This window comes from Diadema antillarum, unplaced genomic scaffold, assembly GCF_040938485.1.
Source record: "Diadema antillarum isolate AM-2024a unplaced genomic scaffold, OU_Dant_1.0 seq00001402_RagTag, whole genome shotgun sequence".
Classification (NCBI taxonomy): Eukaryota; Metazoa; Echinodermata; class Echinoidea; order Diadematoida; family Diadematidae; genus Diadema; species Diadema antillarum.
The window spans coordinates 288,691-350,000 of record NW_027272157.1 but is presented as its reverse complement, the minus strand read 5'-3'; the positions used below and the strand labels follow the sequence as shown (position 1 = coordinate 350,000).

General features: G+C 38.7%; 3 protein-coding genes across 3 annotated transcripts in view; 2 read left to right on the top strand and 1 right to left on the bottom strand.

The window, feature by feature from the left end:
- The first annotated feature begins 879 nt into the window (after positions 1-879).
- LOC139709072 (uncharacterized) lies at positions 880-12,006 on the top strand. Its single transcript, XM_071621037.1, has 2 exons — positions 880-1,147; positions 10,058-12,006. Exon 2 carries the CDS (start codon positions 10,180-10,182, stop codon positions 11,119-11,121), a length of 942 nt encoding a protein of 313 aa, XP_071477138.1. The 5' UTR covers positions 880-1,147; positions 10,058-10,179; the 3' UTR covers positions 11,122-12,006.
- Positions 12,007-19,585: 7,579 nt separating this feature from the next.
- On the top strand, positions 19,586-28,307 carry LOC139709071 (uncharacterized). Its single transcript, XM_071621036.1, has 2 exons — positions 19,586-20,040; positions 24,777-28,307. The coding sequence occupies exon 2, from the start codon at positions 25,586-25,588 to the stop codon at positions 27,056-27,058; it is 1,473 nt and encodes a 490-aa protein (XP_071477137.1). The 5' UTR covers positions 19,586-20,040; positions 24,777-25,585; the 3' UTR covers positions 27,059-28,307.
- A 24,769-nt stretch (positions 28,308-53,076) lies between these two features.
- The window catches only part of LOC139709070 (large ribosomal subunit protein uL3-like), a 12,083-nt gene continuing 3,849 nt past the window's right edge, over positions 53,077-61,310 (bottom strand). The window contains exons 2-9 of the mRNA XM_071621035.1: positions 60,503-60,695; positions 59,672-59,840; positions 58,739-58,874; positions 57,477-57,663; positions 56,230-56,492; positions 55,076-55,171; positions 54,142-54,261; positions 53,077-53,338 (exon numbers count right to left, since the gene is read on the bottom strand). Of these exons, the coding sequence (XP_071477136.1) occupies positions 53,291-53,338; positions 54,142-54,261; positions 55,076-55,171; positions 56,230-56,492; positions 57,477-57,663; positions 58,739-58,874; positions 59,672-59,840; positions 60,503-60,695 (1,212 nt within the window). The 3' untranslated portion in view covers positions 53,077-53,290. The remainder of the gene's footprint in view (positions 53,339-54,141; positions 54,262-55,075; positions 55,172-56,229; positions 56,493-57,476; positions 57,664-58,738; positions 58,875-59,671; positions 59,841-60,502; positions 60,696-61,310) is intronic.

Below are 61,310 nucleotides of genomic sequence, written 5' to 3'. Positions count from 1 at the left end.
TTTTTTTCTTGTTTTAGCAAAGGTTAATCCTTGTCTTGTGTTTTATCGTTGGCAACCTATTTTTCTGTTTAGTCATATTTCAACTTTAAATCTAATCCTGTATCATTCTGCTTTGCTTTAATTTCATACATTTTTTCTTCTTCTTCTTTGTTATCATTTCTTAATTTACTTATTCACTCATTCATCCATTCATCCATCCATCCATTCATTAACTCTGTTAAGATTACAGTGTATATATCCTGCCCACAGTCTTAATGGTTTCTTCCAATATTGCCCGAATGTGACTGTAGATTTTCAATATTTTACGTTTATAGTTACTAAAGAATTTACCAAAGACCATCCACATATACATACACACATATGCTCACATGAGACCTACTGCCGGTATTTAGTATTTCATTTCTCATTCCCCCACCCCCTCTCCCTCTCTCCCTCTCTCTCCCTCTCTCTCCCTCTCTTCCTCTGACCTATTCCCCTTTCAACCCAACCTCAACATAAAGTTATACTCACCAAACGAGAACACTGTCGTAACCTAGCAACGAGCGATCCAAATAAAGAGGAGCGGGGTGCGAGCCCTCTCTCGCGCGGAGTTCTCTGCGGGACGATGCGCGCGGACAATAGTCCTTTAACCTCAGGCGACTCTAACTCTTTTCAGTCGCCTCTTTTCTCCCTTTATGTGGTCTCGGAAGAGTTCCGATAAAATCGATACATACGGCAAGTGCGAATTTGCGATCGGGGCATGTACTGTAAGCACACTTTGTTATTAGGAGGAGGAAGAAAAAAACTTAGGTGTGTACACAACTGGACGATCGAGCAAGTGAAGAGATTCGAACGATCCCCAAAAGCCGGTACTTAGCGCACCGAATCCGTCAGTTACCTCTTTGGCGACAATATTTGCCTAGACCACTGGACAGAGCAAGCCAAACACTCGAAGATCTATGAGTGAATCTTCTCGAATTCAACAAACTGCTCTTGAGTTTGTTTTTTAATGTTTTGTCCGGGCAGCATGTTTGACTGAAATCGTTCGGGAGCTCGCCGCAGAACACGATCGAGACCGCATGTGTCAGTTCTAGATTATTTTATGCGCAATTACGTGTACTTGACAACGGTGTGATGACGTCTGCTTGGGAGAAGTGTTCATCTACAGGTAAGAGCAGATAAGTTTCTAATCGTGATACATCCACTTTGAATTATCCTTGCTGTGATATATCTACACAGAACAGGAGGAGGAGTGTTATCTTACTGTTATCTGTACATACATTGTACTATCAAATTATGGCTATCAATGAAAAGTAATACTTTTCTATGAAACTAAACATTGAAATAATGATAGTCGTGTGGCAACGAAGATATTGAAACAATATTGTAATGTCCAAATAAACGAACTCTTGCGTTGTGTTGTTATTATTGCAAAGGATTGACAAATTGCTCTTAATTCATTGAATTAGATAACCACCGATTACTAGTATTCAGTGTTTTAGTAGTAGCCATGATTTAAAAAAAAAATCGAAAATCATGATTACACATCATCGGGTTGGACAGGGAGGTGCCCCTCCCTGGGTTGGACTATCAATAAGGAGATTGTTGGTTCGTGTCCAACCCGAGTATGTATGCCAATGATTTTTATAATGGCTACTACTAAAACACTGAATAATCAGTGCTTGTTTACGTCGATGAAGAGCAATAATTGTCAGTCAGTTGCAATTGCAGTCTTTCTGTGTATTCAAATTAGTTATTAAAAAGATCCCCTTTAATGTAGTGATATTCCATTTTTTTTTTTTTGGGGGGGGGCAGGCACTGTTTAATTTCCGCATTTGCTCTACAAAATTCGGTATACATCATCCTGTATATACATCATCTGCAAAGGTCAAGAATTAGTTATTTATCCGGTCTACAACGATTATAAGCCATAAGGGAATGTTTAGATTTGGAGGAACAATTATTGTATCAACTATCACAAAATGAGCGTGACTACTAACTTTAAAGGAACTCATATTACCTCTCAATCAACCATTATTATTGAAATTGAAAAGGAGAATATTCCGTTGATAGCAGCACAATTTTCATGTGAATGACTACAATTTCATCGCGCCCCTTTGAATATTCTCTACATTGCTGATGAGAATGTATTGAGAAATAGAACTTTTATTGCGTAGCCTCTCCAATAATATCATATACAGAAAGATATACCAGGAATTTATGAGGTCAATTTGATAAGAAATCGCACTCAATAACGGCCCCATAAAAGAATTTGTTATACAAAACCAAGAAAACAGCGGATTATCTAGGTTTATATTTACGAAGATAAACATCACTGTAAAGGTGTGATAAGTCGGACCCTGTATATTACTCCTGTATTGTTAACTACAGGAGTATAATGCAAAGGGTAAGACCTGATGTCACAAGACTTTTAGATTTGCGCTGTGCTATCAATTCCACCGACACCACATTTTACATTTCCACCAAAACGAATGCGAGTCGCCACACGTTCTTTGCCATTCCTCTGCACTTTAATATAAATTCAGCATCGTGCGACATACTTTTGCCTTACATGAGTTCGAGTTTTGTCGACTGATATAAAGTAACTAATAGTAAATTTTTCAAGTGTGATATAGCTGTAAAAAGGGCTGCATATCTTGTCTCATTCCTTCCCAAATTGGTGGGATTCCAATCAGGCCTACCTCTAATCAACAAAATATAAATGTTCGACAGGAGAGCAGTTCGTTTTGTAAAGAATGACTATATACGCATCTATATATCAAGCGTGACCATGATGTTGAATAGTCTTCAATGGACATCTTTGTGTCAAAGAAGACAAGGCAGTCGACTCATCCACTTCTATGAAACGTCCCCCGCACATAGTACAACATTGTATACCCATCTTTATGTCAAAGAGTCAATCGTGCAAGAGGAGATATTGATGACAACAGATTCATCCCACTACAATTAATGCATCACTCTTAAAAGCATACCTGTGTAGCTATCTGTCCCAAGCCATAGTCAATTGACACGATCTATATCCACATAATAATGTAAATATCACGCATCTGCTCTAAGTACTAAAAAAACAGCACTGAATAAATTGGCATTGCTACGCCGTACAGTATAGCAGCACCATCTCCGGACAACGATGCTGTGCAGCGATGACCAGATGAGATCCTGAGTAAAACCTGAGCAAATCCTGATTATCTTGATACAATTTGGATCACTTATATCTGATGCGATATCTACATTATGTCTTTTGCATGTTGTATCATTTTGAGAGTTGTTGACCTCAGCTCAAACTCTTTAGAGCAAAGTAAAATCCTTTTGGCTCCGCAGTGATATGTCTTATCGGGATCGAATGCCAGAATTCACCAGACGACCTCCCTATTTGCAATTGGTAGGCCTACCAACAGGTTTTAAAAAAAAATTTATAAGAGATCCTAAGATGACCATTTTACTCCACGAAAGACCACCGCCCGCTTAAATAAAGTTAGGACAACAAATGACTGTATAACCACCACTGGGAGGGGCTGGTTGAAGCCATTTATCCGCAAAGTTGAAAGATTTTTTACCCATCTCCCGCATTGATTTCCTAGCTACTGGGAAGAATGAGGTGTGAGACTGAAAGAGGCTTACGTATCTCGAATAATAAGGTTAACAACAAGCGGCGAAATGTGGTATTCTGTTCCTAAGAGCATAGTTAAAAGAGTGAGTTTGAAAAGAGTGCAGGCCCAAACGCAGGCAATATTCCATTGACGCGTGAAATTGCACTTTTAGTGCCATGGTTGGGGAGGTCCAAAAGGTCTAAAAAATCGCCTCTGTTTGGTTACACATCATGCAGAGTAAATAACTATCATACGTTTTCTTTCCGCAAGAAACATTCAAACTAAAACTCCGTTCCCCGTACATTAGTCGTGGGTGAAGGACAAAGTAAAGCCGTACACAATAAAGGCTGGACGTATACAACAGTTGAGGAAGGGACTTGCTCGTATTCGTAAGATTGGTATTGTCTTTCTGAAATCCGAGATTAACATGAATAGACCAAGCTCTCGTAAGGCATCGCTTATAGAACTGTAAAGTACCTTTGAAGCTCAACAGCAATTCTCCTGGAGCTTCAAACGTGAAATTGGGGTGGTCAGCTCCGGCTTGTGTAGACTTACCGTTGGGCTGAGTTTTCAATAGCATTACCAACTCGTTTGTACTTGAGGTTAACATTGTGCAATACGTCCACATTTGGAAAATTTTGCCAAAGGATGTCGAAGTTGTTTATACCCACGCATCTTCAATATCAACCCAGGTGAACCAGACACTGTGCTGGGACAAAACATTCAAATCATCGTCCCACTGTTTTTACGTTCGTGAGAAAAGGATGGCGATCAATGCAGATGTATTTCTGCAATTTTCGTTTCAAATTTAGCACTGGCATTAATATCTTATCTTCACAACAATCTTGGCCAAAGCCAGAATGAACAGTGAGCTCAGAGAACGGGCAGTTTTACAGATCCCATGATAAGCAGGGTTATTGGCGCAGTGTTATTTAATGCCTAATATGTGCCGTGTTTGTACTCTCTGACAAAAAACCCACATCCAGCTTCTCTTCACGTCTTCATGAAATTTGGTTTTTGCCTGAGTGATCGTCGATCGTTCGATACCTATTGTCTGTTAAGTAGCGGATATCTTGGTGATCCAATATCCACCTCATAACTTCTGATCCTTTACGGTTGCACGGTTATACTTCTCCCTTTCCCTTCCCTTTCCTTCATTTCCATATACCAAGGAGCCTATCGCTAATAGCTTCTTTTCACGCTTTTTCTGGATGGCCTGCTTCCGGAGCCGAGTACTAGAATCCGACAGGCAGTCGATTAGATAATCGATAGCTCTTTTACCGGTGTTGTTACAACGGAATAATGAACGTCGTTTGCTCGGAATTTGTCAGAGCTCAAGCTCGTTGTCTGCGGAGAAAGGGAGGACGCCCCTATTAAGAAGAGTTCGGCCAATGCGACGTTTAATTACTTTCTAAGGAATTCGTTTATAGATTCAACGTCTTTGTTAATAACTATGGGCGAATTTCATTCTCTCCACTCCCTTTAACAGCGGATGCACCTTGTCTTGTTATTAAAGTGAGGCTGTTTACCATACAAGTATGTCTAACCTGACAGTGATGAAGGCCCGTATACGTATATAAACATGACGTATATATTTTAAACAAAGTCAAACAAACAGGAGATTAATCAAAAGGCAAAACGTGTCACTATCCAATTGAGCTCTGTTGCACACACACACACACAGAGACACACACACACAAATACACACACACACAAATTTACATGAAGAGGTCTTATCTGAATATAATTTAAATCAATGATTTTATCTTACAATCTCCATTGTTTTCTTTTACACATTAACACGAGCAAACTCACTTTAAACTGCAATTATTCATGCTACATCTACATTTCTGTGAAATATGCAGCACATCGAAAACGGTAATAACAACAATTTTTGTTCAAGTTCAGAATGCAAGCGACGATTAGACGAAATGTTCGCACGTTCCAAGCCTGAGGCACCCTAAGACATCTAAACCACATCATCCGCTTATGGGGTTATGAAGTTGAATCAAGTGAAAAATATATCGAGGTGTTTGATCTTGTGTAGTTTGCCAATCTTGTTTCTAATCTCTCAGCCAAAGATCACGACGACTGCATGCATATGTTAGATATAACTCATGCAGATAAAAAACATGTTGAGATTGGTCTGAGACAGTGACGCATTTATACTTTTTAAAATTAACATTTCTGTTGATTAAATAATAGCTGTTTGTGTGATAGTGTATGAAAATGTTATCACATCCTGCTGAAGATTTAAGTTCGATCAACATTGGCATATATACCATCGTCAAGACACGATGGAGACATCGTTGACTTGTCGCATCATTTGTCCCTTGCCTATAGCTCGACAGATGTTTTTTTTTTTTCCAAAGATCGAATTATAGTCAAGATAATTATGCTATCCACAGTCGCGAATAAGCGCCTATTGGTATACGGATGCTTGTGAGTCTCGCCAAGAGGAAGAGTGTTATTTGTAGCTACTCGACTTCTCGACCTGGGTCCGAGAACAACTTTATGAAACAGGGCCCAGGTCCGAGAAGACGAGATTTCACAACTCGCCTTCTTGGACCCAAGAAGGTCGAGAAGGGGAGGAAAATATCTCGTCTTTTCGATGACACTTGTACATCTTCAGTTACACATTAGATCCCCTGCCTGCCATGTTTTCAACCCACTGGATGAAGTTTGACAAAAAACAGAAGCCCCTAAAGTGGAGGGATGTAAACCCAAGAAATCATGAGGGGGACACACATTAAGTCTTGATAACTATTGATACTTACTCAAGGCACAGCATATCGGATTAAAGCCCGCTTTATAGGTCTCGAGAAATGGTAGGATTATGTCCGAAATAATTCGGGGAGGAATATCCTATTTACTGGGATCAAACGCGCTCGAAGGTAAACGCTGTTCTTTGTGTCAAGAAGACAGGCGAGTGCAGGAAACCTTCCAATTCAAACACCTTTCTTCTATGTATGTATACAGGAGTCACTGTCCTGTTATCGCGCTGTAGTTTATATCTGACTTTTTTTTTCATTTCCAGCAAGCTTGAGTTCTTCGCAACATTTTCCCAAATGAGAATTGCAAATTGTCCACTTACGCAAGTTCTATCATAGTAGAAGAAACAGACAAGATGGGGTAAAGACTACCAAAACTTTCTGACAAGGAGCGCATCTCCACTAGTCATCTTGAATAGTTTGGGTAAACAAAAGTAAGAATTAACGTCTTTTCTGTGAATTTACATTCGTTTTTAAAGGGAGCGAATGATATTTCGCGGGAAATGTACAATGAACACGTTGCAGGTGTTCGACTTTTTAAATACCAAAAGACTGGTAACCGTCAGTTGGTATCGACATTATTTAGGGAGTCTGTTATACGGCTTCTATATAGCTCCATGTTGCTACAGGATCTACAATCCCATGAGAGCGCAGGACGTAGGGGGAAAATGACCTTTTAATCCTGTGTGAAAGGGGGGATTTGGTTATTTCATTTTATATTTTGCAGGAAGGACCTTGTCCCCCGGATGGAATGTAATTGTTAGTAAGCATCAAACTTCAGACATCCCGAGGAAAAGATTACACATTGCGTGTTTACAATATTATACGTCCATTGAAGGCATTGAAGGAAGGGGAAAATGACAACGGTTTTAAAATCAGCTCATTTTGTAACCCGGTGTTAAAAAGCGCGCCTTGATGAAACTCTCATTTTGTGGCCAAAGGGAATAATTTATTACTAGGGGCTTTTTTGTTTATGTTTCGTTTTGGTTTGATCTGTAAAAGCTTACAGGACAACCGTAAATGTTCGTTTTGATTACGTAAAATACTAAGTCATATTCTTTCTTGCTGTTTCGAGTCCTTTCTGTTCTTTTAATGTTCTACATTTTGCCCGTTTTTCTTAGGGTTAATTTGCTTGTTTTTATCTGTCAAGGAAAAAAATAGTTCACCCTCTGAGCAAACTCTGTTCGCCGGTTTCGACACCAACATTTATTTTCCATTGTCAACGTCATTCTTCGACATGGTATAGGTAATGACATACATTTCTACTGATCGAACCTTCCAATGATTATCTAATTGTCTCACAGATCTAAATGTCTTATGCATGTTGAATTCTCTGATATATGTTAAAATGATTTAACATAAAAACACATCACATTTAGAATCAGACATTTTTGGCAGCCAGACAAAAAAAAAAGGATACAAGAGCTATTTGTGGTATCAGACATCAAGAAAGATAAGTCATCTTGTATGAGGCAAGAGAATGGGTAGATTTAGTGGTGAATAATTATGTCATTAACTTGAAATAAGTAAATTTTTGTTCTGAAGAAATTCGGTTTCATCCATAAGAATGAGATATAAATGACATGTTAATGCAATCCATGACATGAACTTTAGAATATCAAGTTGCTATACATAAGCTGTCTTTCTTCTAAACACACGTAATATTGTACAATGCTTTCGTGCAGCTACGTGATAAACCGCTCATACCGAGCTCCTCACGCACAAGTCATGTCCCACATGACAACACCCGATGACTGCAAGGGTTTCACTCTGCATGCGTTACCTTGACAACGCCAAACCAACCCAAACGAAGATTTTCGTGACCCAGGCGACCCAAGGCCTGCGGGGCTTAGGTCAAAGTTCACTGTTTTTCTCACTCTTCATTCAGTTGTCAAAAAATACGTTCAAAGTTGTTTTAGCTTTTAGCCGTCAACAACCAGCCCGTCAACTTATGGAATCTGCCATGAAATTGCTATTGTATAATGCTAAAGGGAACGACAAAGTCAGACTTTTGATATCACTAATTTTGAGGGTGTAGTTCCAAAACCTGCCAGGATCTTGTTGAAAAAAAAAAAGAAAGGAGAAGAAGATCATCGACAGTAAAGAAATATTTTAAATACATGTATACCTATACAGGACAGTCTGTGTGTTGCAGAATGTGCACAAAGCACAACGTTTATTATGCTCCATATACGCTGTAGGATCTTGCCAACGACGTTCGGCATAAATCTTATTCAAACTGGTTACCTCGACAGTAAGAATACACAGCAGACATAAAAACTGGTGGTGCATTTATTGCTACCTCAGCAGGAGGTTAAGTATCGTAGTTCAGCATAATGGCGAAATCTTCCATCCATTGTGCGAGGTCTTCAGAGCTCGATGGGGGTAAGAATGACACCAAAGAATTCTATTCCGACTGTGACCTTGAACAAACAGACTGTCACAAAGAAAGAGATGCAGGAAGAAAAAAAAGAGAGGAATGAAATGTAAGTTAGGAGGGAGGATAAGAACAAGCAAACATTCTTGTATCTCTATGAATTTAATAATTTCGTAAATGCCTTTGTACGTAATGACATTTTTTGGGTGCTGTATGGAGCTCGCGCCCAGAACGCATCAACATGACAACCCAACCAAAGGACAACAGGCGCCTGTTCTAGAAACAGCGCCCTCTCGTGATACCTGTCGCACATTGCAGCTGTGAAGCGTCAGGGTAAATACTAGTACATGTAGCTTGTTTTGTTGCCACACGTAACCGACATTTCACTTCTTTTAGAAAATACAGCAACAACAAAAATATAACATAGATCAATATTTAAATGTAAGAGGGACGCGAAATATCTTATTACACATATTTCACTGTAGAATCATAACTAAAATACAATTCGAAATATCATTACATAATAACAGATGCAAACAAGATCAGGTGACATTAATATTACTGTTGTTTATTGTCCATTGAAATATTTCAGTAACAATCCTTTTATCTTCCTGCATGTTTTCTTTATTTCTGCAACATTTTCTTTGAAGATGGCAGTATATATCATGTGCGCTTGGTCATTTTTTTTTTTATAGTTATTTAATTTTTGGGAGTATAGGTTTCCCTCACATTTTCATTCTTATAGCATAATATGTAGAATAATAGCCATTTTGGTATGTTACTTAGTTTTTGTTGTTGATTGTGATTATTACAATCATTCTTCGAAAGCTCCTAACGTTTTGCTTTGTTTGTAGACTTCTGGTTGTTTTTGTTTTGTTTTGTTTGTTTTTGCTTGTCTGCTTCTTGTTGTGTTGGAAATGATAGCAAATTTCAATGCTGGCGATACCAAAATATCGGGGCACTGGAAAGTTATACCGATAGTACGAGTCATCGTTAACAGGACGCAATGATGAACGGAACTGTTTCGTATGATAGAGTGATATCTTGTAGATGAGTATCATACCCTCCTTGTCCCTTTTAAACATATTCCAATGAACAGTTTTTGAGGAGTTTTATCATTATGATTGTTGTCTAGTGATTATAATGTGGGAAAGCAAAGGAACATCACTACAATCATCAGACACGTTGAGCCCAAGCATCTTATAGATCATAATTATCCAAAGGTATAACATACCCATATGGACAGGCGTTTGTAAACATTTTGATGAAATTAATTGTTTTCTTTTTCTCTCTTTCTGTCCATCTTTCTGTCTTTTCAGATCCCTAATCATAAGTGCAAGCCTTTGTCCGAAGAGGAATGGATTAAGATTGAACTGACCATGATAAACTCGTGTCACGTGATCTCATTGAGCAAACTCTGATCCCAAATTTTGAACGAGTGATGAACGAAGCAGCCATCATGGCTAAACCGGTCAGTGCGCCTGCGCGAATGTCATCGCGCGACGACATCTGGAAGGATATACGCGATTGGGCGAAACCCAGTGGGCGTAGCGAAGGCGAGGAGACGGAGGACGGCGACCAGAGCCGAGTGATTGGCTCACAGATCAAGGACAACATCACAGAGCAGAGACTCCTCGAGAGCAGGCTTCTCGATCTCTCGAAGGAGCGCTACAAATTCATCGTCCACGTTGCCTGGCAACGCAAGGCATTCATAGACAAGCAAAAGAGCAAGACAGGTGTGATGAAAGACCTCCTGAGGAATGTTGATACCTCTCTGGACACGTGCCCGGCAAAACAGGACAGCAAGAATCAGAGCACCCGTCTGGCGGAGAAGCTGACCTCTTACCGCGACCTGGTCAAGAAGACCTACAGCGAGCAGCGCCGAATGGAGATGCTCAAGAAAGTAGAGGACCCCGATGAGATGCGTCCCATCATTCCCGGCACTTATGAGTCCATTTACAAGACCGAGCCCACGTTCAGCGCACGAAATCGTAGTCGACAACAGCACAGCGAATTCGGCTTGGACAGGAGGAAACCGCACAACCTGCGCATGTTTCCCGCCATTACGCCCTCTTCACCCAAGCCTCGACAGCAAAGCGTGTCGCCCAGTCTGACGAGGCGGCCGACCACGAGATTGAGCAGCACGTCGAACCGCCTACCCGAGCCGAATCTGCGGCCGAGCGCCGCGGCGATAAAACCGTCGACAACCATACCCGGCTCGCGGTACAATGTCCCGCGCTATCTGAAATATCGATCGGTGTACGATGGTCGATTCAAGGGGCTCGAACGATCGCTGTCTGCCACTTACGATGGGTCGTCTGGGCCTAGCATTGAAAGCATATTGGATGGCTTACCGACACGAAGCATGTCTGTAGCTCTCTAACTTTGTGTAACAATGTCTGCGCAGCTGACGTCGAAATAAATATAACAAAAACAATGATGTAAACAATGACAGCTTCATCACCGTCATCAACAACAGCATTAATCTTAAACAATAACCAGACGAGATTCAATACATGCTGAAGTTGTTTTGTAGTAGGCAACCCTGATCAATATAACGCGAACCTCAATTGCAACAATGTTTCCATCAAGTATTACCTCGACGCTCATTTTCTTGCACATCCATCTCATAATAAGAACTTTTTTTTTACATAGTCATTTGGAAATGCATTACAGAGCATCCTCATTTGTGTTACACTATACGACATTTACTTAACCTCAGATATCACTTCAGTAGGATAATATGCCCATTATTTTGTATATTATAATGTGACAGTAAATGAGACAACATGAATTAGGCATTCTCCTGTTTACATGCAAACAAAATAATGGCTGCATTCACTAGCTCAGAAAGATCTTGTGCTTGTTTTGGCAGTTTGCCTTGTAATGCATGTTTGAATTTGTTATCCTTCTACCACTGTGTATTATTTGTAGTGAAGTGTATATCATTTAGCTGCACATATTATTAAGACTTATTCACACTAAATTTCGCATTGACTCACCTTCTAACAATCCAGTTTTGATTTTAATTTGATAAATATTGTATTACACCACGTGTAGAAGAACAGTGTATGTAAGGAGTAGAAGAATATGTGAGATACTTATAGCGTACAGAAGCTGTTTTTGCTCTAATCTTTCTGTTACAACAGTTGAATTTCACGTCTTAGAATAACACGCCAATCTTGCCGGAATAACGAATTCTACCTGAAGTTCGCCAGTGTATTCCGATAGCCTTTTCTCGTCGATGAGTATTACTGCCATCATTATGGAAACCTGCTGATTTTATAATTGTCTTTTTTTTTTTTGTTCTGTTGGCATTTGGGTGATGTTTTGTTTCCATACATATCATTTTGTTTATCATGTTTGATGATGATGAAATATATTTCGCCTTCAAATCTGATTGACGTGTAATAATTTACCTGTTGATTTTTGTTTGTGTGTGAATGGGTGATCCATTTTTCCTGTACATTATCATATATATATATATATATATATATATATATATATAGAGAGAGAGAGAGAGAGAGAGAGAGAGAGAGACAGACAGACAGACAGACAGAGGGAGAGAATGGAACTAAAAAGTGCGTGTGATACAAACAAATATTTACGTAACTGACGATCAATGACGAGAAATGGACAAGAAAGTCATCTGCGATGTCTTTGAAAGAGAAGTACTATTCAGGGTGTATCAAAAAAAAGTTACACTTTTAAAAAAATTGTCTAAATTCCATTTCAAAATATTTGGAAGATTTTTTCGTATTAGTGGATGCCCAATAGTCTAATCTGTCAAGTGCAATCAACAAAACAAATTTTTGTTCACGCTTGGCTGAACACTGACGCTCTTTGTCCAGAGTGTGAAAAAATGACTTGCACCAAATTGAAAGAAGATGGGAAATTCAGCCAGAAGCCCAAATAGGTGTTCTCATTCAAACAAATTGCTCTTTTGCTCACAGTTTTGATTATGTTATGACAGTTTAGGAATTTTCTGGCAATTTTCTGTCACGTTTTAAATGATTCCATTGTGTTACGGAAGGTTGATTAACAACATCAAGATCTTTTAAGCACGGTTATCACAAATCATGCACAGACATATCGAACCCACATGCCAGTCACTCAGTCAAGAAGAAAAGTACAAAATTAATGCATCCTCAGATCATTCAATCAATGCAATCAATGCAATCAATCCAATCAATCCAATCAATCAAGCATTCAATCAATCAATCAATTAATTAATTAATTAATCAATCAATCAATCAATCAATCAATCAATCATTCATTCATTTAATCAATCAAACAATCAGTCAGTCACAATTGTATGTAGGCCTATGGTTTATAAAAAGTAGCAGATCGACATAGGGAATATCACCTTCCCCCCCCCCCCCCATCCCCCGTGGCTTAAAGGCTAATCAATGTTTGAAAAACTGATTTATTTGTTGATTTATTCATTCAATCAGCCGATCAATTATTTCAATGATTGAAAAGTGATTAATTCATTATTGAGTTGATTCACTAATTGAACGACTCAATGACTAACTAACTGTTATATCGGTTGGTGTATTGATGGGTTGATTGATTGATTGATAGAGTGATTGATTGATTGATTTATTGATCGATTGGTTGACTGATTGGTCAATCAATTGATTGATTAATAGGATGAATGATTTGAATGTTGATGAATTTGGTTCCATTACCACATTAATGAATAACTGGCATATGGTATTGATGTGTCCGTGTATTGTGAAAACTGTGCTTTAAAGATCTTGAAGTAATTACACACTCTAATTCTCATCAAATAATTTAGAAATGAAATCATCAAAATTACGATAAAACTGACAAAAAATCTCAGACTATCATAACATAATCAAGCTTTAAGCAAAAAAGCAATTTGTTTGAATAGGAGCACTTATTTGGACCGCCGACTGAATTTTCCATCTTCTTTCAATTTGGCACAAGTCATTTTTCACACTCTGGACAAAGACCGTCAGTGTTCAGCCAAGCGTGAATAAAAGTTTTTGTTAATTGCACTTGATAAATGAGACTATTGGGTATCCATAAATGTGAAAAAATCTTCAAAATATTTTGAAATGTAATTTAGACAATTTTTTTCAAAAGTGTAATGTGTTTTTTTATACACCCTGTATGGTAATACATTGTATATCAAATAAACAGGACAGTAATAGTTTCATGAAAATTGGGCTCAAAAAGAACTAACGAGATAAGGAAATTCCAAAGTTACAGAAATTTTCCCGAAACAGGGATACTCGGTGTCAAATCTCCCCCAAATTGCATACTTTGTGGTGAACTTAACAAGATAAAAATCATACAGTTCATATCAAAATATTCCAGAGAGAAAGAGAGAGAGAGAGAGAGGCAACATAAGATCATAAAACATTTGTATATCAAACACCGATTGTCCAGTGTTGAAATAAGATCACTACCTCATACAATTTAAATGTGTGATGGTGACCCATGTCACTTTTTTAATGAAAAATTGGTAACTAAAATATTTTAGATCTATCTTAAATTTTGTACGATATTGATTTAACATTTATCACTGTGTTTTAATGACTTCACCCAATTTTCAAAGTCATTAAAAAAGAAGAAACATGAACTAGGGTTTCAGTCACATCAACAAAGAGTGCATACAATGCCATGAGTGCATTTAAATTCACGTTCCAGTGCGTTCGGTGCAATTCTATTTTAATATAACAATAATAATAATAATAATAATAATAATAATAATAATAATAATAATAATAATAGTAATAATAATAATGATGATGATATTGATAATCATCATCATCATCATCATCATAACAATACATTTTACTTGTATAGTGCATGTTTCAAAATAGTCTTCGTGGGCTTTACAATATTATATGCATCTTTGATTATAATGACTGATTAACTAAGAGTGTACATCGCATAATCTATAGTGAATGAATTATTATTATCGTTATTGTGCATGCTCAGGCATGATAACAGAAACAAGAAATGTCATGCTGTGCTATTTCAGTCATTGACAAATCATATATTCGATAAAAGATCTGAATCCTTAGATTAACAACATAAATTCGCCATAGCCGAATCCTGTACAACACAACTTCTATAACAGCAACACCAATACAAGGAGCAACACAATGAAGCTTTCAGATGAAGAAACAGCGCCCTCCACTGGCGATAGGTGTTCCCGCATTTTGTCATCCTAAAATTTGTTCTATGGAGTATAATCCGGTGCTTTTTAATGGTATCTTCATGCATTACTCAAAATTCCCAAATACGCAGTTGTGATGACATAATACCTATACTAGGAATTGGTCTTGTGTTTTTATTCATTTAAGCACGGCTGACTTCTTTACAATGTACTCAGTTGACATGCGAAGTTTGACTTTTTAAAAGTAAATGCAACACGTTATGCTGTCGTGTCTGAATATGATATAACTTTCGCTAATTTTTCAGTTTTCAAGATGTATTTGTATACAAAAGACGCCGAATGAAGATTAAATACGGTTTTTGTTCTTTATATTTGCCCACTTTTATCTAACAATTTAACCGACTGATCGTGTAAATTCGCCAAGCCGTAGTTCAGTCATCTGCTATAATTATTCACGTAATCTCGGCATTTTTGTTTTGTTTTAATGCTATTCCGTCTTGATATGCTCCGTCATGACTAATCGAACTTTGAAGCAATAACAAACCAATAAAAACGTATATGGCACCCATCGCGGTTTAGCCATGGTCACAGCTCTTAAATGCAGGTCATGACAGATAAAGTAAGCATAACAGGGGGTGCCGACATCGAGGGGGTAGATGGGTAGTTTCTTAAAGGCCCTCATGCTGCTGTTAGCAGTGGCAGTGGGTGAGCGACGAGCAAGAATACCGATTGTCGAAACCGAGCTCGGTCTTGGGTCTCACTGGTGGCTTGACTGGTCCTGTGGCATCCTGTGCACTTACCCTCTGTTTACTCCTATTGCAATCAGAGCGGGAGTGCATTTGACATAGGTCAGGTAGATTGCTATGGGCGAGGGTATTATAGGGTATAAAAATCATCGATGATAATGATGCTTCCCGACCCCTCTCATCTTTTCTCGAATATAATTATAATGTTCCCAAAATGCTAAACATGTGTCCCTTTAGCAGGAACACGTCTTTTCTATCGCAACAGTGAGTCATTTATCAGGATACCGCTTGTAGATTCTCAGCGATACGATTCATTTCATTGAGGGCGCACATCAGTGGTAATGTTTCCAAATGAAGTGTGTACTCACATTCAACGATTTCAGAGAAATATTTTGCAAAAGATATGAGAGCTATAACCGTATTAAATGGTTGGTACCGTGATACACCACCTTGATAAACCTGAATCCTTCAATCTGTCAGGTTGTTGGACTGACGCCGGAGTTCCACTCCAAATAATGTTGCTCAATTAAGGACATTATTGCTGTTGTTTCATTTAAAAATGTATCGCCTTTATAAATCTGCATCAAAACGCAATTGCCATTAAGACGACTAGTAGTACGTCCAGTCTCCAGGCGGAATGGGCTTTAAGGAGGAACTTGCCCTTGTAAAAAGGCAACTAGAGAACGGCTGCCAAATGCTATTTGCCCTTTCCTTTGTGACTCTTTATCAATTCAAGTATACATTAAAGTTGTGCAGATGATAATCCCAAATGAGGTAAGATAGTTTACCCATGTAATCAAGATGATAATGATTATCTATTTATATATAGCACTGAATTCTGTATAAGGGACAAGAGGCAGTTTATGTAACACACACACACATTATACATACATATATATATATATATATATATATATATATATATATATATATATATATATATCATATACATACATACATACATATACATACAGGGTTCTGCCTGAACCGCTATGACGTCTCCGTGCCCGAGCGGTTTAAGGCCTTGGCGTTCCATGCCAAAGACCCGGGTTCGATTCCCGGCGAAGACCAACTTTTCAACTCTTGCACTTTTCCGAAAAAGGAGGGACAGTGAGAGGAATAATGCCTGTCCCGTCCCTACTTTCGTTCTTGTCCTTGTCATAGTCCTAATTTCTGTTTGTTTCGGCTGACGCCATGATACTAAAAAAAACTCCTACATGGAGTCCTTGACGGACCTTGAGATGCCCTCATCTCCTATAGAGTAATTCACAAATTTTACAAGCTATGCTTTTCTTGTGAACTCCTCTTTTCCATATAGAGTTACAAAATCTGATTGTATTGCTTACTTGTTTATTTAACAAAAAACCAATGTTGATATCATTGTAATATTGTATCCATGTTTTGTTGAAACTTATGTGATTCAAAGTTCCTTAAAATAGTATGTACTCATGTAAGCTTTATGTATATTGCTTTGTATTACTTTATCATAGAATAAAATCAGTTGAATTGAATTGAATTAAAATGACTAATGATGTCAAAGCTATACGCACCGCTTTCTCCTTCCTTTCTCATATCTCATATACATACAATATATATATACTTGAGAGACAGAGACAGACAGAGAGACAGAGAGTGAGGGAGGGAGGAAGGAGGGAGATGGGGTAGAGAGCAGAGAAGAGGAAGCCTAAGAGAATTATTGTGAGGCGCCCTATATAGGCAACACATTGACAGAGTAAAATGACGCCACACATAAACTGTGTTTGTTAAGGTGTGCTGCATTAGATTCGCTAAGACTTTAAATCTCTATCAGCTGATAGAGTAAAGTATGTGTTGAATAAAAAAAATAAAAAAGTGTGTTAAACAATAACATTACTTTATTACCCGGTGATTGTCAACAAATAGGCAGACAAGACATCATTCAGCGAGACAATATTTTCTTTTGAGGGGATGTAAATTATTGATCTCTAATGTTCAAAACAAATTGTGAATAAGACTAAATGACGTCACATACAATCACGTGACCAAACCTGGTAACTATGTAATGTCATCGAGGAGTTGAATTTGACTGGCTACTCGTGCGTCTGGGCAGCGAGTTACCATTGGTATCAAACTTACCAATTTTGAATCTGTTGCGGCTCTAGCTCACGTCTGATTTGACGGTGTTCTGTGAACCAACCCCCAGTCTTTACGAATCTTCAACGCATTGATCCATTCCTTCGCCATGTGCGTATCATTATCGATTTCGTTCTCAACAATATCTTATTGTGATACGGAATCTCTATGCACGTTGAAACAAAGAGGGACGCGGCCTCTGCCGTCTGGTAGGAGATGGTTATCAATACTAGACGATGGAGCGCCCTCAAATTTTGTTCATCTTTTGTTGCTGTTTGACATTCGGTATTTGTGTTCCCGTTTACATTTGTTGCAATCAATCACTTAATTTTCTTATTTGAGCTGAAAACTGTTGATACAGAAATGATAAAGTGTTTCTTCACTGATGTTTCTTGGAGGTATCAGCAGCTCATTTGCATAATTAAAAACGTGATGAGACTGGTATTCAGGTTTTGTGTCAAAATTTAATGTGAAAATTGAAAATTCCATTACTTTTTCAATTTTTTTTCCACTTCTGAAATACTTTCACCGTTTTGTTTGTTGGCATCTATATGATCTCTCAATGCCAACCTGAACACGCAGCTTCGTTTTCTTTTATAACCAGTCAAATCAATTCTGGCAGTGTCTCCACACTCTTTTGAATTTTTAAAGCATTCTTTACCATCTACAGATGAAACAAAAACCCAGCTTTCATGCTTCAAATAGTTATGAAATATGAGTTAGAGATGAAACGAAATGAAATGTAATGAAAGAAACAAAGAAATGTAAAAATGTTAATCAGTAAAATCGATGTAATGTATACAACATGTCATCAATAATTATAATAAAATTGTTTCTAGAATAAACCATCTACAGTTATGGTTTATTGAGAAAAATAGTTGTATCTCCTTATATTTTAGACTTTATCGCAATTTTTTTATATGGTATACATGTACAATGTTTTGTGATACAACTGACCTACTCATATGCATCAAATGTGATAGCTTGAACATTTTTTAAATCACGGCTCCCAGTGGTCAACAGTACCTTTAAGTTCTAGAGCTTATCATCGGTGCGAAATGCAGCATTGCTAGTGTTTTCTTCTTTTCCTTTTTCTTTTTAACAACCCTTCCTTCATATCACAAAACCAGCGCAGATTTTCGATACTGACAACATTCATCGTTACTTCTGTAGCACCGACAGGGAGATATATGATAATGATCAAATATTCTCTGGATTGTGCAGAAAATGATCAATAATCTGTTTCACCCGTATATTCGTTGTTTGTCCATTGTTGTTTTCCCCTTCATTGATTTTCCTCTGTCGGCGAAAACTCATGTTATCTGTTTTTTTTTTCTTCTCCCTCTCTCTTTCGATGATCTGATAAATATCATCCGTATCATTATTGTATCACTGTCTGACACACGCCATGTGCCTCTTCTGTCCAATGTCTTCGGTGTGTATTATGTGACTCTAAATTTAGCCAAACGGTTAAATGAGGATAATGGATCGAAGTTTCCTTCCCTAACATGAAGGATTGGCAGGGAGCTAGACCGACTCAAAACAATACGTCTGATTGTTATCGGGAGCAAGTTCTTGTCGTGTTATGGAGAGAGACGCCCATTGTTCAGAAAGTGCATCGATCTACTGTGGACCCCACCAGCGTTCCGCCTCAGCCACCGTCTAGTATGCGGGGCGGCGTTTTATAGTAAAGACGACGAGTGTTTACAAGTATATGTTGTATTGTCAATGCATAAAGAAAATGGATCGGCCCGAGCTGTTGTGATCGGGTGCGTGAAGTTCTCGAGAGCACCTCTCGTCTGTGAGTCGTACCGCTCCTTCTTGTGACGGGGGTCAACCGTGTTCTATTCCTAGGTATTGTGGCAGTTGACCTTGCCGCGTCGGGATGCTGACTCCCTATCAATACGTTTTGAGTGTATGAACACTGTATTACTGATCATTTCTGAAAGGTTTTCGAGATTGTACCGAGGTGAATGAGTGAAGGCTCACAGGCATCGAATCTCGCGTCAGCGTGGTCATGGCGCCTAAGCGGCTATCGCGACTTATAAGGGTTTTATCAATCCCATCGAATTGAGCAGACTCACCCATCTGTGCAGCGCCTTTCATGGCACTGGCATCGCCCGCGGACGATCTCCTTAGTAACCGGTCAATAGACCCCCACTTATTGGGATTATCATCATGAAATGTTGGGCCACTCCGATATGTTGCAGTACTGCATGCAAAATGCAGTAAACGTGCAGCTGCCACAGACTCGCGGTGTTCGGAGAGATCCAACTTTACAGGCCTACAGGTAGGTAATATTCAATTTCTTGCCTGTATACAAGGTGACCTGGTCAGGAATTTCGATGAGATCAACCAGCCAGGTGTATTCAATTAAGCTACTACAATCCAGTATGCCGTTCTCGTCTTGTACTCAAGTAATATCGCTCTTCTAACTATCAAGTCGACATATTATAATTGCCATGTTTGAATCCTTCCAAACTTTTATCAAGTCTACTTAAATGGTTCGTCTATACGTTTTTGGCTATCTGTGTTATTTCTGATAAGGACATTTGAATAGTTGATGTTCTAAGCCTTGAAACAAGAGTCTTGATCAGTGAGCGACCATAAAACCATTATCGATTACCCAATCTTAGTTCTAATTGTCTCACATGTTTGATGCAAATTTATTCATGCCGTAGTTCTAATAAGGCAGCACAACACAATCATGTATTGTAAATATACGCCCTTCTGTGTAGATATGACATCATCTTTATAGTTTTGCAACCACACTGAACGATGACCCCTTTTATACTCAGAAATGTGATTGCCAGTTTATTGTCATATTAATGTGATCAAAAGTTCAACAGTAGTCTGTGAAGCTGTAGATAACAAGATTACGAGTACACTATGGACAGACACTTAATCAGTTTCATACATGTCATAAGAACGGTTTAGCACTTGAATACATTCATTTCATGTCTGTTTGCGTTGAATATGCCAATCTTTATTATATGTTTCTTTATCATATGTAAAACAAGATGAAAGCGAATAAGTTGAAGATTTTAACAAAGGAATATCAAGAGCAAAGTTTAAAACATCAGCTTGGTCAGCTGTTTGACTTTTAGTACCCGCTAACAAGGTAATTTGCGCGGAGATGTAAATTGTGCACAACATTTATGTCCGAACATACATGTATGTTCACCAAAATTTATAAAACAGATTGATCAGTTTGCTGAAGTTTCGCAATCATGAAGAACTGGTGGTTGTAAGTCAAGTCTTTACTTTCCATCGTTTGACATTTTTTCACACCTGCGGTGACGTAAACATATCCGACTCCAAAGGTTTCGAAAACTAGGGCACATCTCCTGTGTTAAGTTATAGAAGTTAGAACAATCTCTCGTTTTCCTATTTTTTTCGTGAAGAATTAGTGTGCTAATCTTGAACATCAGTGATTTACGTGCTATATCAGTTCAACTGATCAACACTGTGAGCCTTCACACCGAAAGATTAAATTCGCCGTTCGTGAAAAGATAATAAAATAAACCAACAACTACCGCACTTACGCTTCAACGTGTAAATATTAACGCCATAAACAGCACCTTTATTGGTCGTAATGAGTTCGTCGGGAACTATTTGATGTACATTGTATTTGCAATACATATACATCTATCCTCATAAGACAGGTTATACTTTGGACTTATCCAAGAATGTCACCGTTAGGCAAACTTCGTAACATGACATTAAATATTCAACCAGACCTCCCCCTCCCCCCCCCCCCCCCCCCTCTTCAGTCCATTTAGTAGCTGCGCGGGTGTAATGGCCTCGTTGTTTCCCTCAATCCAACTATGCTTGAATTTATTAACGTTGGACGAAAGAGTCACGGATGTGATAAACCACGTCGATTCTTGTGGTTTTATCCGTGCCTTAATTGCTTCCAATTAGCTTTGTTCGTGCTCTGACCAACGGTCTCGGTCGATTTTGTTTTATTCACTCGACAATGACCAAGTCTCATTCATTAAACGGCAACCTGCCGTGTGTTCACTCACGATGTGACACTGACAGCTTCAATAAGCCAAACGGAGCTAAAACATACAGGATATAAAATTATGCAGCAATTTATGATCACATGACGGCATCTCGCCCTTTCGCAGTTCTCGAATCTAGTATATAGAAACATCTCCCTTTGTCAGAAATATTAGACTCTGCACCAGAGTCATCACAACTTCTCAGTTTTGGAGTCACGACCACCGATAGATATAAATATCACAATCATATGCTATATATTTAGCGGTTTTTTGTTTTTTGTTTACAGAAAACACTATCAGAATATTGTGGTGACTTGTCGTAATGACAAAATGACTTGTCATTCTTGTAACAATGAGACGGTAATAATGAATGTAGATGGAAAATCCGCCTGTCCGGAAGAGTTTTTTATCTATTTATTTATTTTTTAATGTTATCTATTTATTATGCTTACTTTTTTTTTTACTTTTACGGTCCTCCAGAGGGGATTCTTTTCAGTCTCCGTGGAACATAATCCCGACGATGAAATACAGACTAATCTTCCGGTCAACAAAAAATGAGGCGTTGAGAACATCAAAATATCATCTCCCTCTTCAATTCGCTGAATAAGCCTATGACAGTTACTTATTCCCAACCAACTGCATTCCAGTATTAGTGTACTTGCATGGTCACTCTCCAGTTTGCATACGTTAGTTCTTGCTATGAATGGTACAGTAAACCCCAAGCATTTTTTATTTCAGCCATGAGAAGCAATATTGTTAATTGAGGTTACATTAGAATTCACTGATGGTATAAACACATGTCTATTCACATGACGATACAGGTTACTGGGGTTGTTGAAACGTACTCGTTGAATTGACAGGCAGGAATGTCGATCAATATACAAAGTGCACTGTTTATTTAAGATACCGTCAACTATTTGAGTGGTGATTATGACATTGAACACTATACAAACTATATTAATGAAGGTAAACATAATTGGTAAATGTTTAAATACTGATACTGAACAACGTGTGAAATGTATACTGAATACGCGCGATGCTGTCAATGTTCGGATGATATTGAATATTTTGATCATTTTTACAGAAAAAACAATTCTTGCCTAAATAGGAGAAATATTAGTAACATGGCATAGTAAAGTTACATCATGTTATGATAAAAACCACGAGTAGTATGTTACATTGTTAACTGGAATATATCGAGTGATTTTTATATAGGCCTACTTACAAGCAGTGTAATAATTGTCGATCAAGAGCAGTTTAGGCAAAGAAATATAATAAGGATTCTAGAAATATAATGTTTCCCATGAAACACACCACAAACGCAAATTTTATAATATAGACCTCCATTTATATCAGGGACTCGGGGGCGGGGGCGGCTGGAACCCACCCCTACGCACACTTTTACTACAAAAAAACAAACCCAAAAAACAGAAATATAAAAAAATACAAAAGCACGAGTCTCCTATCACAAAAGTACAGTCAACCACACTGAAGGGCTATAGTAAGGATATATTTCTTTATTTTCACTCATGTAAGAAGAAAAAAAAAACAGCACCACAAACAAAATACATTTATCTGGATTGCAAGCTTTTACGATTTCCGTGCGCTTTCTGAAAAAAAAGCTTTCTCCAGCCGTCTGAAACCAGAGAAGAGTAAACACGTTAATGACGATGCAAGTGAGCAATCTGACAGGTTGTGTTGTAGTAGAATTAAACACGGTTTAAAGGAATTGTGCAGTTTCTGTTGAGACCTAACTTCAGATTTCTCACATTTTTTGGTGAGATAATGAGGTTTTTTTTAAAATCAAATGTGAAAGAGCGTGTAATTTCATTATATTTATTTATAATATTTAATTGATGAAAATTGGTTTTGAAATGGCTGAGATATCCTAAAAAGAGCGATCCTAATAAAAGGTGGGACCTAGGTGAGACCACCTCCCTGGTGGGACCCAGCTTTTATTACGATCGGTTTGTCTTACTTTGTTTCCGGGTGCCTCAGCTGTACCAAAACCGATTTTCATCAAATAAACTTTGAATTCCTCCTAGAATCCTATCCTTTGTACTATTTCATAAGTGGTTTCCTGGTATCTCGAAAAAAGTTAAAAGCCAAATTCTCATCTCCACCAATACAAAACTATCCCTTTAAGCACAACAACCAGATGATTGCCCATCAGCACAATGTGGATTTTTTTTTCCGCCACGCTAATCTCGGAAGCTTGATTTTTCCTCAACTGTGTTACTGATTTGCGTCTGCTCCTGATGCATTGTTTCACTCATTAAAGGGATGATACAGTATTGGTGGAGATGAGAATTGGGCTTGTAACGTTTTGCGAGATACCAAGAAAACACTTATGATATAGTATACAGAGCATACCATTTTAAGAGGAATTCAAAGTTTATTTGATGAACATCGGGTGTGAAATGACTGAAACATCTAAAAACAAAGTAAAACAAAGCGATCGTAATAAAGTGTGGGTCCCACACTTTATTGGAATCGCTCTATTTTGGACATCTCAGCCATTTCAAAGCCAATTTTCATCAAATAAACGTTGAATTCCTCATAGAATGACATGCTCTTTCATATTTCAAAAGTGGTTCCTCATGATCTCATAAAAAAATGCTTATGATCTGTCCGTCATCTCTTTGATAAGTGCTTCAGTCAAATTCTAAGATTATCTCTGAAATAATAGCGTTTAGATACCAATTATCGTAGTATCTTGGAAACCTTGTCAACCCATACACATAATTCTGGTTGGAGATGAATCGTTCGTTTGCTGAAGATTTAGCCAGAGTCAATTTAAAAGCAGTCTGTGGGAACGTAAAATGTGAGCGTGTTTGAATTACGCTTCAGTGGAAGGGACAGGTATTCAGAGCAAATCAAGCATTAAGATTTATTTTTAAATGTTTACTGAATCCCCAGCCATGACAATGATTTTCTATTGTAACTGCTGTTTCATTCATTATGTTTTAACTGCCTCTCCCCTGTCTTCTAACGCAATCTACCCTTCTCTCCCAACTAGGAGTGCCCGCCTGAATTAAACAGCGAGAGCTTTGCGTTACCGTGACAACGGATCAACAAATCCACATTCCTTTGAGTGAGCTGAAACGAGGAAAATGCGAACAAAGAAGAAAATTCGATAAGAAATAAGCAAATAGAAAAGGGGACAGCGAAATTATGTGGGGTAAAAAATGAAGAGAAATGATCAACTTGAGACGACTGACCTTCGACCTCATCGATGACACAGGAGTGATCCATCATCTTCTAGCGCTGAGGGGGAAATGATTCTAAGCAAACAAAACCAAAGACCATATTTTGTGATACGCGTACGGACATCATGTCCTTGTGTGTTCTGCGGATGTGAGGATTCGATCGCTCGCACGCATGATTGTGACAGTGTAATTGCCGCTATTTCCCCCGTGGTAGAGGAGCTGTCGTGAAAGGATCGCGAGCGGGAAATGGACGAGGTTATTCGCCTTCTGTTCTGAGAGGGATGAGAAATCACTGTGGCAGGCGACATATATTGACTTTTTTCTACCATCATTCTTTACTACGGCAGCTGTTCTGTTGTTGTCCTGCCCGAAACAAGAACCAATGATGATTTGTCCTTCACGTATTGCTGCTTTGTTTTTGCCTGAGTTCAGCGTTTGACTGGACAAAAAGGAAATACTGAGCTTTCAAAGCCGAAAATGCATTTTTGTGTGTGTGTGTGCCAGGTGGAAAATTGTTCGCATTGTGCCATTGAACTTGTGAGTGAAACGACCTTCCTGATCACCTGCCCGGCGTGAAATCTTGAACGATGATTAGTGGTGCGAGGTGCAGATTGTCACGATGACCGCGAGACTGACGGACGCCGTGTTGACGCTGCGATACCGCCAAATCAAGGCCCTGCTCGACCAGGGAGTGGATATCAACGGCCGAACCGATGATGGGCGAACGCCGCTTATGGCCGCGCTGGGCATATCGGATCCCGACAGGCGGAATCACATGTTCCGTTTCCTCATCCATCACGACGCCGACATGCTTGAATCGGACGCCGACGACGTAACGGTTTTCCAACAATGCTGCAGGCTCGGGTTCCTCGACCTGATGCAAGTTATTTTGAAAAAGGCGGGTGTGAGCGCTGTCAATCTCATGGGTAGGGACAAACATGGACGAACTGCTCTCTACCACGCCGTGGTGAGTACGGACATCAAAGCTGTAAACATGGTACTCGACTTCATGGAGCTGCGACAGCAGAGCGTCGACATCGCCGACAAGGACGGGTTGACGCCGCTGCTGTATGCCAGACGCCACGGCTTGATAGAAATCGCGGACGTGCTGCTGGAGCGCGGAAAAGCCAACCCAAGAATTTGTGACCGTCTGATGCACATGAACGCGGACGAGTGGGCGGCCGAGGCGAAGAGGAGACAGGAGGAAGAGGAGTCGCACGCAAAGAAGCAAGCGAGAGAACGTTACATGATCTTCCCGCCAATCGATCACGCCACCAAACGAAAAGAAAAACTATCCAAGCTGAAGGCGAAAACCGCATCGCTGCCAAATCTTACCAAGAAAAATGTAAAGTTTAAGCTGTCTCCGTCCCCTTCCCACGTAGTCACACACTTGCCCTCACTATCATCGCCTCATCTACCCATCTTGAAGTCATCATGTAGCAGCTCTTTGCAGAGCTCGGCTCGTACAGACAATGATCTAGATCTAAGGACAAAATCGATAGATTCTGCCATCACCTTGCTGGGACTAGCATCCCAAGCTGCAGACGACAAGGAATATGCGGTGTCCTTCGTATCGAGCAAGACACATGCGCCGATCACCGTTAGTTCGGATCGAGCCGACAGCGACCGCCAAATGAGGCGCGCCTGGTCTAACATCATGGACGCTTATTCTGTCCAGAACACGTCGAACTTTCGTCGTCCCGCCAAGCCACCGCCGTTGCCGGAGATCGCTCAGGATGTGTCTGGACAAAAGACCAAGATGTCTACCCTGGCCATCATCCTGCGGGCAGGTCGAGGGGGAGCGCACGGTAGGAGTCCCAGAGGACGGCACGGTAAGACCAAACTCAGGAGTATCTCGGAGTCCAGAGATGACGGGGTCGAGATGGCCGTACCAGGCGGGAAGCTCTCCAACCGACGACGGACTTCTTCCTTGTCGACGTTGAACTCGCCACCTCACGGACACGGTAAATCGAAGCCGTTGTCTAATATAGAGGAAGATGTCTCGAAATGGAAGACGCCGTCGAAGAGCGGACAAACCGACAATCGATCAACTCAGGAGAGAGATGCTCTCCCAGACATTAAAGTTTCTTAAGATTTTGTGGAGTCGTTCGTCTTAAAAGATGAAGTGCCATCCCATGTTTAAGTTGACTGTTATTCTGTCAAGCTAAAAGACGTATATGAAACAACCAGAACGGTCGAAATTTCATTCAGATCAAGCATAAAAGAAGAAGAAGAAGAAAAAAAAAATCACCGAAAATCCCGATTCTCACACGTGCAAATTCGATGAGGTGCTGATGTCCCCCGCAAGTCACAAGTTTCTTAATGAGCTGTTCAAAAATCTTCACTAAATTCTCTATGTTGAATGAAATAGAAAATAATTCCTCACATCAACTCATTATTAAGTTGTCAGTTCCTGGTAAAGAATACTTGTAAGGGGGAGTGATCTATAGAAATATGATTTCCGTGATATCGACCAAAATATATCTCTAATGTCTTTTTAAATTCATGTACAAACCTATGAGAGAATTGCGAGGTGAAGACATGAGCGCCCCATTAGAATTTCAATACGTGGTTGTGACTGATGCCACTTTTGATAAGACATAATACATTTTTTAAAAATGCCGTAACCTTTCATTTTATGTCCAATTCCTCTGAAATTTCCAACGTTCGGTTTCTTTGATTTTACTGTTCACCAGAGCTGCCATGAGCGTGGGGTGACCTTTCACAAAGAACTTTTTTGGTGTTTTGAATTGGATAGAGACTCGGCAACTTGTGATTGTACGTGTATAAGTAAAACGAGGATGATGGCATGTGGGACCTGAGAAATGAAGTGTCAGAAGTAAATACACTCTTGTCCCTAAATTGGAATTTGGATTGAGACCGCCAAAACAGGGACTTTAGACTGTTGTCATGACTGTTGACTCTCATGAAGCTACAGCTCCATGTGTTGTAGCTCCATGATGTTAGCTTGAACTTGTTGCCACTGCAGTTGTTCTCCCAAATCACGGAGGTCTGAATGGTCTCTATCTTATTTTTGACCTCCTTTTGTTTCGTCACCAATTGCACAAGCCAATCAGACTGTCGCAAGAGATTATTTACAGCAATTTGTCAAATACCGACACCTCTGTTCATCAATAATTTGGGACTCCTTTGAATCATTTCTCCAAGTACACAATGTATGTTTTCTGGCTGTCTACAAAATATCCCCGTTGTCAAACTGGCATGAATTATAAAAAGAACTGTTTATTATGTCTGAGAGCAAACATTATCGTGCGAAAGATTAGAATGCGTTTCATAATTGAACGCATTCCGTTTCCATTTATTTAATCCATTAAAGAGGACCTCTGTCATCGCCGCTTCAGATGAAATTTTGTCAGTCTGCTCGTCAGATTTTATCATATTCAGAAAGTCAATGTGCTCTTGATGTGGAATTGCATGCACATGGAGAGTGAGTTCCTCGATTTCAAAGCGTTTTTTTTTTTTTTGGTGTGTGTCTGTGTGTTTGTTTGTGTGTGTGTGTGTAGGTAGGTGGAGATGAGGTTAACGAACATAAGAACACGTTCTTAAATTTGACAATAATGACCCATATTGTCATGTTGTATGAGCATGTCTCCGCATTGACACAAACTGCCATGTCTTCGAACAGCTGAGTAATATATACGGAATCACATCTTATCAAAAGACAGGTGAAGATTTCGTGTTTATATGTATTCATGGAAAAAACGAGGAATTCAAAGAATATTCTGGCAGCATTAATCAGGAGCAGTTTGATACATTTTGACAAAATAGATTTTGATGTCTGTTATCATTCGCATATGGACTTTGGGCAGAATTTTGGAAGATTTAACGAAATACAGCTTTGGCTTTCAACGCAACGTTTGATGAGCCAACACGCCTCATACTCCTTTTGTTAATACTGTACAGTGTACTCTCGGAGAGTAAGGTTTTGTGTACTCATGTGCTTATGGCAAAAAAGACCCCACCAACTGCGACAAAGGCATGCATAGTCTATACATCGACAGACCTATTACATGTATCCTATCCTGTGAACTGAGTCGTGAAAATTGCACATAGTATCTATAGTTGTGCGTGGATACACATCTCTTTCTCTCTCATTGTAAATGTCATCCTTACTCTAATCGTTGCATTCACGACATCATTCGGGGTCAAACAATACGCGCACATAAGTTTACACACACACTCACACACAAACACACACACACACACACACACACACACACACACATACACGCACGCGCACATGACTTAAATGTAAATAACAAAGACTAGAAAGCGGTAACAATGGATTCCAAGTTTGCTCAATGAGCAGTGAAGCAATTAAACTACGCTTGATATCAAACCTACACCATATTTTGTCACTCGTTATGAGATACCGGGCCCAAAATGCTGTTATTGATTTCCTGGTTAGAGATTGAAGGTCTTTTCATTATTATAGACAACATACAAGTCTGGTTTATAAACTGCTAAGTCGAGTTTTCGGATAAGTGGTTGCACCATATTTTCAACTCGTCACGCGTCTTCTTCGGGCTCATCATAGTTACAGAAAAATAACCCAGTAAAAGTTTCGTGCAGTTTCACCCTTCCAGCGGCCTCAGTGAAACAAAACGGCACGCGACATGATTTCGTATCGTCGTTCTATGATCCAGAACCGCAGAATAGTGCGTGATAGACCATGTACTAATATCTATAAACGACTGTAATTGTTTTCAAAGCAAACATTCAGGACAAAAGAACCAGTTTATCATCTCCTTATGACACATCATAAGGTAAAGCAGCAGCTCATTCATCATCACAGTCATTATGACACATTTTTTTTTTTTCACGAGCAACTAATTTGCACACATAATATGTAATTAGGCCTACGTTCATACGTGTTTAATATACCTATGAGGTTTGGATGACGTGAAGACACAAGAATCAACCGTGATGATAATCGCAGTTTTCAAAAGGTAGACGGTTTGTTACTTCAAAAATCTACATCGATGGCCACATGGTTGAAAAAACAAACAAACAAACAAACCGCAAAATGGCTTCTTAATAGAACAACAACAAAGAGAATAGTCGACATGTGAAAGCCATACTTATACGCAAAGAGGGCCAGTGCCTTTAAGTAATCATTGACATTTCAAGGCACTTCAAAGATGTTTGCAGACGGCTCCAAGTCGATGCACGAGGCTTCCTAACCGCTTCCTCAGCTACGTCAAATATTGCCGACTGTATTGAGCAAACTTATCATAAAGGCGAGGCACGGTACATTCAGTGATAGAGACACATTATGTGATACGCACACACACACACGCACGCACACACACACTCACGAGTGTGTGTGTGTGTGTGTGTGTGTGTTCGTATATTACACTTATTATTTCATTTATCTTTTCGATTCTTTTTAATCAAGCCTCTTGCATAGGTTTCATAACCATAGCAACTATCAATCGATTCAAATGTATACTTGTGACAACCATTATACATTGTGAGTGATCAAACTGGTTGATGGCTGGAAGATGATCGCATATATCGAGAGCATCGAAACCGAACTCCGCAAAGGTCTGTACAATACAAATATATTTGAACCAAGAGGCAATATTCATATCACCTTTGCACAATGTTCTTCGTCTTACCGTCAATCATCCATGTAATAGATTTAACAGAATATGTTCAGCCTGATATCTTCAAGCATATAATGATTTCAATACTCTATCTTGCACCGAGCACACGAATCAATATTCGAATCAATATTCATATTCCATATAGCCCACAAAGCCCTTATAGAAGCTCATATAAAAATGATAGTAATACACTTTTGGAAAAATAGGTTTAATTTTGCACCTTGATCAGTGTCACCGTACTCGGAGCACCTTTAAGGGTGCATCCTTGCACCTTCTAGACCAGTGCCACAATGGGAGCACCTTTCTGGTCTGAAAGGTGCAAGCTGCACCCGTAAAGGTGCTCCCAGTGTGACACTGGCATCAAGGTGCAAAGTTGAATGTATTTTTCTTTAAGAATAGACTGTCAGAATTCATATCATCTTGCGAATAATCCTTGATATTAGAAATTAAGACTGAAATATTGTTGATAACTTGTGCCTACCAATGACTGTATTTTGCCTACCCCCCCCCCCCCCTACACACACCAAAGTACGACCAAGCAATATGCTGTTGAATGATATCAAGTATAATGGAGGTACGTCTTGTGTAAACAACAAAATGATTCGTGACAGAATTTCGTTTTGGAAAACCTATTCCGACACCAATATTTTCGTGAAGGAAAGTTATGGTCCATGTATTGTTGACGTTAAGTCACTGTTGCTCTTCCATCTCCTTCGTCGTCAGAGCTTTAAACACAGCAACGTTGAGGTGCGCAGCAACTTAAGGAGTCCATGGTTAATAATTGACCCCATTACTATGAAGTCTTCATGACATGATGGAATGATAGGATCGAGACAATAAAAGCGGTGGGGGGGGGGGGGGAGAAGGAGGACAAGAAAAAAACATGTATATCAGGAAAAAGGGGGCAAAGAAATAGAGAAGTTAGCAAGCATGTGCACATTAAAAGGAATATATTATTCATTTCATCTTAAGTGGACAACATAAGACAAATCGCCTTGAAAAGATACTTCTACGACGAATTATGTATAAGACTTAGAGGAAACGTATGAATTAAATCATATAGGTCCTACAAATGATATTCGAAACGATGTTCAGACCATCGTTTCTAGATACTTTGTGTGTGTGTGTGTGTGTGTGTGTGCGCGCGCGCGCGCGCGTGCATGTGTATACGTGTGTTTAAACGTTTTATTGCGTCAATTTTCACAAAGCAAAGTGATGGTTTTAAGACATTAAAGCTGGTCATAACTGGTAAACTCGTCATACGTCATAGTGGGTGACGACTTTATGACGTTCATATTATTACGATATCTTTTATGAACGATGTTACAAGTATCAATAGACCCGGATTCAGAGATTCAACAGTGGTGCGAAATCCACAAGTCATTAACATAGTTTATGCAATTCAGTTCAATTCAATTCAATTCAATGCAATGCAATTCAATTCAATTTATATCATTTCTCATTTATAGTAAATAGGAAAGGCGACTGGGTGGAGAATCTATAAATCAACTCCACTGTTGTGTGTCTGAATGCTCGTTGATGAGTGCATAATCATACATGTCACTGCCTCTTTAAATAAACGTATTGATGAGACCCTATCAATATTGTTGAAAATGTCTTTGTGGAAAATTGAATTACTTTGAATACAACAACAAATCAAATTAGATTAAATTAGATTAAACTAACTTGAATTAAATCAAATTAGATTAAATTAAATGAAATTAAAAAAATCAATCAAATTAAATCAAATATATCCATCTATTTGTCCGTAACTTATTTCAAACCTGTCAAAAGAACAAGAGCGGCTAAGCCAGCAGCTATTACTCCAGCAGTACCGAACACTTTTTGGGCATCACTAGGGCGAGATCTGCCTTCCTCCTCCTTGCTCGCTATGTACCCCTTGATAAAGACCCACCAGTCGACTCGTATGGTGTCATATCCCCTGCAAATAGTAGAGAATTCCAGAAAATTTTATTTTGCATAAAAGGTACACATTCCATCGACAACAGTTACCGACATAGGTTAATCATGATCTCTCCTGAGTTCTGAAAAAAAAATTTAGTGTTTTTTTTCCATTATGCTAGAAGAGTATATATTTTTTAATTTTTAAGATATTTTCTTCATATCGTTGTTCATAATGACGTCATAAAGTGTAGTGGTCTCCTTATCAGGCGATGACGTCACTGAAATTTTAGAAATGTATTCTTTTTTAATCGATTGTTTGATTTTCCTATACTTTATCGGTTTGTTTGTATCTCGATTCATCGTTTTCCACCGTATATGCCTAGTCATAATGTTGGACAGCAATTATAGCTGTAATGATGATGATAAAGATATTATTGCCTTTAACAACAGAACAATTGATGGTAATGAATATACGAAATATCAACATTATTATTCACGGTACCATATTTCTCTCTATTGATGATATACGGGTAATACTTATTAGGATTAGGATAATGATATGTAGTTCGTAATAACGCCTTTGATAATTTGCTATTCGAAACCGTGTCATAAAACCATTCTTTGTAGCCTTAAATAAGTAAAAGCCTACATTGTATTTACAAATAAATAACCTTACTTACACACGTGTGATTATATAAAGGCAGCCGTCCCTGTCCCTTCGAATGACGGAAACACATTCAACGTCCTGTTCGACTGCAACGAACTGCAAAAGGCATCCAATGTCGCTCCCCTGGTTGCCAGCGCATGTCGGGAGGCCGCTTGTAACGCGCAGGAAGAATCTTCCGGACGGCATGGTAAGCGCTAGCACTTGGTCGGCCGGAATTGTGATTTGTGCGACCACGTGCAGCGTGTCGACGTGGACGTACTCGACAAGAATATCTACATCCGTCTCATTGCCGACGAAAGAGTGACAGTAGCTACTCGATGCCATTCTTCCCAAGTATTTTCAATCATAAAGATATTGATAGCAGAACTGCACGAAGTTGACATGCAAAGGCTATAGTTTTCATTCGTCGATTACTTTGTTTATATACATCACAGAAAAATGCTCGTAGGCCAAGTAAATCGAGTCGATGGATTGCGTTGTTTGATCCCTCGCATGTTAATGACAAGGTAGTGTTCCGGTTTATGACGTCATGTAGAATGACAAGGTATAGTGTTCCGGTTTATGACGTCATGTAGAATGACAAGGTAGTGTTCCGATTTATCACGTCATGTAGAATGACAAGGTAGTGTTCCGGTTTATGACGTCATATTATAGTTCCTTGCTAATTTTTCATATAGTTCTGCATGAACACCTGTCTCGCACATAGCACTAATTCTTATAGCATGAACCAACATGGCATATTAACAGTAATAATCGTTCAATTTGCTACTTAAAAAGAATCTGAACTTTCTGCCTCAATGTTTTAAAAATCGTGTCCTTGAGTTTGGTTAAAAAATTGATTATTGCACTGACTAGTATACAAATAGTGAATGGTCACGAGTGCAATGGTACGAGATTTCGCACAAGGTGAAAGATATAGAGGCGCTCTATTCAACGAGGCGAAGCCGAGTTGAATAGTGCGCCTCATCTTTCACCGAGTGCGAAATCTCGTTCCATTGCACGAGTAAAGACCATACACTATTTGATTTATACAACGTCCGAGTAGATCTTTTTGGTCTAAGTAGGCCTAGAAGTCTATATATGTATGAAAAATATAGCCATACTTACATGTGGATCCACTGCGATTCTCTTTCTGGCTTGTGCAATCGATGTACGTCACAGCTACTAGCGCTCATACACGTACACTAGTACTTCGTAGGCCTACGTACGCGCATGCATGTACCGCACACATACACTGCGCTAGCTGCATGTATGATGCGATCCTCAATATGCAACACACAGCACAGTACACGCAGTACCGTACAATTTCTCGAACCGTGGAATAGAACGAAAAAAATCGAACCAAGTTGCACGCAAAAATAGAACCAAAATTGCACGGCGCGCTGAATGGAGTGCTTATTGAATATCACGCCACCAACAATCCTCCAATCAAATTACAAGGATCTACTTGGACGTTGTATAATCAGTTCTGACGGGCGCGAAGTATGTCATATTAAAAAAAAAGACGGAAACCACCAATGCCTTCCAAATGCACGCGTTTTCCTAGCTCAATTTCCTTTAGACAATGATTAACTTAGAATGTAAAATAGACTTGTAACCAAAATCATGCGATGACATTACATGACATTGGCTTGTGTGTACATCACCATAAACAGAGATGCACATTAGAAAACTGTGGACTACCATCAGATGTTCAAGCACAATCCGTTTGTCATTGCTATTGCGCAAGTATCATCTAACTGCGTATAATTTCGTTGCCCATTAATATCTCTATAATCATGCACATGAATGTATCATGGAGATCAGTATAAGCGCATAAATTCTTGCTCAATAATACACTGTGGAATCTATATATACAAACGTATATATATATATATATATATATATATATATAATATTTCCTTCCTTTCTCATATATATATATATATATATATATCAGAGACAGAGGGAGAGACAGAGAGGAGCAAAGAAAGGCAAAAAGAAGGAGTTGGTGAGCGTCATAACATCAAAGGAAATGCTTGAATATAATAAGTTTTTAAATGGAACAACACTTCATTATAAATCACCATAAAATCCCGTTTTGTTTATACCTATACTAAAGACTGTTATTACTGTGTTTTTTAATTCAATTCGATAGTTTATTCATATCCATCAAAGAAGAACAAGCGGTACACGTTGTCAATTTGACTTTTATTCATCTGATAAGGACAGTTCGTCGAATACAGTATAAAGTATATGCACGAATGATATTAACAAAAAAATCATTTATACAAATTAAATCTTCACGTATCTCATACCAGTCTTCATCAATCATGCCTTGTTTGCGACAATGTTAATATTCTGAATGTTCCATACTCATTTCTGCTCCAAACACTCCATCTTAAAGAAGTCCACTTCAAAATTTTATCAATTTTATAAGAAAGAGAAAAAGAAATACCTGCTTATGACATTTTGAAATTTCAAAATTATTCCGAAAAAACTTCTTGATCAGTCATTATGAATATTCAAATCAGCAAATTGATGATGTCATGCTCTCACAATTTCTTATTCATTTCGCAACAAAAATGACAAAAATATCATTTAAAAATTTGCCTTAAAAGCACCCAAAATAAACAATAACAAATGTTAAATCTGATATATGGGACTATGCTTTTGCACGTATTAGCTGAAAATAACAATTTCAATTTTTAAGAATGTCACTTATAGCATTCATGAAATATTGTGACGGCGTGACATCATCAACTCGCTCTTGAATATTGAAACTGTCAAGAAATGTTTTCCGGGAAAATATGAAATTTCAAAATGTCATTTCTTCCTTACTTCTAATCTGATTTTTGGGGGTTATTTTTGGAACGTTTTGCAGAAATTTTTTCTCTTTTTTTTTAAGTTTATTCATTTTTTTTAGTGGATTTCCGAGCTGCAAGGAGAAACAACTATGTGACCGCACTAAGATCATATCTAAAGCATAATTCACTATGTTTCGCTTATGAAAACCGTATTCTCTGTTACCTCAAAAAATGAATGTTTGTGATCTTTACGAAAAATGAAATGAAATTTGAATTGAATTGGATTGAATTGAATCGATGAGATCACGTTAAGATCGTTAGACAGAAATTTAGACCGTGCAGCACTGCCCTACATTGCAAAAATAATTAAGATACTTATCATCGTAAATCTAAGCCATTAATGTTTGTCGATTTGACATTTTTATTTTTTTGTTCATTTTCTGCAGAGAACCTTTGAACGCGCAGAATTATTTGAAGTAACATGTATTCCAATGATGAAATGAAAGTATTGCATCGCGCTTATGTCAATTAAAAAGATATGACAAATTTTGCTTAACTGAGATAACACTTTTATCAATTATTTCACTATCGTCAAAGTTTACCACCAGCTCTTTTTTAAAGCCCCACCCGTATAATCAACACAATTTTCACTGTACATTTTGACTACATTATGCCTCACCGGATAATCAGAATCGTATAAAAGCAGGTACATGGTACATGGATATGCAGGCCCTTCGTCATATCCTGTTTCGTTATGGTATATACAATATATCCTCTAATTCTGTATCATTAAAAAAAAATATGTATATATATATATATATATATATATATATATATATATTATTGGATTAATCAGCGGTAAACTGAGCAAGCAGGCAAATCTTTTCTCGAACACTGCACCTTAATTCATTGCACCTTAATCCATTGGTGATTTAAGTATACAGTTACAAACTACCATAACCCCCATGAAAATACACTATATTAGGTTATAGAGCAATATGTCATTATCCATCCCTCTGTCACAACAAACGTATAAGAGTGTTGATAACATATATGACATGGAATTAGATTATATCCTTGTGTCTTTTATGCTTTGACTCTCGCTAAAGAAACAAAAGTATGAAAAGAAAATGTCGCAAAAGCTTCAGGTCTATCTTACGTTCATATCTTACAGAATGATATCAAATAATGGAGGTGTGTGTTGTACAGACAAGAAAATTAATTCGTGACAGAATTTCGTTTTGGAAAACCTATTCCGACATCAATATTTTCGTAAAGAAGAATTGTGGTCCCTCTTGTATAAATTATTTGTGTAATATTGTTACTTTTCCATCGCCACATCGGTAAGAGCTTTAAACAGAGTCAAATTAAGATGTGCGGCGACTTGAGTAGTTTTTGGTTAATCATTCAACCCGTTACTTAGAAATATTCATGAATGTGAAGGAGTGACAGGATCGAGACGAGAAAAGCGGCGGGAGAGAGAGAGAGAGAGAGGGAGAGAAAGGAGGAGAAGTAAAAACCATACAGAGGAGTTAGAGAGCATAATTATAATGCACTTAAAAAATATATTCATTTCTTTTTAAGTGGACAACACAGCATAACAAATCACCTTGAAAACATGCACTTCTGCCACGAGTATACTAAGACTTCGAGAAAACGTATGAATTAAATCCTTGATATTCGAAACGATGTTCAGTTCCATGGTTTGTAGATACTTTATGTGTGCGTGTGTGTGCGCGCGCGCGAGTGTGTGTTCAAGTTTTTTTGCTTGAATTTCCACTTGATAGAGTGATGTTTTTAAGATATTTATAGCTGGTCATAAACTGGTAAACTCGTCATACGTCATAATAGAAATCGGTTATGACTTCGTAAGACATCTTTTTGAACGATGTTGCAAGTATCAATAGACTTGGATTCAGAGATGCAACAGTGGTGCGAAATCCACAAGTCAATTCAATTCAATCAATTCAATTCATTTCATTTTTCATTTATAGTAAAGAGGAAAGGCGATTTGGTGGCAAATCTGAATTCACTCCACTGTTGTGTGTTTGAATGCGCGTCGATGAGTACACAGTTACGGGTCGTGCAGGCGGGGCGCACAGGTCGTCCCCCTTTATTTTTTGTTGAAATTAAAGAAATGAAAATATAAATCGAAATGGGGGGGGGGTGGCGTGCGCTAATTTTGTAAAGGCGCCCTCCCCCTTTACGGAATTCTTGGATCCGCCCCTCGTACATAATCATACATGCCACGGTCTCCTCAAATAAAGTATTAATGAAGCCCTATCAATATTGTTGGAAATATCTTAGTTGAAAATGAAATGAAATGAAATCAAATTGCATCAAATTGTAGAAATGACAACATTCGTTTACAAATAGGTAAATCCATCTATTCGTCCGTAGCTTATTTCAAAGCTGACCAAAGAACGAGAGCGACGACGCCAACAGCTATTGTTCCAGCAGTACTGAGGCGAGATCTGCCTTCCTTCTCCTTGCTCGCTATGTACTCCTTCATAAAGACCCACCAGTCGCCTCGTATGGTGTCAGATCCCCTGCAAATAGTAGAGAATTCCAGAAAATTTTATTTTGCATAAAAAGTACACATTCCATCGACAAAATGACATATGTTAAAGATAATGTGATCCCTCTCCTTTCTGAAAGAGCTAGGTCACGTGTTTTTCATTATGCTAGAAAAGTAAGAATTGTTATTTTAAGATATTTTCTTCATATTGTTGTCGATAATGACGTCAAAACGTTTAGTGGTCTCCTTATCCAGCGATGACTGAACTGACATTTTAAAAAAAAAATCATAACTTTTGAATCGATTGTCCGAGTTTCTTCAACTTTCACTAGTGTTCACTGATGATATTGCTGCTTTCTCTCAATTCACATTAAATGTGAATTGAGTGAACTCTTTTCCCGTCTAAAGAAAACCGAAGCCCAAATATAAATTTTATATTTGGGCTAATGTTTTTATCCACATGTTCAAAATAAATCGCTCTATTCACTGTTATCCCACTCGCCAGAGTGACGCCTATCACCTTCCCCGTACTCGTACTATTTTTGCAAAGAAAACAATTATGTTTACTGGACCCAGATACTGGAATGACCTCCCTCATGATATTACTTTTTCCTTATCCCTATTCACCTTCAAACGCAAATTAAAACAGCTATTACTTAGTCTTAGTAGATACACTCTACCAGGCTTTTAGCAACTTTTGTTTTAATACTCCCAGTCTTTTGTCTTTGTCCGAAGCACCAAGTTATTTAATGGTACCGATACATTAAAAGCATTCTTTTCAAACACGGCGAGATCCGTACAGTCTGGTTTGAGCGATATTCATGTGGTTCATTAGTTCATTCTTTATATTGATTTTTGTACTGGTATATTTTTAGTTGGTCAAGATAAACATATCCGTTCTCCGTATAATTCCATGCCTATATGAATTCTTGGACCTACAGTTTTACAAGCGTTATAGCTTTATGTAGACCCCATCATATTTCTGATATTTACTTGTGACATCCTCAGATGATATGACCATATACATTTGTGTTAGATATGGTTTTCTTCTTCTTCTCCTTCTTCTTCTTCAATCAAAAGACATGGTTGTATTATATTTTGTATTTTTGTTTTACTGTCAATCATTTTGTAATCTCATCATTGAGAAAGAGGAAATATGAAATAAATTTGAACTGAACTGAACTTACACACGTGTGATTAAATAATAAGAGCCATCCATGTCCCTTCGAATGATGAAAACACATTCAACGTCCTGTTCGACTGCGACCAACTGATAGTGTCCATTGTGGTAACTCCACGCACTTGGTCGGCTGGAACTTTAATTTTTGCGACCACGCGCAACGTATCGGGGTGGACATATTCGACAAGAATTTCCACATTCGTGTCATTGCCAATGAAGGAGTGACAGCAGCTACTGGATGCCATTTCTTCCCAAGTATTGTCAACAACTGATAACAGAACTGCACGAAGTTGACATCCAAAAGCTAGTTTTCATTCACCAATTACTTGTTTTACCATCACAGAACAATGCTTGGCAGGTAGATCCGATGGACCTCTCGTTGTTTGATCCCTCGCATGTAAATGACAAGGTATTGTTCCGGTTTATGACGTCATATAGTTCCTTGCTAATTCATTAGATTGCTCAAGCACAATCCCTTTGCCTTTGCTATTGCGCAAGTATCATCTAACTGCGTATAATTCCGTTGCCCATAATAGCTCAATAATCATGAACATGAATGTATCATGGAGGTCAGTATAAGCGCATAAATTCTTTCTCGATAATACACTGTGGAATCCATGACCGCATTTTAGTTAACTATCTGGGGGTGTGTTTCAAAAAGCTGTTCTTAAAGTTACGAACGACATAAGAACGGCTGGTGATCAGTTATTGTGCTGAATTATTGAAATTGTGATAAGTATAGCACATCAGAACTGATCACCAGTCGTTCTTAAGTCATTCGTAACTTTAAGAACAGCCTTATGAAACACCCGATCTATTTCCTTGCCGCTATACGGTCATGATGTTGCCTTTACTGCATGTGATATGTCATATTATTCGGTATATTGTGCGTGGTCAGTAAAGGGACATGAAACCCAAATAAAAAGTGGATTTAGAGAATGCAGCAAAATTACTTGTAATTGTTGGCGTCAAGACGTTATTTCTTTTACATCGCCATTATATCGGCGTGTGTGTGTGTGTTCTCATTATATATATTTAAGAGAGAGAGAGAGAGAGAGAGAGAAGAAAGAAAGAAAAGCAAAAAGAGAGGAGTTGGAGAGCGTCATATACACATCAAAGGAAATGATTGAATATGTTTTTAAATAGAACAATGCTTCATGATAAATCACCTTGAAATCCCTTTATATTGATACCTACTGCCAACTGTTACTGTTTATATTTTTTTTTTCAATTCCATTCAATTCAGGGGCCGCGGAACCGGAGGGACTGGGGGGCTGCAGCCCCCCCCCCCCCACACACACACACACTTTTGGATCGTGAAAAAAAAAGAAAGAAAGGGGAAAAATCGGGGGGGGGGGAAATCGCACTACCCGAATTTCTCACAAAAAGTGTGCTTCAGATCGCTTTATCTAGATTTTAAAAACGCAAAAGCTCCGTCGAGTGGGAGGGGGCATCCCCTCCCACACCCTCCCCCTCTACCTCATTAGACTTTGTACACACAGATAATGCACACGCGGAATAAGAGCTAAATGCCGAGATTTTGCTATCAACACTTTCCTGAACAAAAAAAGTCCAAATTTCCATAATTTTTTTTTTTTTGGGGGGGGGGTGGGGGAGCTAGAAAAAAATCCAAGTATTGCACCAAAAGTTTGCACCAGATTGCTGAATTTCAGGTCTGAAAATGTAAAATCACCTTCGTGTGGGAGGAGAAATATCCCTTTTGTATATACACCACTCGTGAGCATGCCTTTTCTGTTTGATTGCTTAACAGACAACGTTCATGAAATTAATTGTAACAATAGATTAATACAAGAAGTTTATTTAAATGCTACCACTTTATAGGCAAATTGTTCAATAATAATCCACATCCAAATATCCTGCTACCTTAAACAAGTGGGGCCGTTTCAAGTCGATAAAAGACGTGCATCAAATTGCACCTTTTACAACATAAAAAGGCAAAAAGTTCTCACCGTGGGAGGGGGAACACCCCCTCCCACACCCTCCCCCTCCCCGTTCCCTTCGCTCGCTCGGGCTCTGTCGCTTCGCTCCCTCGCATACTAGTAGTAACCACCGCCCTCCCAATATCACAAGATCATTATCCAGGCTACGCGCGCCGGTGCGTCTAAGGGGGGGGGGGGGGGGGGGTTCAAGTCGATAAAAGACGCAAAAAGATGCATCAAATTGCACCATTTACAACATCAAAATGCAAAAAGTTCTCCCCGTGGGAAGGGGGAACATCCCCCTCCCACCCCCCCCCCCCCCCCCCCCGTTCCCTCCGCTCGCTCGGGCTCGGTCGCTTGGCTCCCTCGCATAGTACCGCCGCCCTCCCAAGATCATAAGATCATTATCCAGGCTACGCCGGTGCGTCTAAGCGTGGGGGGGGGGGGGGGGTTGTTGACCTTGATACACCCCTCCCCCCCCCCCCCAACTGAAAAACGTTCCGCGGCCCCTGCAATTGTTTATTCATTTCCATCAAAGAAGAACAAGAAAACATGATTCAAAGCAGTACAAGTTGTCCATTTGACTTTCATTCATCTGATAAGGACAGTTCGTCGAATACAGTATAAAGTATACGCACAAATGATATTAAAAAAGAATCATGACAAATGAAATCTTCACGTATCTCATACTAGTCTTTATTAATCACGCTATGTTTGCGACAATGTCATTATTTTGAATGTTCCATACTCATTTTCTGCTCCAAACATTCCACCTTATAGAAGTCCACTTCAAAATTATATAGATTTCGTAAGAAAGAAAAAAAATTCCTGCAGAACAGTGCAAAAATTATCAAAATCGGATAAGAAATAAGGAAGTTATGACATTTTGAAATTTCAAAAATTTTCGGAAAACACTTCTTGATCAGTTATTATGAATATTCAAAATTTAATCAGCAAGTTCATGATGTCGTTCTCTCACAATTTCTTATTCATTTCAAATACAGAAATGACAAAAATCTCACATCTCAGCTGTATGAATATAAAACTTGCCTTAAAACCCCCCAGAATAACAAGAACAAAATAAAATGTTAACTCTGGATATAAGTTGTGTGGGAATATGCTTTGCCTGTATTAGCTAAAAATAACAATTTTTAAGAATGTCATAAAAATAGCATACATGAAAAATTGTGAGGGCGTGACATCATCAACTCTCTCATTTGAATTTTCATAAGGACTGGTCAAGAAATTTTTTTCCGGAAAAAGATCGTTCGACGGAAATCTAGACCGTGCAGCACTACCCTACATTGGCAAAAATAAGTAAGATACTTATCATCACATATCTCTCGACTTGACATTTCATTTTCTGCAGATAACTTTTGAGCATGCAGAAACAATTTTGTAGTGAGATGTATTTCAGTATATAAAAATATGGAGGGCATGGCATCGCACTGATGTCAATTAAAAAGAGGAGATACATTCTGCTGAACTGAGATAACACTTTCATCAATTCTTTCACTATCGTCAAAGTTTACTAGCAGCTTTTTTTTTAAAGCCCCGCCCATTTCAACACAATTTTCATGATTCATGGATATATACACCTGTACGTTAACACAATCTGATGATTTATGGAGTATTGATCGATATTGACTTTCAATGACTACATCTATAAGTAATCATGACTGTTTTTTTCCTGTTTCTTATTATTACCTCAATTTTCCTTCATACAATCTCTTCATTTTAGTGATCCTAATTGAGTCGTTACAGGCATTGTGTTGGGTAACTGAACGCAAAAAAAAAAAAAAAAAATGGTGAGAGAAATGGAGTACCGCTATGAACCAAAGTCGGATAGGAGTTATATACCAGAATACGATAATAATGATTCATCTTTTCCTGGCAGTAGAAGGCTGGATGCATATCTTTAAAACAGAAAGGTCGTGCCGGGTCATTTACGTCCCTAATTTTTTTTTTCTATAAATATGCATAATGATTGTAGAAATAATTTTATTTATTTATTTATTTATTTATTTATTCCGTCATATTTAAACAGGGTAGTCCCCTCAGTTTTACAACTGCTTTCCAGGGGAGCCCTGTGTACATATACATGATAAAAACATTGGATTACAATAGACTTCATAAAAAAAACATATACAAGAGTAACACATATACACAAAACAATACAAGCTTTAAGAGATACTTTAGGCCATGGAGACTGACTTAAAATGTATTCTGAATTCGGCATAAACAAAATGTATTATTTAAAAAAAAAAAAAAAAAAAAAAACCTGTGTAATAGAAATTACTGCAATGACACACCAAAAATATAAAACTGAGTTTAAAATACCATAATAGGGGTTAATGGAACCAAAGAAGAAAAATCATTTAAAAGAACAAAACAAAACAAAACAAAAACCAATACAAACAGTTTTAAAAAAATGCAAAATTGTTAAAACATTCAATAAATAACCATTATACCATAATCAATATTTCTTTAAAACGTGTAACTCAATTGACGACATAATTTTCTAAATCTTTCAAAATAATAATAATGTTGGCTTACATACAAAAAGGGCATCTCTAATGCAAATTGTTGAGGTGAGGTGCGAAACCTCGCTCCATGCATATAATATATTGTCCTTACAATGATTGATTCCTTTTGATTATGACATGAAATACACCATAACAGAACAGTGAATAATGTCATTTAAAATATCAAATGTGACAATGTCACATACTTAACACACAATCATTATGACCGCCACTCACGCGTGTATTCATATGTGAATTAAGTGGCGTGATGATGTCACGTGCAATCATAACACCATAAACGCCATTAGTCCTAGTCCGCGCATTCTATATTAAGAATACAGACAAGGATAGCGCTTAAGAAAACCACGATAATGGCCAATGCGAAGAGCAGTATAAGTTCTGGGGGAAGAATGACCTCCTTCCTGGTCTTCCTGAACTCCTGGATGAAGATCTGCCATCTGTCTCCTATGGTGTCCTTCTTTCTGTAAACATGACGACAGGACGGTAAGGGTGATGTCGACCAAATAACAATAATGATATGATGATGATGAAAATGGATATAGTATTGCAACGAAGAAAATCAGGGATATACGGGAGTATATATAGCAGCAGTATAGGGGACCTACGTATAACAACAATAATGATAATGAATATATCGTATATAATCTATCGATTTTGTTTTCTTTTATCAAGACATGACTGCCTTGATAATGACGATAACTCAATTAAAAACACTGTTAGGTTCGCATGCTTGTTGACGTGTACTGATGAGACGAGTTATAAACACTCATTGGGATTAAGAAAATGTTCTTTAGTTGATAATGTGCATACCGTTAATAATTATAGGGCCTAACATTTGAGATAATTTAATTTAGTTTTGTTTAGTTTAGTTTATTTCATTTAGTTTATTTCTTTATTAAAAAATCACACTCGTCACACGGACAGCTGGTCTAAGGAGGCCTATGAGTGATAAATATACATCAAACATAGAAAGTAATACAAAATATATAAATATCATGTAATACATACAGACAATGACAAATAATTTAACACAGCAAGAGAGAGAATATGGTTGGCTAAGTAATACATGAAAGTGATATTCAGTTGTGGGAATATAATTAATTGTTACGGCACTTTAAAATAAGGTTGGCAAAACTGGCTACTTGACAGCACAGTGAATCTGATGACATTAAATAAAGGAATTGTTGGTAAATAGGCAAGCGAGGAATAGTAGGATCTCTTTCTGATATAATACTGAGATCGTGACATAAGAGCGAATTCTTTGTGCAAGATTATACCTTACCTTAACAATATTAAGCCCTACTCACACTCCTGTGCTTATGTAAAGGTATCCGTCCCTGCCTGCTCCTTCGAATGACGGACACAGATTCGACGTCCTGTTGGACGGCAACGATCTGGAGTTCAATTTCGCTCTCTGGGCTCTTAGCGAGGACGAGGCCGGCTGAAATCGAAATTTGCCTGACCGAGTGGATCTCGTCTTCAAGGAAATATTCAATCACAACATCCACACCAGACTCGTTGCAGATGAAAGAGTGACAGTTCTTGTACCTCCTGAATTCCATGTTTGTTTGTTTTTTCTAAATGTCAATTACTATAGCAAAATTGCACCAAACTGGTATACATCGTATATGGGCTAGTTTTCATTCCTCGGTTGCTTGATTACAATAGATGCTTGGAAGCCAATTAGACAGATTTGGTGAACTGCGTTGATTGGTCTCTTGCATGTAAATGACCAGGTATTGTTCTTGTTGATGACGTCATTGTTGTTGGGGTTTTTTCGCGTATGGATGTCTGTTATACACGTTGTTGTATATTCAATGAACCAATGAACCAGTACAATTCATTCAATTTTCAATTGAAAAAGAATTGCCATGACAAGAAAGAACGGATTCTCTGAGTTTGGTTTGTTATTGACTGATTTCATTGACTATTATGCAGTTGTCCTGACGGGAGCAAAGTGTTGGCAACTAAAAAAAAAAATCACAAATGCCTCTCAAATACAAATGTTTTCCTTTCTGGATCTCCTCTATAAACGCACCCCACCCCCAATTTCTTTCTTTTTATTTCTTTTGTATTAACAAAACATGAAAGGGGCCCGCGCCCGGTGCGCCCCCGCCTGGTACAGCTCCTTACCACGTACATGAATGTACCATGGTGGTCTGTAATCGCACGACTTCCTTCTTTCTCGAATCATATATATACACTGCAATCAAGGAGGTATAATCCATGACCGTATTTTAGTTAACTAAGTGAGATAATTCCTGATTCCACTTCATTAGTTGTTGTTGTTGTTGTTGTTGTTGTTGTTTTTTTTTTTTTTTTATTGTGTCATACTGTGGTCATTAATACTGGTCTATCAAGGGCGGCGTTCGAGCCACCTGTTCAGGTTTCCTATCATAATAATTAGAAATGATTTCTGTTTGCATGCCAATAGTTGAAATCAATAAAACATATAAATAAAAAATAATGATAATGGTATTCAAGAAGATACGGAGAGGATTAGGAGTTATACCAATCATACCTGACTTCCTGATGCAATAATTAAGTGACAAATTGCAGAGTGATTTCTGCAGTATATACCGAAACTGAATGACACAGGTTGAGATATTAGGAATCAAACCAGATCCCTTTAATATTTTGATCTTCTTGAGTGAACTCGGATGTCACGGAGCTATATTCATAATAATTTCGAGTAAACTTTGACGTTTATTCTGTTCTATCAAAGGCAACCAACACCGTCTTTGTTTGTTCAATTATTATGTATCCATGCACAGAGTATGCTCTTGTAGTTTGTTTGGCTAATGTTTTCAGTCCACTTGTTTAAAACGAGACTCATTGTGGCTGAAAGGAGTCTAGACATCTTTTGAGTTATTATAATTATCATTGTCTTTACAATGCTCTCATATGATATTTGGCAAATTTACTGTATCTTGTTCACTTTCTTTCCTCTCGTTATTTTTCTTTTCTTTTGTTCACGTCATCTGTTTGTTTGTTTGTTTGTTTGTTTGTTTTTTCGACATTTACGGCCTATGTTCATGTTTCATATACATAAAGTGAACTCAGACAGTATACGGTGCATGTCGTGCATGTTGTCAACGTATAAACATTGTGGGAAGGAAATTACATTTTGTATGCTTGTACCGATCGACCTCATCCATGATTCACTGATGTATAGACAACACACCAAGGCAGGAGATACTGAGCAAAGGATGTAGGCAGTTAGGTGATACTTGCGCAACAGCAACGGCACAGGGGCTGCGATTGAGCAACGGTCCAAAGTTGTCTAATGTACATTTTTGTGTGTGTGTTTAGGGACTGTATCGTGATGTTATCAATAAGCGGAAACAGCCTAGTTTCATCGCGTCATGGTTCGAAATTCTGTACATTCTGGGTTTAGAGAGGAAAGGAGAAAGGAAAACATTTGTATTTGAGAGGTATTGGTGGTTTCCTTTTCTTTTTTCTTTTCTTTTTTAAAGTCGGCAATTCTTTGCGCCCGTCAGGAGAACTGAATGTTTGCCAACGAAAAAGTCGCTGACCAACCAAACTCTGAGATATTGCTCCTTGTTAAACACGAAAAGAGAAAGTTGCAATTCTTCTTTACTAGCAAATTGACTGATTACTGAGTATTGTCCATGCCATGTTGGTTCATGTTGCAAGAGTACTGTGAATGTGTAAGGCAGACGTTCGTACAAATGGAAAACAAAACAAAACACCATGTATGCAGCAAAGAAAGTACATGACGTTAAACACGAAAAGTAGGCATATAGTTGCAATTCTTCTTTGGTAGAAAATTGACTGATTACTAAGTAGTGTTCGTACCATGTTGGTTCATGTTGCAATAGTACTGTGCATGTGTATGGCAAAGACGTCCACTACATTGAAAAAAAAATGGCAAAAATATATACTTGGTGTCATTAACAAGAACAATAGCAAGTCATTTCCGTACATGACACTGAACAACGCAGTTCACCGAATCTACTCGGCTTACAAGCATGTTGCACCCGAGGAACAGCTCATGGATGGATACCAAGCAGTGTTGTCCTGATATTGTGCACTTCTGCTAAGAATTAAAATCACTTCGGAAAAAAGGAATGGAGAACACGAGTCGTCATTCTTTTATTGGTAACGAGTCGGAGTTGGATGTTGTCATCGAATATTCACACCTCGACGAGATCCACGTGGTCAGACAAATTACAATTTCAGCCGGCCACATTCAGGGGGTTACCGCGCCGCGCGGAAGATACCTACTTCGCGTGGTGAGCAACGGCCCCGTCCGCGCTAGGAACCGTGAGAACGAAATGCAGCTCGCTGCCGTCGAACAGGACGTCGAATCTGTGTGTGTCATTCGACAGAACGAAGACGGATACCTTTACATAAGCTCAGGAGTGTGAGTAGGCGTATTGACGTGTGTGTGTGTGTGTGTGTGGTGGGGGGGGGGAGGGGTAGGCTCTATGTGCAAAGAATGCACTCTTGTGGCGTGTTTGAAAATGTTAGGAGTATCATTAATAATGATAATAAAATGCCGTTATCTTAATATAACTGTATGATGTGTAATATAACTCGTATATTATTACAGCCAATATAAATCTTCGTCTATGTTACTCATGAATCATTTCTATATTCAGATCTTAATTATCTTTCTGGAGTGTCATTGTTATTACTCTTACTATAAACTATAGAACTGCAATTATAGACTCCTTCTTACTTTCATATAATGTCTTTGCAATTTCATTATTCTTGTACAACAAGAATAAAGTTGGCCAACATGATCCATGCCCTCATGTCGTCATGTCTACAGGAGAGAAAACACCTTACCAGACGATTGGCAAGCCGACATCCGGGAGTACAGGGCGAGGAGGGAGGACCCATCTCGCATTGGATTGCCCATTGCCGTATCAGCCATTGGCGCTGCAGCTAGTATGGGAATAATGATCGGAGTTGTTGCATCACGACTCTTGAAATGAGCCGCAAACCCAATTTAAAACTCCCCTGGACCATATTGCTTTCTGATCTCTTATACCTATTACATGTATAGGACTTACTGATCATGCGGGGTAGGTATACTCAGTATACAACTTGTGGGTACTATATTATGACGCATGGATTTACGACGTTTCTATCAATTTTTGTGGTTCTGAATGCCGTCTGTTGCTGCATCGTATAATGGATAAGCGTCGTATATTGAAACGATGATCTAAGCATGGGGTGAGCATCATTACCATGGCATTACCTCACAGGCTTCTTATTGCTTTTTACCTTCACAATTTACATGATAGCAGTTTTGCCTCATATTCAGCAACAAGTCAAGCACAACTCTTGGAACGATTTGACACAATTTCTTCCTTTGATTTGCCTCGACGAAGGTGCACATAATGTGTTGATGCATACGCGAATGTAACCAACAGGATGCAATTTTGTGGCAGCATGTGAAACTGTGCTTGCTGTTATTCCGACTTTTTCCATATGGAAGACAGGTTGAAAATGGAGCTGGGTTTCTCCTCACCTTAATCATTTGCAACCAAATGGCCCTTGCAGTTAATACATTTAAAATTATTATAACCTCTTAACTTATTAATTGTATGATTTTTAACGGAAGTTATCCTACCGTAAGTAAAATTTTAACATACAACGCTTGTATTAAATCAAGACAGGCTTCTGTAAATAAGTATAGTTATTTTATATACATAAATGCTGCAGCCAAAGGGTAAAAAATAATGACTTGACGTCAACAATTACGAGAGAGAGCATGACGTCAGAATACAGGACTGCCAATTCTTTCTGTCATGATTTGAATGCTTTTCTCGCCTTGTCTTCAGATGTTACTCGGAATACTCGATGTCATTTGATATGGGGATATTTGATTCTAAGATGACGAGAAACTTCTCATCATTGTCGCTTTCTGTCTATGGTGATGGTGATGTGTTCCATCATTTTATAGAGGGACTTATAAACATATAAGTCTAAGTTCAGATCGAATCTTTGCCCAAATTCTCCTGATTGTACAGTGTACATGTATATAATTATAGTTCAGGAGACTAATTCAACCCTCTGCCTGCCACACACTTGTCCATAGGTATGTGTGTGAACTTTGCGCACAGTTGACTCACTGGCACAGAAGGGGTTTTAATGATTTCTTTCTTTCCTCCTTTCTTTCTTTCTTTCTTTCTTTCTTTCTTCTTCTTCTTCTTCCTCTTCAGGATGATTTTGTGTATTATGTTTCTGTATCATGTGTTGTAACTGGTTGTTTTTTAAGATGCACGGACTTGTTGAAGAACAGCTTGTGGCTGAAACAAGAGACCGTGTGGAAATAAAATGAATGAATGAATGAATGAATGAATGAATGAATGGGGGCAGAGGAATATAAAAGTCATATAATATGTTTCATGATCATATTTCATATTTTGTATACACTATAACACATCGGTTGAGTTGACGTATGTTGACTCTTGCTATACGTGATTTTTATCATTCCTAGGTAGCTGATATTCTTTCATATCAATATGATTACCAGTGGATTTAATGAACGGTATTTGTGGGTGATCTGCTCTTTTTATGATAGATTCCACGAAGACTTGCAAATGGGACTTGGACAATAATAAACCCAGTACGTAAAACAAAATGTCATAACATGAAATCACGAATAATGGCTGTCGATAGTCAAGTACACTGTATCACCAACTATGAAATTTGTTGTGGTGGTTTATTCCATTCGGGAATAGAAGGGTCTGGTCTGGTTCCTTTCAGAACCTGGCCGTGTCTTTCTAGTTTCGATACTACCGAAGTCACTATTTTGTCATTAGCACTGAAATCACTTTGACAGGAATTAGGAACAAGTTGCTTTGTTGCCGGGTCGTCCACACTAGATACCGTAGATTATTGTGTAGTAACCAGTAACTAAAACAAAGCAAAATCTAATTTGATAATCTATTCAAGACAGTCATAAGAAAATATTGTCATTTGGTAGTATATCTTCCACGCTATGTATGTGTACGTAGTGGTTTGAATGTATGTATGTGCCGGCATGTTACAAATAGTACATGATTTTGAGTGCCCTGTGTACCAGATTATGTGCACGACAAATACATAACCAGTCAAGTGCAGTTTTATTTCACCAAGGCCGAGGGTGAAGGTCACATGATTGCACGAAGGCTGATTATGCATTTGGAGTGTGTATATTGGGTAGAATGGTGCATTAACTCCGGATGAAAGTGCATGTACCATTGTACTACAATAAATAAAGTGTATTACAAAGTATTTAGGTATTTTGAACGTTGAATATCAATTTGAAGACCAAGAGATTTCCCAATTCCCTCAAGAAGAAGAAAAAAAAAATTTCACGTCGATGAGTAACTGCATAACAATCTCGACGAATGCCACATTTTGCCAATTTGACCCATCATAAATCTTGTACATTATTTACTATGCATGTACATGTTCGTCAGTTGCACCCTAATTAAACATTCAATGTTTTGCAGCTTTCCATGTTTCTTACTACAATTTTGTAATAATTTTACCTACAGTATTATGAAATCAGGGACATAGGGGAGTCTCTCATCTAAACTGCTACTCCATCACAACCAGAAACATTTGCTTTTGCTCATTTTGATGAAATAAGTGCAATACGTTGTTGTATATCAGCTGCAGCAATGCTTGTGCTTCAGAGGACTTACACCACAGAGCTAGCAAGGCCGCCAAGTGTTGCAAATTTAGAATAATGGAACATTGGGCGAGGGTGTGGGTTAAGTTTGCGAGGGGAGCAAGAAAGGCAAGTTTGGCAAAAATTGAGACAGCAACACTAATGACCCACATCCTGTTTTCCCCAGAATAATACCTGGGAAGAGCCCTGACAGACATTGCAAAAATGTTGGTTGCTGGCATTGAGGGACAACAAATATATGTTTGTCCATTATCATATTCTGTAGCAAACACAAAACAAAACAAATAAACAAAATCCAAAACCCCAAGTTAGATGCATGAACTGTATCACACTCAAGTCACTGTATTCGTAGCAGCACTGCAATACCCCCCAACATCTGTCAAAAGGCATTAAAGATCAATTAAACTACCAACAGAAAATACATGTACACATAAAACTTATCAAACTTAATTAAGGGCCTGGTCCAAATGGCGTTTAGGAGATTTGCATATGAAATGCACACAATTTTTTTTCTTTAATACACGTGTACATTATTCGCAATTGGAAAATGCGCTTTTGCAGATAAGTGCAGACGTGTGCAGATGTCAGCCGACTCATAAATGCATTGTTTCACAAATATTGTGGACGTTTAGTGAATACACTATAAACCAATTTCGTGCGCAATTCATACGCAAATCTTCCTTAATGTCAGTGGGACCAGGCTTTAACATTCTAATGGGAATGATGGTTGCATTTGCAGTGACCTAAGGACGTGTTGATGTTTCTGTTAATTGTGTACAGTTGTGTGTTTTCTTCCTTGTGGGGTAATACATGTACTGTTCTGCCAATTTCCAAAAGGCACTACACAGATATTCGTTGTCATTCAACTACTTGTACATCACAAACATACATACACACACACACACACACACACACACACACACACACACACACACACACACACACACACACACACACACACACACACACACACGCACACACACACACACACACACACACACACACACACACACACACACACGCACGCACGCACACACACACACACACACACACAGAGTAACATTTACATGGCAATGCTGGTAACACTTTGCCAGTTGAGAGGCAGACAGACTCTGTATAGAGCTGGATGAAATGCAATGCCTTTCTGGCTCAAAACCCTGACAAAACTTTCACACACATTCACATTTACCACAGCAATGGACATTACCCTTTCCACAGCAAGACATGAATATTACTTCATCTCGGACAAAAATACAAAGAGAGACCAACTGAATGTTTTATGCATACATCCATTTAATCAATCTGGAAAATTTGTGTGTAATCTAGACAGGTGTTATGTCTACTACGAGACGTCGTGTCACACGACAGGTTGTTGAGGTGAAGTTCAGAATCAGCATGGCAACTTCTGACATAAGACTTTTGCAGAATGGGTTAACTATGTTTGTTTGAAAAATTGCAAGGCCTTCCAGATTTTGGCGATGAGGATGCCATCCATTTAGCTGGAGGCGGATGCTTCCTTCTTCAGATCCTTTTTGAGGGGACCCTGCACGTGGGAGAACAAGAGAGAGCACAATCAAAATGAAATCTGGGATCCTTCCATACTTTAAAACAAAATATAATAGAGCAACAAAAAAAAAAGCCCACAAATGGAAAAAGTGCAGAAAAAATAGTGTCTCAATATAATGCGCTCTAAACTGGGGGCAAAGTTGGAAATCTGGCGCAAGACATCCTCTTGATAACTATTATGGCCATAACATAACATGGTCCACTGTCCTGCTACTTCTTGGAGACCACTCTTTGCATCAAACATCAACCATTCTGGATATCTGTCTGTAAGCCTGAAGCCAAAGGACACTGGCAAAGCAATACATTTACTGGTATGTGACCGATAGTTATAAAAACAGAGAATACCACTGAGGCAGTCTACAAAGTGACTTTAATTTTCTGAGAGTGGATGGGATGTAATGTTTTCTCCCAGTACCACCAGAAAGACAACATTCTGCTCAGTATTAGTGGCAGTGACAATTTTTTTCCCTTCTTCCTTCCCACCCCACCCTCCCCCCCCCCCCTCCCGAAAAAAAAAAGAAGAAATGTAATGAGTTGTTCATACTGTCAGAAATGCAACATGCCTAGCAAGAGTTGTTACTCTCTTTTTTTTTTTGGGGGGGGGGGATCTTGGTCTAGGAAAAGCAACAAAGTCACCTTTATTTGAAGTGTGCATAAAGCAAAGAGAGGATTGTCACATCGCAGTTCAGTGAAAATGTCAAGCATCATAAAACACCGGTACATGTATAGGTGGCTTAGGTATAGAGATCTTCTTGGGCATTAAGATGGCGCTCTACTCACCATGAATGCCTTCTTCTCGGCATGGGTCTGGAAGCGACCGTGACCAAACTTGGAGGTGGTGTCGATGAGCTTCAGGTTGATCTTCTCCAGGGCAACACGCTTGGTATGTACCAGCAGAGACTGCATAAGGAAATTACAATCAGAAAATAGCACCAGTAAACTTCCACCACTGACAAATAGCGGTTTTCATTTCAATATTCCCACTGTGGTTCACTAGGTTGCACTACACACATCTTCTGCAATCACTCTTATGAACACCATCTGCTAGTCTACATGTCATGCATCAACGCAATATCTCTGATCTGGGCCCACAATAATTAATGTTCCATGTGATCAAAATCGCATAGGTAAATTGCTGCTCCACCATCCTAGTCAAATTTCTATGAACAACTTCATCTGAGCTAACATGCAACCACAGAATAATCAAACTAATTTGTGTTTCCTCTTTTCTTTTTTTTCCTTTTTTTTTTTTTTTTTTTTGCAAATGCATTTGTGGCAATCATACGTTCAACTCAAATGATATCTCAGGGTATGACCAGCTGTGCGAACATGCTAGTTGTATCGTCAAATGGACCCATAACTTGAGTTAGTTTGCAGTACGGGTTTGGAACCTGGAAATTTACTAGCCACACTGACTGAGGTGTTACAAAATTCTGTTCTTGGGCTACAACTGTCTTCTGCTCACAGAGAGATGTTTGCACCAACTCTTAGGAATCGGGCATTCAAAATGAATGGTAAAATGACAGACAGTGCTGTCATCAGCGTACATGTTGGTATTCTATGGACTTCACATGTTGCTATATCGCCAATAATAGTTTTTGGCAAAACATTGTTGTGCACACTCTTCTGTGACAGATAAAACATTGCACAATTCTGTGCCACTAAAGCATCGGAATGATTACTGAAGAGTCCTACAATGTCATTAGGCACTAACCTTGCGGAGGGTGATGACCCTCTTCTTTGGTCCGACGACACAGCCCTTGATCATCAGGAAATCGTTTTTCACCTCACCATAGTGGGGGAAGCCTCCCTGTTGTGAGAATACACAGAGATGACACATGACTACACATCAGAATTCTCTTATCATTACTGGGCCAACACACATGTATATATAACAATCTCTCTTTGAAGGACATATTCTGTGCCTGGCCCACTGGATTTTGAGGTCAAGCTTTGAATTAGACATTTAAGATTGTTGTATTGCACCAATCACCTTTTTCTTGGTCATAATACACAAAATATGAAGAACACACTTCGGTGGTAAAAAACAAAACAAAAACAAACAAACAAAAACCTCAAACAAAAAAAAAACTTCAGGAAGGCTTTCACAACATTAGGATTGAGATCTATCATGCTAACAAGTCAACCCCATGACACAAGCCCAACATTTTGAGTTTTCTTTTTGAACAGAAATTTGTGATCCTCATATGAAAAAAAAAAAAAAAATTAAAAAGAAAACCCTCTTCAGATTCTCATTCATACATGACATACTAAGAAGGAAGGCAGCATGGGATTTCAACAGGTGAAAATTTCAGAGTGCTACATTAGCACATCCCATGGTTTCTCATCACATGTCACTAAACAAACGAATCCGAATCAGAACTGCAGTCTGCTCTCCCTCTTGGAACATATACATCAGTCCAATTTTGCTCAATAGTCATCTGTGTTCTGAAGCCTGGTTTATTCAGATCAATAAACTTTCAGTGCCTAATATGAAGAATGCAGTTTCTTTTATGACTTATCTCAAAACAAAACAAAACAAAACACAAAACTGTCTGCATGGGGGTTGGAAACAGTGTCAGATTCTTCCCATACCTCTCAAGATCTTAGGTTGCAGTATATACCCCATCATATTAAGGAGAAGAATTGTATATGTGGCATGTAATTTTTTTCAAGGGCCCCTTCATTCACATGCATACTATCTCCTATTCCACACTCACACACTCACAAAATCCAAGATTTTGCCTAAACTAGATTTCAAATGCAATACAAACCGCTCTTTCAGCAATCCCAAATAACTTGCATGCTGACAACTACATATTTACTTTGGCAAGTGAACAGTGGGAAGGCAGTCAAGAAGACACTCACCATGGGGTTGATGCTCTTGTCTGTGATGTCGTGTTCGGTGGCACCGTTGTTCTTGACAAGCTTGCCACCATCCATGTGGTAGCCCTTGCCAACGCGGTATACCTTCTTGTTGATCTCAGTGCGGTGGTGGTAGCCCTTTTGACCGGCACGGGCCACGCCGTAGCCGACGCGGGCCGGATGCCAGGCACCGATACAGGCGACCTTGCGCAGACCCTTGTGGGTCTTGCGGGGCAGCTTCTTGGTTCCCCAACGAGAGGTCACACCTGTAATACGCATACACAAATTGTTATTGCATAGAACAACTTCTTCTCCAAGTTTCATGCAATAAAATCATTTATGTTCTAGTTTTCACTTTGATAATTTACAAATATGCCCATTCACTAACAACTTGGCACAGGAGCAAGACAAGTCATTTAAGGCTAAACTATTTGTTACTTGAAAATCTGCTGGGTTCAAAATAAGCTGTGCCACAGAATAGACGTGTCCTCCCTTTTTTTCTAAATCTGCCAAGATTTTTGTTTGTGCTTGTATGTCTTTGCTGTAAACACCACATGAAGGAGAATGTGACATGGACCTGTCATTATTTTGAGAATCAGTGATTATTCGAGAGATTCCATGGCATGCACCAGTGGCAGTCGGGCTTGCACCCTTCACACTATTCATTAATGGTGCAAGCTAGGGAAGAATTTACACCATTATGTAGACATCAGAAGGAAGGCAGCATGGGATTTCAACAGAACTTTTAATTCAGAGTGCTACGATAGCACATCCCATGGTTTATCGTCATGTGTCCACATCAGACAATAACTTGCAGGTTAACTCCAGGTTGTAAGAGAACATTGCCATGATAAATTGTGCAAGACCTAAAGTGTAAGCCTCAAATGCACTATACTAGATGATGTGCACAACATACTGTACGCATAATTGGTCCAAGTGCAATTTTTTTTTTTTCACCTTGGTCTTTGGTTTTGCAGAAATAGAATTGCAGGAGAGTTAATTATGCTTTTGAAGTGCATATATTTGTTGTAGCAGGTAAATTGCATTTATAACAGTTATATAACTAGGCTACAGAGATTCCCAGTGCAAAAATCAAAAGTACACTTCATGACTGTAAACTATAATGAAATCAATAACATTTTACAGTACCAATTCAAGCACTCACAAATCTCGTTTATAAAAAAATAACACTATTCATTATAATGAAATATTGCCTCGGTCACACACAATGACTGTAGCTTCAATCTCACCCTTGAACCCGTGTCCCTTGGTGACACCGATGATGTCGATCATCTCGTCCTGTCCGAAGACCTCTGACACTGGCATGGGCTTCTCCAGCCTCTCCTTAGCCCACTCAACCTTGTCTGCGATGCTGCCTCCATTCAGTTGGATCTCCATCACATGGGCCTTCTTCTGGCGCTGGTTCATCAGTTTCATCTGGAACAAACATTGACATTTCAACTGATGAGACACTATCTACGCAAAAAGAGCTTTGTAACTCCCCAACTCATTTATCAGTGTGTTAACTTTCCTATTTTCACACACACTGTACCAACAGTTATCTGTAGCATAGACACAACTGGTGTGGCTTTTGTACCAAAGATGCATGACACATCACGAGTGTAAATTGACATCAAGACAGATCCTAACTCAAATGGCTAAAATCTGGCAGTCATCTTCATTCAATCAACTGGGCAGGAAACATTTCATCTTGGGGATGGGCTCAATACACCAGTTTGTACTGGTATCACAGCCCTCTGGTTTACACTCTTACTTCTAATATAATGAAATATATGTCCTAGATTTATTTGCCTGGGAGCATCTTTCTGTTATAATTTCACACTGGGTATTCACTTACATAACTAGTCATAATCATCAATCAAATGCAGGTATATTTTGATAGGTTTGAGCTCTTTCAAGTGCTTTTGACATTAACATTTCCTGAGAAAAGAAAAGAAGCTTACTAGAGAAAGTTTCTCCCCTAAAATATGGTACAATTCAAAACAGTAATAATGTAAAAGAAAGACCATTCCCATCCTCATTCCCCCCCCCCCCCCAAAAAAAAAGATCATGAAGAGTTCAGTTTCATTGATCATTAACTTATGATCATATCTTGGTAATACGAGAAAGGCAACTGCATGGCACTGAAAGTGGACAAAGTCAGAAGGAAGGCAGCATGGGATTTCAACAGCCTGTGAGTCAGAGTGCTACATTAGCACATCCCATGGTTTATCGTCATCCAAGTCCACACAAACAGTCCAAAATCAATTCAACATAACATGTCTGACACACAGAGTTGCTTTCTTGCAAGTAATGCTGTTACTTGAACAATGCCAGTGGAGAATGAATTTTTACTATCTGTACGGCATATCACAAAACACATAATGACAGTATCTCATTGTTGAAACTAAATTCATGACACGCTTGGCATAATTTCTTAAGAAGTCGATGCCATTTACCAAAAAGGTGATAAGAGGGAGAGGGGTTGCAAAGGGAAATCTATTTGGCTTACTTGAGTGTGTGCAATGACGCGGATGACGGTGCAATACTTCTTCATGATGGCAAGGTCTTTCTCAATCTCCTTCTTGCCCATCTCGTCGGCCCACTTCTTGGAGGACTTGGTGAAAGCCTTCTTCTTAGAGCGGTACCTGTATAAAGAGTCATCCACAACACACACACACACACACACACACACAGGGAAGACAGACAGAAAAGAGAGGGGGACGCTCAAAATGGGGGCAAATGGGAGGGCCTCATCATGCCCACACGAGGGGCAAGAGCGGAGGCCCTATAGTGGCTCATCAGTGCCCATTCACGGTGCTCAGAGCGGAGCTCACAAGGGGGGGGGGGGGGGGGGGGCATGGAGGATACTCCCGAGAAGTGGTGACAGCTCATCTATGCTAATGCAAAGAGAGGAGCTGGTGGGTCTCAAGGACATCTAATCGTGGGGCAAAAAGATTATTACAACAATGCAAAAGGCTCTTCTGCACAGAGAGCAGAGCGGAGCCAGGCTCATAGAGAATTATACTTTACATCAATGTCTTCCTTCTTAAATAAATCATGAAAGAGTTCTTGAACAACCTCAACAGTTCATCTCATCATAATTCATGCCTGTGATTTTCAATTCCTTCTAAACAAAAGGTGAAATGTACAAATTGCCTCCCGCACCCTTATTGCAAAGTTTTCCATCCTCATCATTAATAACCCTGTATAAAAGAATAAATATTACCTTGGTAAATCATTGAAAACTGTCAAAAATTCATATGTACAATATTACTGGGAAACATTCCAACAGAACCATGTCCCTTCAGGTTACAGAATGTTACAAATGATTCATTTTGATAATATTCACGAGAAAAACATCATTCTCCAGTGTACTCATTTCTGTACACATGATAACGTCCATGAATCTACAAACCATCAATTCTTCTCCCACCTTACTCACCAGTTCTTGTAGAATCGACGTTTGCATTCATCGCTGAGATGCTCAGCCCAGACGGTCTTGAGGGCGCGGAGGCCAGCGGGCGTCTCAATGTACCCAACCAAGCCCACAATGATCATGGGAGGCGTCTCGATGATGCTCACTGCTTCTACCACTTCCTTCTTGTTCACCTCTGTAAATGCGATGTAACAAGAAAATAGTCAAATTTCCATCAAAGGAACTGCAGTGCACCAGGTGTAAGCTTCAGATTCTATGCAATCACTGCATTATGGACACATTGACATAAATTTTCAAACACTGAATTTGAAAACATAAAATCAGCACATATGTAGCCATGCTTCTGTCTGCACGCTCAATGCAATCCATTCAGTTTGATCTGTTCAGTCTGCCCATCTTTGATTGCATAATAAGGACAGTAATATTCCATCACATACTATACTGACCTTGAAGCTATGACCCCCTAACAAAAGCCCACAAACCTGTTTGCTGATGTGTGAATATACAGCAGACCCTCTCTAGAACAAAGGCAGTAGTCAAATACAAAACATTTTGCATGAGGCATACAACTCAAGAATGTATCTTCATTGTGTTGAAATGGTGTCAGCTACCACAGCAACCACTACCTCCACAGCTGATTGACTACTGCAAAGATGTTTTTACTGAAGCACAATTCAATGTGCCAAGTAATTTAGCATAGTGGGAAAAAAAAATACAGTAGACAACAATGCATCCACAAAAGCAAGTAGCAAGAGACTTCAAATCAAAAAAAAAAAAAAAAAAAAATGTGTGTGTGGTTGGTCACGCAGGAAATATAACGCATAAAAAAATACTCACTTGATCCAGGTCGGTCCACATCTCGCACAATATGGGTCATGCCTGCCTTGTAGCCAAGGAAGCAGGTCAGGTGGACAGGCTTGCTCTTGTCATCCTTGGGGAAGGCCTTGGCCTTTCCACGGTGGCGCCTGCTGCGCTTTCGGGGCAGAAAGCCCAAGGAGCCGTGCCTGGGTGCCGAGAACTTTCTGTGCGACTACGTCAAGCCAAGGGCAAGAAAGGAAAACAAACAAAAATATGACAATCTGCCAATGTTTGTGACACATCTCAAGCATTCAAAAACAGGAGAAAGTTACAGGAATGGCCCGTTCTCACTTCTCTGTACTAATACTAGCTGTAGATGAGTTCAAGTATAGTGCGTGCTTTCCAAATTAAAGAACTAACAAACCAACCATATTGACTGGTATATTACTAAAGGACACCAAAAGTTGGTTTATGCATTAAATTGTTAATTATCAGCAGAACAATGACCTAACAGACTGCAATTAGTGAGCCTGCACCAACATGTTATGCACTTCGTAAGCCTCCGGCAAGGTTTATGCAATGTCATTATGAGTAACCAAAGAAGGGTTCGAATGACAGCTTAGGAGAGTTTTTAATAACAAGATATGAGAATAATATTTATTTGTAGAGATTAGAGTGTCTGGAAGTAGAACATTCTATCCTCAACCATGGGGTGCAAATGAAATATGAAGAATTGTCTGTCATTTATATTTGATGTGAAGCAATATTAATTGTGCAAGCGCACAATCCTTAGAGCCCTATATTGGCCAAGATTCTCTTCATTTGACAGGCCGAATTCAGATCCAAG

Excerpts from the sequence above, each read along its gene's own strand:
- LOC139709072 (XM_071621037.1), top strand. The coding sequence starts at position 10,180 with ATGAACGAAGCAGCCATCATGGCTAAACCGGTCAGTGCGCCTGCGCGA.
- LOC139709071 (XM_071621036.1), top strand. The coding sequence starts at position 25,586 with ATGACCGCGAGACTGACGGACGCCGTGTTGACGCTGCGATACCGCCAA.